General features: G+C 34.9%; 3 protein-coding genes and 1 long non-coding RNA gene across 5 annotated transcripts in view; 2 read left to right on the forward strand and 2 right to left on the reverse strand.

Annotated features, from left to right (window-relative positions):
- The window catches only part of arhgap35a (Rho GTPase activating protein 35a), a 159,013-nt gene extending 139,217 nt beyond the window's left edge, over positions 1-19,796 (reverse strand). Inside the window, exon 1 of the mRNA XM_087283699.1 lies at positions 19,220-19,796. The gene's annotated coding sequence lies outside the window, so the exon portion shown is untranslated. The remainder of the gene's footprint in view (positions 1-19,219) is intronic.
- A 4,602-nt stretch (positions 19,797-24,398) lies between these two features.
- Positions 24,399-56,727, forward strand: ap2s1 (adaptor related protein complex 2 subunit sigma 1). Its single transcript, NM_213155.2, has 5 exons — positions 24,399-24,562; positions 28,511-28,660; positions 35,853-35,966; positions 43,522-43,581; positions 54,407-56,727. The coding sequence occupies exons 1-5, from the start codon at positions 24,560-24,562 to the stop codon at positions 54,506-54,508; spliced, it is 429 nt and encodes a 142-aa protein (NP_998320.1). The 5' UTR covers positions 24,399-24,559; the 3' UTR covers positions 54,509-56,727.
- Positions 56,728-66,162: 9,435 nt separating this feature from the next.
- Positions 66,163-70,065, forward strand: LOC147833589 (uncharacterized). Its single transcript, XR_015509039.1, has 2 exons — positions 66,163-68,832; positions 68,942-70,065. It is a non-coding gene; the product is annotated as an uncharacterized LOC147833589 (long non-coding RNA).
- A 455-nt stretch (positions 70,066-70,520) lies between these two features.
- The window catches only part of rab4b (RAB4B, member RAS oncogene family), a 42,995-nt gene continuing 41,426 nt past the window's right edge, over positions 70,521-72,089 (reverse strand). For both annotated transcript variants that reach the window (XM_087282791.1, NM_001004002.1), the window contains 1 exon segment: positions 70,521-72,089. This exon segment is cut by the window's right edge and continues 523 nt beyond it. The gene's annotated coding sequence lies outside the window, so the exon portion shown is untranslated.

Consider the following 72,089-nt stretch of genomic DNA (forward strand, 5'->3'; position numbering starts at 1 on the left):
CCTAAAAAGTCAGCTTTTCTGTAGTGAACAGAGCGAAATTTCATTAAAAATAAGCGTGTTCTTTGTTATAGTGAATACAGCAACATTTGGTCATTAAATAAGTTATTTTCTATTGTGAACAAATCAGTCGCCTAAATTGTTAAATGTTCTATCGCAAATGGAGCAACACAAAATATATATATTTTTTTATACTTATGGGGTAAAAAGGTAGATTTTGTGACTGCTTTTCTCAAAATGTATGTCATTATTTGCATCAATTGTTGTGTTTTGCTTTGAAAACACAGATATATATTGAAAATGTTTTGTTTTTCTCTGGAATAGTGATTAGACATGGCCTGGTATAAGATTCTGACAATATAATAACATGGATATAAATATGAAAGATTCACAGTATTGTGATTACTGCTCTAAAGTATGTAATTTTTAACATGTCTAGGTTAAAAACTAAACAATATATTTAATTTTAAGAAACTTTTAAATATTTTGGAGCAGTAAACATGTCAGGCTGAATGATTAAAACAAATCATTTACTTCCGCCATCTTCATTAGTTTCAAAAACACTGATTTCTTGAAAAGGCATCTTTGGATATCTTTCTTTCTTTGGATATAAAAAGTAATGCACGCTATAGACCTGAACAGTGCAGTGGTTGTATGTTGGTTTATAAGAAATTAGTTTTTTAGAACTTTTCCTGAATTGAAGGCTGACCAGTAGCTTTTGACGTGGAGATACTGATGTTCTAAACACTAAATAAAATAGTTGATAGTAAAAAAAAATATTTAAAAAAAACATGCCAAAGTAATAATACATATCCGCTTGTTAAGTGTGACGTAGTGCGAAGCAGCTTTCGGGACCAAGCGCTCTATCAAACTGTATGGGGAGGCTCATCTAAGGGTATTTATAAACATTTATTGAAAATCACAATCGCAATTTATATTTATAATATATCTATCCATGCCTAATATCCAATGGCCAGAAAGTGTTGAATTTTTTTTTATAAATTGTTAAAATATTGATGTCTTTAATGCAGCAAGTCCAGAGACTGGTGTGTGTACACCATGATTTTATATAAAATTCACTTTATTGTGTGATATGACTAGCAGGTTGGACCCAGAAAAGTATTACATGCGTCACAACTTAACGAGTGGATACGTTAAGAACGTATTAACAGAATTTTTGCGGTTTTAAAACCTTGCCTTTTCCAAACCGCGGTAAACCTTGAAACCAGTTACCATCCCATGCCTAACGGTGATCTATGGAGTCTCTAAAAAACTTGAACCCAATGCGAAATCTGGGAGCAAAATCTTCATTTCTGAATATACATATCCTGTTGATTTTGACTAAAATATCTAACACAAAATTTACAGATCAATTCCAAGGAAACAGTTTGTCAGTTCACTGGCTAATTCAGCGGCAAATTAGTTTTACGAAAATGTTAAAAAAAATTACGGGAAGCGTGTAACCAAAGCCCAGCCATTGATAAATAAGTCAATCATGCTAAATTGTTCAAATAAGACCATACGAATTGGCCACTAAATTAAAAAAAAAAGTTACGAATTACCATAAGAAAGCATTGGATAAACTATAAATTTGACCACACCTCGAATTGATATGAGCAACAGTTGTGCATATTTTTCAGTCTGCGTTCGCTTTTTCCAGCAATAATCCCATTCAAACACTGTCTGCCTCTGAGGTCATTCTGAGACGGCCGGTTGCTTCTCTCCACCCTTGCGGTGACTGAATTCGCTCAGTAAGCACTGGCCGGTGTTAAAGGCCACCTCAGTGGTAACGAAGTTTCTGAAAGCAGACAGCCTCATCTAACAGCTTCTGACAAGGTGCTGGCCTTCCGGCACCCTGAGCGCCTGCTGGAGTTTAAGCACAGACGTAAAGACACCGGAAGACAGGAGTGAGATTAGAGAGCCAGCACAGGAACTCATGATAGCATCATGCCTTCACTCGTTCGCACATTTGGGCATTTTCAGACCCCCTTCTCTCATGACTGCTCATCTTCCCGTGATTAAACCTGCCATATCTAATTACACGTTACACTGGAACGACTCTCTCCCTCCATTTCTGCCTGGCAGGTGGAAACGCAAGTCAAAACTGAAGCTTTTAAAGTGATTTTAAATGGTAAATGCATTATTATTTATTTTTCGTCTGATGTCAAGCTCGCGCAATTTCATGATGATCAGTACTGTTGACGACAAAGATGAATCACTTCAGTTCAGAAGTATACTTTTTAATTTCGACTTTGAAAAACTTTCGTTTCATTTCCTTAGATCTTAAATAGATCTGTGATCATAATCGTCAGAACCCAAAAAATATGATTTCAAGATAAAAACAGAAGCTTTGGGGTCGGCAAGACTGCTTTTCAAGTCTCTTGTGCTGGCCAAGAGTCTGTAAATTTGTTCAAAAATACAGTAAAACAAAAAAGTTGTATTACGAAATGTTATTACAATTTGCAATAACCAATTTCTGTTTGAATGCATTTTAAAATGTAATCTATTCCTCCGATGTAGGGATGGATGCACGATATATCAGCGGCCATATCGTTATCGGCTGATAAATGCTCTTTTTGATGTTATCATTATTGGTCCGAAATCACAATTACTCACAGGGGATTACCAAACCTTTAATTGATAATTTTTCCTGCAATTGTCAGCAAGAACGAACATGGAAGCGTTGTCTGATTAACAAGCAGCACCTATATATGTTCAAACGAATCTAAATTGCCAAATGGGGTGAATTTATGCTGCATTTTCTAAAGAAATACTATATGTCTATTTGTTTGTTAATTATATTTGTTATTTAACCTATAATTTATGCAACAAGTTAATTTGATAAGGAAAGAAAAAGAAATAATTTATTTTTGGCATGCCATTTATGGGAAATTGTGAATATAGGTCTATATATATTCACCTTGCAATTTTGAAATTATTGATTTTTTAATTTTATTTTGAGTAGGCCATTCCGTTCAGAAAGATCATTCAAACTTTTATGAAGTTTTAAAATAAAATCAGTTATATATACATATACTATCTATCTATCTATCTATCTATCTATCTATCTATCTATCTATCTATCTATCTATCTATCTATCTATCTATCTATCTATCTATCTATATATATATATATATATATATATATATATATATATATATATATATATATATATCATATATATATATATATATCAGTTATCGACCTCCAAATTGTAAGAGTTATTGTTATCGGTACCGGTTAAAATAAATCTACTCTGATGCAAAACTTTCTGCATCATTGTTTCAGCTTCCTGGATTTCTACTCGACGGGTTCGCTTGAGTCCGCTTGAGTGCGCGTGGCGAATGTGACGTCATTGATGTGTTTGCAGATGTTCGCTTCGGTTGGACATGATTTCAGATGGTAGAGCGCGCAAAATTTTAAGACTGCATTTGATTTGAGTTGGACATGATTAACTTTGAATAGATTTAGTCTGAAACAGGTACGCCTGTACGGACATCTTGATCCATCCACGTGTGATTACAGAGCTAACCAGATAGATGATAATTATTGGCTAGAAATTGCAACAATGGGAAAACAGGAAAGTTTTTGTTAAAAAGTTTGGAAAAACCTGAGGGATTAGTTTATTTAAGCCAAAAGAGGCCATGGCAAAAGTGGAGACCCAAGTACACAATCACAGATTATATATATTTTTTTAATGACAAAAAAAAGTTTAATAGTTACAAAACTATAATTAAGGAACAAATTATTTATTTGAAAACTGGAAAAGAATATTTATGCAAATATTTATTGCAATATACTGATGACCTGGTTTTCTAGGTTTTATTGGTGATAATGCTCAGAAATGTTGGACCATTACTGCTTTTTTAGCATAAGTAAAGAGCAGAAACTAGCCAGACAATAATGTGTAAACTGTGATGTGGGCTAAATCTAAAATTCTTTTTTTTTTTTGCTTTTATTCTTGCCATATTAAAAATATATATTTGTAGAGCAACCCATGTTCTGTTGCCTTTAATATTTCAATACATTTTCTAACATAAAACTGTCTGAGATATGAACAAAAGCAAGTTATGCATCAAAGTTTGAATGAACAAAATCTTGAATGGTTATAAAATCTTTATAATCATTTAAATAATTAATAAAAATAAGAAAAATAAATAGTTTAAATCTTGAACAATTTTATGGATATGATGCAGTTCCGGAGACTTCCTACTTCTATGTTTATCCAACTGATTTTATGATCATTTGCTTTAGACCGCCTCCTGTTGTTTTAAAGAATGTCACTATGGCGAACACAACAAGTATAAAAACCTTGCCTGTTTTGTGATGTGCGCACGCAGTCAGCAGAAGTGCGTGATGCAGCGCAAGGCAAAAGTATAAACCAGCCTTAAGAAATGACTGATTTGCTGCTCAAAAAAATACATACATTTTAGAATCCTTAATGTTTTTAATGATTGTTCAAAGAACAGAAAAAATGCATTGGTTTAAAATAGATTTTTGTTAACTAAATAAATGTTTAACATTTCACAATATGACCTAAATTAGTCTTATGAAAGGTCAAATTGTATATTTTAAAAGACATACTGACCTTGATCACCTTGACATTTGTGATTTTATCCTCAACACAGTAGGGGTTTATGTGAGTAATGAATTGAGTTTTCTATATATTTTGAATGAACTGACGAGCATCACATTTCTGACCCATGAAATGGATGCCAAACGAAGCGCGCGTTTTTCATTGTGACGATCTGTTGACCGGTGGCAAATTGAATCCCAAGGAATGGAGGTATGTAATAATGTTGATCCCCCACAGAGAGGCCTGACATCCAGCTAAGCCCTTTCATACGGCCATCTACTAGCCCTTCCCTCCTTGTTTTTTTTTCACTTACCCCCTACCAGGGGCATCTCTGGTGGACATCCTGCAGGAAATGGAGCACCACTGAAGGAAAGAGGGGGAATCCCAACAATCGACAAAAACTGCAAGGGCAACTCCAGAGGAAACTGGCTGAAAAGTGATCAAACAAAAGAGGGAGAGCAAGAAGAGAAAAAAAAAAAAAAAGGTTTTCTGCTGGAAATCACTTTGAGTTGTTTTCTTCCCGATTATACCCACAGCAAACATTGGACAGACCAAAACATATCATAAAGCAAAAACTGAGGCGAGTGGGAGGAGGCCGTGGCGGAGATCCACTCGTATTTCTCCTTCTTGGTGTGAAGAAAAACTACCAAGCACTCAAATACCCAGAGCCCAGAAACACAGACGCAAGGAGAAATAGCTTCAGTTTGGCGGGAGTCAGCCATGTCTGTGGGAGGTGAAATTCCTGAATGTTACAGCAAGTTCTTCCTGTGGGCCATCTTTGCTTTCTTTCGGTCTGTCTCGCTCTGGCTTCCCAGTTGCTCTGATCTCTCTGTAGGTAAAGTGCTGAGTCACCGAGAGCTGCACTCAAGGCCACAGGAGTGGCTGGAGACCACAGAGAGACAGGTTATTGACAGAATGTACATTGACGATCCACATGAGCCAATCCAGATTCTGGGAACAGGCAACAGTGCAAGGGTTGAAAGACTGAACGTATTACACTACCAGAGCAATTCCCGAGAGATTCTGTACGCTTAATCCAAGCTTTTGTTGCCTACGAGAGGAAACTAAGGTCCTGTTTACACTAATGCATTTCAGTTTTAAAACCGTATAACTATTGCTAGAGTTATGCCATCTGTCCACACTACCCCAGAGTTTGACCCCGAAAATGGAAACGACTGAAAATGCTGCTTTCATTTGGAAAGGCTGGTGCTCATGTCAGTGTTGACGAAGCAAAACAGAGGGATCTGAAAACCGAGGCGTAGCTGCTGATATTGGTTCCCTGATTGGTTCTTTTAGGTCATTGCATATTCTTCCCTTAAGGCTGATTTATACATCTCCATCAAGTGCATGCGTAGGGTCCAGCCTTCCATGGCCGCTTACCCCTCACCATGGCTGACACACACGTCTCTGCTGCAGTTTGACTGAAATATGAACACCACAGACTATAAATGAACCACAAATTGGACATGATGTCCCAAGATAAGACCATAACCAGGCCAAAAATGATCATAGCTGCAATATTGCCCAGTTACAGCTGTCGGAAATGTGTCTGATGTCAACATTAATTTGTGTATTACTTTTTGGTCCAGACCAAACGAAGCATAAAGTTTTGCAGTGCCATCTTGTGTACTGGGGATTTTCTGTTTTCCTTTTCACACTTCTACATCTTTTCACTTCTGACATCTAAATGTCAGGGAAAGATTTTGCACATTTCGCCAGTAAAATTTCTTGGACATGACTAACGAAAAAAAAGGAAACTCTGTGTGAAAAAGCCTTAAGATGCCCAGGAGATTTCACAATTAAGCCATCACAGTCTCAACTGAGTCAATGTCACATCACCAAAGTTATTATGCCCATGAGAAATTCAAATGTTGAACACTAAAAAAATCCTTAGTGTTGAGCTCTGCAGAGATCTCACCCAAAGAACTTCAGGAACTTTATCACCATGGACACCATTCTTTAAAACAATGTGACAGGCCATTGTTGCAAAGCGCTATAGCGGGTGATTCAAAACTCTCTGACAATGGATACCCGCCTTTTGTAGAAGCGACAGTCCCCACCCCCTCCAAACACATACAATGATGCATTTATTTCTTATGAATGCAAATTACACTTCCAACTGGATTTATTTTTCTTTTTAACTCCCAAAACTTCTAAACACTACCAAGGATTACTAGGTAATTTCCAAACCAAGTTGTATTTCTTGTCCCCAAAGAGAATTGTTGCCCACAATCTCCTGTCAAGAAAAAAAAAACAAAGGTTGGGGGAGGGCGGGTGGGTGTTAGAAGCAGATTTCCTCATGGAAATTCGGATACTCATTAAAAAAATGCCAGTTTCCTTTCCATGTAATCCAGCCTCAAACAAGGCAGCATTCCGAGCACAAGTGGTGTAATCTAGGGAATGTATGCTAAACCAGCTATTATTAGCTTTTTACTTTATCAAACACAACCCAAGTCTCAATTCATGCACACGTTTTTTTTCCACCCCACATTAAACAAAGGCCAGCTCGAAAGCATTCAAGGTTTCGTTCTTGCAGAGCGCTGCAAACCGCCTAAAAACAATGACTGGTTGCGTTAATATGACTTTTAAGTCACCCCGGGAAACACAACAATTCAGTGGAAACTAAGACCTGTGTCAGGGCTGATGCTAGTGAATGCTTGCAGTGACCACATTTGAGCCATCTGCTTATTTTTCCATGCAAACAAAATGACTCTGCAGCCTAAATAAAGCTCAGACTCCAGTGTTAGAGAGCAGACATCTGAATGAAGTACTGTTTACGATAAACAAGTTAAGAACATAATTAACACAAGAACATTAATGCTATTTTGACTATGTCCTAGCATTGCAAAGCATTTAACGGGTAAAACACACACAATAAAATGAAGTAAATGAAAAAGCTGCCATGCTTGATTGGGCAGTGTGATTGATGTCCATGACAAACTCCAAGCACTTCGGAAACAATAAATAAAATGAACTTTGTTTGTTTTAAAACCATCTTGGATGTCTAAAATCACTGATATGTTGACTGTATCAGTATCTGCACAATACACACACAAAGAAAAACCAATAACCAACTGGGGTCCGTTCTTCGTTCGTGGATTACCCTGTTAGCTGGATTTGGATATTGACGATTTGACACGATCCAGGATCGTTTCGTTCTTCAAAGCTGATCCGAGAGTTGTTGTCATAACAACAGTTCAGGTTCAATTCATATAAACATGATTAGATCGGCTCAGTTTAAGCAAAGATAATATACGGAACATAATAGTATGTTCCGAATTCTGATATTTTCTTACAGTAGTAGTTGTATACACTTGGGAAAATGGTAAATATTTTTAAACTATAAAGTTATAGTTATTAATAAAATAAATAAAGTTATACATATTAACAAAACTTATGCAATCTGCACCCTCGAAATGAAAGTACAAAGACTGCCACCTGGTGGTGCAAAGAGAAAACTTATTGATATGAACTTTTTAAATCGCTTTAGTACAATGGAGTTTAAAAAAAAAAGCAACAATACATTTATGCAGGTTTAAACACGCTTTGACAGTTAATATCCCAGTGATTTGATGGTTTACAAAAGTTGCAGACGCCTTTACCAATATCAAAAGGCTTTTGTAAACATCCAGTTATTCTCTACTAGTGAAGATTTAGAAAAACTTGTTCATGCTTTTATCAGCAGCAGGGTGGATTACTGTAATGGACTCCTCACTGGTCTTCCTAAAAAGACAGTCAGACAGTTGCAGCTCATCCAGAACGCTGCAGCCAGAATTCTAACCAGAACCAGAAAATCAGAGCACATCACACCTGTCCTCAGGTCTTTACACTGGCTGCCAGTTACATTCAGAATAGATTTTAAAGTATTATTACTGGTCTATAAATCACTAAATGGCCTAGGACCTAAATACATCACAGATATGCTCACTGAATACAAACCTAACAGATCACTCAGATCTTTAGGATCATATAAACTAGAAGTTCCAAGAGTTCAGTCAAAGCAGGGTGAATCGGCTTTTAGCCACTATGCCCCTCGCTGCTGGAATCAGCTTCCAGAAATGATCAGATGTGCTCCAACATTAGGCACATTCAAATCAAGACTGAAAACACATCTGTTTAGCTGTGCCTTTACTGAATGAGCACTGTGCTGCGTCCGACAGATTGCACTATCATGTTTTTCTCTTCTTCTTTTATATCACATTTTACCTGTTTCTATGTTTTGTTTTGACACATTTTTATTATTTGTTTTTATTTTTATTTTACTTGTTTCTTTTATTCTTGTTTATGTAAAGCACTTTGAATTGCCATTGTGTATGAAATGGGCTATATAAATAAACTTGCCTTGCCTTGCCTTTACACCGATTAAAAAACGGCTACTATAATAAAGAACATACTGTATTTATAAGATATAATTCACCTAAAAATGTCATTTTTGTCTTAATATAATGATGTTTTCGCGATCGGGAAATCACAAGTGACGTGAGCTGCTATCAAAGAGAGGGCTGGCGCGTGAGCGTCTACTTTAGTGAACAGAACCTGCATATGTTGCGAGTAACAGGTAATACAGTTGCAAATAATATTCTGTTTGTGGCACTGAGTGATCGTTTGAGAGCGTTTGAGAGCTCATTTTAGCCAGAATCGTGCAGCTCTAAAATATATATATATATACTGTATATATATATATATATATATATATATATATATATATATATATATATATATATATATATATATATATATATATATATATATATATATATATATATATATATATATATATATATATATATATATATATATATACCCCCATTGAACATAACATTTCTTATTTTGAGAAACATTTCTAATATTTTGGAACAGTAAACATATCAGGCTAAATAATTATTGACTTCTGCTGTCTTTGTTATAGTTTAAAAAACTTTTTTTTTTACAATTTAAAACCGCATCCTTGGATATCTTTTCCGCTGGAGATACTGTTGTGTTAAAAACAAACAAAAAAGTAATTTAAAAAATCATACATATACCGTAGAAATGATATAGCAAAACATTTTGGTGGTTTTAAAACCTTGACTTTTCAGACACCTTAAAAATGGTTATCCCATGCCTAATTATGTTAACTTAATCGATTTGTGTTGTGACAACATGTGTAGCTCTACATTTTTTACAGTGTACTTCCAAGAAATGTACCTTTGCTGTTCGTGCTTTACATCCAACACTTTTTCAGTGTGGTTGCTAAGGCTTGAAGTTTGTTTAATTCCCAAACCAAAGTATGAGCAATAGTGATAGTGATGCTTGCCTTAGCAAGCACAATTAATTATTCAGTTGTGACAGACTGAATTGAAAAAGAAAATGGAACTGGAAAACAAATGAGAAGGATTAAATGACCAATCACCCTTTCTGCACTGTTTGGCAAGTAGACAGGTCTTCTGGGCCAGACATTTGGCAGATGAACAGTGCCTAACACTGAAAGCACAGCAAAAGGGCTTCGATAGATCACAGACTCTTCCGTTCATGCAAATCACACATATATTAGTTAAGGTGGGAAGCATTTAGAGGTGTGCCTGTCCAGCAAATGTCCCTATTAATATTAATGTCAACTACAAATGACTAAATATCAAGCTCATTACCGCTAAATCCATGACTGCAGCTCCAGAAATAGCAGATATGTTGCCTCTAGCAAGTCGCAGATCTGGACAACATAGATGGCGACTGGATCACGTCAGCTGAAATATATATGCGAGATAACGCGAGCGGGCCTGAGGAATGAGAGATTAAACTCTCATAAGCCCATGACGTTTATCTAGCCTTCCATCGGCTCGGCTCAAAATGTTTGTGAATTTCTGGGAAAGCAAAGCTGCTCCTACAGCAGATTGTGATCACAGCGTCTCTCTGAGTTCCGTCTACCTGTTCAAAGTTACCGAGACAAGACACGTCAACAAATCACTTCGCTTCCCGCACTGAATTCCAAAGCAGCCATGAGGAAATTTTGCCCAAATAAAATGGCATTTTAGTCATCATCCAAACACTGATGTTCAATACATTTTTCTGTGGTGCAATAAAGAATATATTTAGCAGAATGTCCAAGCTGCATTTTTTTCTGTACAATTACAGGTTTAAAACAGCACCAGGGCCAGCAAATAAAAGCAGAATTGAGAATTTAGGAAGATCTATCCTCAATTGTGAAACCACCCACAACCTTAACTATTAACCTTCACTTCAGACAGAAAACCAAAGCAGTTGTGCTCAAAGCTAGAAGAGTTTGATTACGCTGTATCTTCCTGCATTCTTCACATTTCAGCTAAGGGGCTCCAAGGGGTCGTGGAGGTCTGTGTGCAGAAACGAAAGATCATAGGCAGAAATGCATGCTTCACTTGAACAATTTCGAGTCTCTTCAGTTCAGACTACATCAGGAAGGCAGTACAGCAGGTATGACCTTTATTAAGTGTACAGCAGACATCAAGGCCATGCCATCTAGTTACGCTTTGAAAGAATTAGCTTCAGCAAACTACAAAAACAAGACAAATCATAAAATACTATTCTAAAGAATAATAATAAGGCAGAGGGAGATTCTGTGATATTTATTCACAAAAATTCAGTAACTGAATATAAAATCGTTTTCCATAGATGGGTTGCGGCTGGAAGGGCATGAGTTGGATGAGTTGGCGGTTTATTCCACTGTGGTGACCCCAGATTAATAAAGGGACTAAGCTGACAAGAAAATGAATGAATGAATGAATTATTATAAAATCTTGTTTTTTAACTGCTTATGTAAATATTCAGGCATCATGTCAACCCAAACCTGTATGACAGACTTCTACAGAACACAAAAACATGATGATAATATCATAAACAGTTGTTTTAGCTATGTGGAAGATTACATTGAGTGTCACTTGTGCCAAGTTCAGACTGCATGATTTTAGCCCCGATTTTGACTCTGCGACAGGTTTTGAAAAATCCCTGACAAAAGCCTGAAATCACAGGCAAATCTATGCTCGTGCACTTGAGTGAAAAATCACACAGTATGAACTATCAAAGACGCGATCTAAGAGAATCGCAGATGAGTCGCCGATGCCTGTGAAATATTTGCCGTGCTAATTCATCGGCGATTCAAATCATGCTGTGTGAAATGCTTTCTGATTGAAAATAACATCAGCGATCGCCTACAGCCAATGAGAGAGCAGCATTCACTTGTGTGTGTGTACCTGCAGGGCAGCGTGAACTTGAGGCAGAAGTTAAAAGCGCTCATTTTCGGTTTATTTGGACTCAAGAAATGGAGCAAAATTAGTGGAGGTTTGACAGGAGCAACTGTGTCTGTTTGACTTTTTATACAGAAAGTTAAAAAAAAAGTTGAGGAGAAATTGCTAATTTCCTTTAAAAACAGGTGAGCAATTATGTACATTTTCTACCCATTAAAGGATTCTTTCTTGGTATGTAGTCAATAACAAAAGATATCCTATGTGTTTTTGGCTGTGAGACTTAGTTTGGGCGAAGTTGTCGGAGATTCTTTCAATTGTAAAGTCATGTAATGTGAAAGCCCTTGTTATTGATCCATCTTGCAGCGTAAACAAAGCAGCAAAGAAATGCTAGCCCAGATAGTCATGCAGTGTGAAAACATCTGTGACATGAAAACTTTGAAAATCATGCAGTCTGAATTCGGCATTACTTTGCACTGTATGTTATAAAATACACTGTAAAAGACAACAGTCAATTTTATCAAAATGTACTAAAAGGTCATTCTATTTAGAGCTGGGCGATATGGCAAAAAAAATGATCACGATAATTTTCAAATCGATAGATATCAATAATTATTACGTTAAATATAAAATCTTTCCATCTATAAATTTAATACGATTTTTAGCATACCAATCCCTTTGTGCAGCTGATACAACACATTTTGTGAAATATTTTAGCTGTCTGACAATATAAATAATAAAATAATAAGCAAAAGAACAATCTTAATTCAGCATTTACTGTTCAAGTTTTCAACAATTACCTACAAGTTATTGGATATTATTGTTCATCATCAGAAAAAAATAACAATAAAACAAGGGTTGGGCGATGTCGACCAATTTGGCATCGTACGATGTCTAATATGAAACATCGGCATCATGAAATATGGCATCGTCGTCATAGGCGGTGGTGAATTAATTATGAATAATTCATTCATTCATAACGAACTAATTATTTGTAGCCTACCGTTTTAACTACCTGACCTGCATGGTCTTTGTTTAACCCATAACCAAATAAATCAAACAAATCATGAATGAACAAAGATTTGGCTTGGATAGGCTTAAATAGGCAGAGTGATCGATGTTGTTATAATGGCGTCGACAAACTTGGTTGGTAAAAAAGGTGAAAAACCAACAGGAACCAGCCAACAGTATCTGAGGTTTTCTTTTTACTAAAATTTCTGGGAACAAGTGTGAAAGCGAAAGATTGAACCAGTCTACTGACCCGCTAACTGCCCGGAACCATTGTCAAGCGTATGACGCCCCATTCACACAGGGCGTCAGCGTCAACACTTCCTATTCACTTTGAATGGGTGACGTCAGGCGCTGCCGAACTGCATTGTGGATCCGTCGGTGCCATATCAGAGGCGTTGCTCGCTGTATAAGTTGGGTATAGCTCAAATTTTCAAGCGCCGACAGAAGCGTCAGCCAATCAGATCGCTGTATGCAAATACACCAGCTAGACAGTAGCCTATTGCCGACTGAATTTCATTGGCTGACACTGCTATGACGATCGTGTTAGCCCCAACTTCAGACGCCCTCTGTCAAGCGTTGACGCTGAAGCCCCGTGTGAATGGGGCGTGACAGTGTGTGTGTGTGCTAGAAAAAACACCAATGTGGATCATTTTCGTTCTAAAATGCCTTTTAAAAACTAAGACCTATTACTATTAGACGGGGCAAGAGTGTGTATTTTTTGGGAGCGGATTTGCAACGGGGGCGGGGTAGAGGATCACAATGCTGGCTTAGCATCGTGGTGTATGTCAGCCATCGGCGATAGACGATGCCAAACCCTATATAGAATTTAGGCTGAAATATACTTTAATATATTTATCACACGTAAATTCACACAAAAGCCTTATAAAATACACACGTTTTCCCATGTGATCACATGTGCATTTCACATGTGGTTTCTCATGTGAAATTTCTGTAAGGGTCTTTGGGGAATCCAAATAAATAATAATAATAAAAAAAAAGATTTTTCATCGCACCTTTTTAGAACCTCCATTTTTTATCAGTGTAGGGTGAGTTGATATATACTTTTGTATATGACAGAAGAAAGCTAAATTAAGCAGGTTAGGACTGACCTGAGGGACATGAGTAAATGCTGACATAACTTTACTTTAAGGGTGAACCATGCCTTTAAGCACCATGTAAAATAATTAGTGAAATGAGCCTTTCTGCAAACACTCCGAAGGGAGATGACCCTAGAATTTGACTGAACAGACATTCCAAGCCTTATCGTTCATTCCTGATTTGATGAACTTTCATCTGCATGACTTTATCTGAGGAACACTGACTCTGACTTTTTTTCTTACTTAATCAGGCATTGTCAACAAATTCCTCACCGTCTGACTTGCGCATTCGCTGGTGTTTCATTTTCCAAGCTACATCATGTCTTCCCTGAAGAAACAGCAGTCCACATCAATTATTATTACATTGTCAAAGGTGTTTAAAAATGATGCCCCCGAACACAAGGCGGCAACACATCACTAAAAGGTTTCAGCTAAGAGCCACAGTCTAATCCTTTACACAAATGACAGTTGAGCAGTAGAACAAACACACAGCGGTCATCAGGCAGTCTGGAATATTTACAACAACCTGGACTACAGCAGATAAAAATGACAAATTTACTGCAGTTGGATCAAGAGCTATCTTAAAATGATTTAATGGCATTGTTAGCATCATAATTACAGTTCAATGTATCAATTGATGGGCTATTTATTCATTTAATATTTAGGCCCAGTCCAAACTCTATAAAACCAAATTTGTTTAATTTATGCGACAAATTTGCTTCATCTGCGCACCAAATTCTCTTCATCCGTGCACCAAATTCTCTTCATCCACGAGTTGAATTCGCTTCATTCACGCATTGAATTCGCTTCATCCGCGCACCAAATTCCCTTCATTCGCACATTAACTTTGCTAGATTCGCACATTAAATTTGCTTCATCCGTGCGCCAAACTCGCTTCATCCGCACACCAAACTCACTTCATCTGCACGTCAAATTTGCTTCATTCGTGCACCAAATTCTCTTCATCCACGAGTTGAATTCGCTTCATTCATGCATTGAATTCGCTTCATCCGCGCACCAAATTCCCTTCATTCGCACATTAACTTTGCTAGATTTGCGCATTAAATTTGCTTCATCCGCGCGCCAAACTCGCTTCATCCGCGCACCAAACTCGCTTCATCTGCACGTCAAATTCGCTTCATCCACGCATCAAATTCACTTCACGCGTCAAATTCGCTTCATTCGCGTGTCAGATTTGCTTTATTGACGCACTAAATTCGCTTCATTCGCGCGTTAAATTTGCTTCATTCGCGCGTTAAATTTGCTTCATTTGCGCATCAAATTAACTTCATTTGCGCGCCAAATTCACAATCCGTGCACCAAATTCACTTCATTCGCGCACCAAATTAATTTAATTCAGAAACACATCACTAAAAGGTTTCAGCTAAGAGCCACAGTCTAATCCTTTAAACAAATGACAGTTGAGCAGTAGAACAAACACACAGCAGTCATCATCAGGCATTTTGAAATTTTTACAACAACCTTCATTCGCGCGTCAAATTCGCTTCATTTGTGCTAAAATTGATTTGCATGGCAAATTCAATTCATTTGTGCGCCAAATTCACATAATTTGTGCGCCAAATTCACTTCATTCGCACGCCAAACTCACTTTATTCGCGCGCCTAATTCAATTCATTCACGCACCAAATTTGCTTCATTCGCGCATAAAATTCGCTTTATTTGCGCGGCAAACTCACATCATTCTCGCGCCAAATTCACTTCATTCGTGCGCCAAATTCACTTCATTCGTGCTCCAAATTCACTTCATTCATGCACCATATTCACTTCATTCAAGTGCCAAATTCACTTCATTCAAGTGCCAAATTTACTTTATTCGCACAACAAATTCACTTTGCTTCTAACTTTGTGGCTAAATGGCTAACATGAATTTAATTGACAGTAGCTGTGTTTAATTGACTGTGTAAACAACGTATATTCGTTTAGCTCCATGTCTGAGTCCACTAGATCCTTTGAGAGGTGCACCCAGCCCTGTAAGTTCATCAACTCCTCTAGAAACTATACCAGGATTATGGAGGCTTTCAGCAGTGGTTCCAACTAAGCTGAGCCCAGTTTAATGAACTGTTGTCCAGTATCGGCAAAAGGATTTTTCCTCGGGACACCCACAACCGGCACTACTTCATAATCACTCCCCTACAAGAGAAAGCTTCTGATTGGGTAACGCGACATGATCGTTCACTGAAGTTTCGTGTCGAACTTGCAACACTCTCAACTCGCACCTCTTCATCCTGCCGCAGTATGTCTATTCGCGTCATTGCATTGACACATGTAAATCTCGCTCTTGACGTTTCATCAGTGTCTGGTGTGAATGCAGCATTACACACCAGATGCAGAAAGCATTGCACTATGAACGCACTCACTATAATTTTCATTTCACCAAGCCACAAGGACCTCACCTCCAACAAGCTTGTGTGCACTACACTGTAAATGTTCAAAATAGTTAAACTTTTGCCACTATGTCGATTAATATTGAATGTATGTCATTATTATTATTTGGAGTTATGATTAAGAATAGAGCAATATGGTGGTGTAACTGCACCGCTTTATCAATACATTCCTGCATGTTCAACAAGAAACTAGGAGTCAATATAGACAATCTAACACAGTAACTACAGAAATATATTGTGTGGTTAAACCCAGCTAAATGCAAAGCACTATTATTTTAAATTACACTACCTCAAAAATCTAAATATTTAAAAATGAAATGTTTGAAACTAGATTGCTTTAAAAAATCCGTTTCAGCCAATGCACTGAATATAGTTCAATAATAGTCTTAACAAGAAGTAATTTGCTAGTTCCTATGACGAAACCCTAACATCTGGGCTCTGAAAGCCCAAGGGTCTGAGTGGGTTGCATCTCACTTAATTTGCTGTAACTTCAGCCAGTGACGAGACATAGATGAATATAACAGATCCATGCAGTTGTTTTAAGTTCAGCCTGAACTGTATCTAGCCTGGTCATATTGAACTACCATGCAAAAGGTCAGGAATGGACCTCAACCAGTTCCCCAGCCTGTAATGGAGAGGGAGTAGGTCAATACCAGCTGTTTTTGGAACATCACCAACGGGAGGATTATTCAGCCAAACTCAAAGCTTCCTGCACTGTAAAAAGTGAACACTTCAATTACTTCAACTTGTTACACCTAAAATAATTACGTTTTCCTAAATCTAGTTTACTTAAGCTCTTAGTAACAAATTAAATCGAAAAAGTTGACATTTTTTGGGGTGTGACAAGTTGAGTGTACATAGTGCTTAGGTTTTTGTTGCCTTGACGAAATATAAATATCAAACCACAAAGCATTTCCATTGGACAAAATAGTCATGATAAATGAAAAAATATGTTCTTCAGATTATGAAAATGTTTCTCACACAAAGAAAAAAAAAAACAACTAGTAAATAAAAGGTTCTTTTGAGTAATAAAAAATCAGACCCCTTGATTTTTTATTTTTTTTAAGTTGATACATATCAAATAAATATATTATAAATAAAAAAAATAAGTAGTTTTGTCCCCTATAACAATTGGTGCATAGGGACAAGCTCTTGCTAAAAAAAGAAAAAGCAGATTGGAATAAATTTAGATTCGGATTAATGCTGCTTCATATAAAATAAAATTTTGTTTAAAAGTTTTTTTTATAATAATAATAATAATAACCACATTTACATGCAAAATGCTTTACTATTTAAGTCCATAATTTGGTGCAGAGAAAGCCTTTTTCAATATAAGCTGCATAATCTAAATAATATTGTAATATGGTTTGGGTCATTCCATTTACACTGACCAATAACTTCATCTGCTAACTTTATATTTTCATAATCATAAAAAAAAGTGAGATTATTTGGAAAAATGTAAATCTGTTAAAATGTTTTGATTCTCAGAATGTATTTTAAAACTATGTAAGTGTAAACTTCAAATAAGGGAAATTTTAAGCACATGTGCATAATGCTCAAAAACACTCCTATGGTAATTTATGTGCCTTTTAGGTATTTAATCTTGTATTTTATATACTGGTATGTTTATTTTGTTGTATATTTACCATACAGCACTTTGGCTCACTTATGTGTTTGTAAAGTGCTCTATAAATAAATTTTGACTTGACATCAAATAAGGGATATTTAAGCACATGTGCATAATCAAAAACACTCCTATTATATGTTTTTTTATGATCATGTCATACCAAAGATTATATAATTATTCAATATTAATCATTAATCTAAATTATGTTACATTATAGTGTGTTTTATTATATTTAGCTAGGATCCAGTTTGGATACTAAAACAGAGAAACAATTATTAAAATATTACTTTCTTAAAATAAAAATCGGATATATATATATATATATATATATATATATATATATATATATATATATATATATATATATATATATATATATATATATATATAAAATACAGCTTTTTAAAAAATATTTCTAAACAAATAACCGTAAAACAAAAATGTACGTTTTATATAATAATAATTACTCATCAATAATAATAATAATAATAATAATAATAATAAATAAAAACTCTCATCTCGCACTCCCAAAGGCTTGCCGTCTGTAATCAATATAACCCCAAAAAATGTTTTTATGCACAATATTTTTCATTATTTTAATTTTAATAAACTAAAATGCTGGCCTAATCCAGTTATGGCTTCCATGCCAAAGTTTGAGTCTTGCTCAATTTGAATACAAATAAAAAAGTATAAAAATCAAACCCTAAAATAATATGATGTTTAATGACAAGTACCTCTTTGACCACCGGTGGCCAAATCAACCTTCAGAAATCTGCTCTGGAACCTAAAATGTGACATCCACCTCATGCTTCTGTAGCATTTTTATATAAGCTCTCTACCTATATCATAATAATAAAAGTATTATGTAAATATATTTAAGCCATTCTAAATGTCATATAATCCAAAAATATATATCAAATAATCAAAATCCAGGAGTAAAACGTCAGTGCTTTATCAGGGTGATGCCAGACAATCTTTCACCCAGATTTACACAACGATCATGATCTCACTACAAGCTTTGCTTTCTCATGAACCCATAAATATAAATATTTTTCAGACCTAAAACATAAACACTAACATTGTCCACGGCTATCTGACAGCTGTAGGGTTGAACATAAGAACGTTTAAATCCAAATGTACGACAAACTCCTATAATCTATGTGACGAAATAATAAAACAAGACGTCACAGCTTTACTTCAATGAATCCTCAGCAGCACTCTCCCTCTATCTAAAGTAAAATGGAGTTTTTATAAGCAGTTTTCTGATGGAATTATGAAATCTAGATGAAGGGATAAAAAGACTGGTGCATACCACAGCATGCCTCCCTCTCTCTGCTGTTTCACTCCTTTATCTGCAGCGGCGGCGGCTCACAAAATTTATCAAGACGAAGAAGAGGAAGAACAGTGTTAATAGTCCAGGAGTAGTCCCACAAACATCGGCGTTTCCCTTTCTGCAGCTGTCCGAAAGCGACACAATCTCTTCCTCTCAATGACTGGTCGTCTGCTCAAAGTTTTCAACAATCTGATTTGCGATTCTCTCCCAAATATGCGACAAATAGCATCGAGAGAGAGAAAAAATGAATATCAGATCACTGTTTTCTTGTTGGAAAGGAGTGGGCGTTGAAGGAGAAAGATTGGGGGGGAAACGAGCTTTGTATCGCGGTGTCTTTCCCTTGGGTTCACCACGTTGTTTTTGAGCACTTATAATTTCCTTTGTTGTGTCCAAAACATCTCGAGTTGTCCATGTTTTATCACCGGCGTCAGCACGCGGTCCGAGAGTCTCCGGCGGAGGGGGAAAAAGAGGACTTCTTCCAGGATAAAGGCGAAATTTGGTGACGGTGCGTGTGTGAATGTGTGTTAATGTGTGTTTTTTTCAGCTTCCCAATAATGGCGGCCCTTCTCCCGTTCTCGGTCTCTCCTCCCTCCTCTCTCTCTTTCTCTCTCTCCCTCTCTCTGTAGTCTCGCGCATGGACACAATTACCACACACACACACACACACACACAATAATTATTAACGCCAGCGCTCGTATCTGAATTTAACGTACAGTGGATTTAGGTTTTGTGTTTATTATAAAACAAATAATATTATAGCCAGCAATATGTGCTCCCGAGGAAAGTACACAGTGGAGGACTGTGAGGTTTAACAAAGAGCTAAATCTCAGCAACAACAGTAAGGGAGAAGAAAAAAGTCCAGTCAGTCACATAGAAATTGATTGTGCAAATTAACTAAATAAATTCCAATAATATTTTGAAATATATATTGAGTAAATAAGTGAACACACACCTAAGAATGTGCAATGCAGGAATTTTAACTGAAATAGCCCAGATAACTGTTCCCATGTCAGGGGAGATTCATTCATTTATTTACCTTCGGCTTAGTCCCTTTATTCATCAGGGGTCGCCACAGTGGAATGAACCGCCAACTTATCCAGCAACTTATCACGCAGCGGATGCCCTTCCAGCTGCAACCCAGTACTGGGATACACCCAAACACACTCATCCATACACATACACCACAGCCAATTTAGTTTATTCAATTAATATGTTGCATATTTTTGGACCATGCGGAAAACCGGAGCACCCAGAGGAAAACCCACGGAAACATGGGGAGAACATGCAAACTCCACACAGAAATGCCAACTGACCCTGAATGCTAACTACTGAGCCACTGTGCCACTTATTATTCATATTTATTTTTGAAACTTAGTGATACTAAAATGTTTGCAGTCATAATTCGATTGCATGGCAAATTCAATGGTAACTTGTAATTTTTTTGAAAGTTTTGCCTTTTTCCAAATAGTATTTTTAATATTACAGAAGCTTATTTGGAGTAAATTCCGATTATTATCATGAGCGATAAGTTCATTAATATATCAAAGCACATCAGCCTTTCACAACAAACTGTGTTTCAGAGAAGTGAAGAAACTGTGAAAGGTCTCTGCTCCCACCTCTAGACTGCAGCTGAAATATTTGTAAGTCCCAAGGGCCGCCGCATTCTTCGCTCTCACAGTTGTGCAATCTCTGAACAATCAGATTCCCCAACCCCCTTCTGAATATATCTGCTCCAACACAGGCCAAGACTCTGGACAATGTTCTGCAGGAGACAAACTCACGATCCTTCACTGCAGTTGAAGGACAGAACAGATGTGCTGAGGGAAAGCAGATCTGATTCTCCAGCTTTTTAACAAGTATCCTATGAAGTGAGAAATGGTGTTTAGAGACTGAACTGCTGAGATCTTCGTCTAGATGCTGCAGGGTTTTATGACTCTGTTGGAATGAGACTTAAAACTGCATAAGTTAGAATTACTGAAATATTCTATTTACCAGAAGTGGGCCCTGCATGAAATTGGTGTGGGCTAGAGCCGGCATCACTGGCTCATTTGTCTTGGAGCTGCCAAAATTATCATCTTACTGGGAAAACATTTTTCTAACATTCTCAAAAATAGGTGAAAAGCCAGTAGATCCAGATCTCCGTATCGAAGAGATTATAGTGATTTTGAGATAGCTAAAAACAGCACAGAACAAAATATAGTTTCATTTGTCTGTCTACTAGAACAAAGTTTAATATTATTAAACTGGAAACAGAATGAAAACAGTTGAAGTCAGAATTATTAGCCCCCCTTTATTTTTTTTTTATTTTTCAAATATTTCCCAAATGATGTTTAACAGAGCAAGGAAATTTTCACAGTATGTCTGATAATATTTTTTCTTCTGGAGAAAGTCTTATTTGTTTTATTTCGGCTAGAGCAAAAGCAATTTTAATTTTTTTTAAAAAACAATTTAAGGTTAAAATTATAAGCCTCTTTAAGCTATATTTTTCAAACTGTCTACAGAACAAACCATCATTATACAATAACTTGCCTAATTACCCTAACCTGCCTAGTTAACCTAATTAATCTAGTTAAGCCTTTAAATGTCACTTTAAGCTGTATAGACGTGTCTTGAAAAATATTTATTAAAAATATTATTTACTGTCATTGTGGCAAAGATAAAATAAATCAGTCATTGGAAATGAGTTATTAAAACTATTATATTTAGAAATGTGTTGAAAAAAATCTTCTCTCCGTTAAACAGAAATTGGGGGAAAAAATAAACAGGGGGACTTCACATGTATATACAGTTGAAGTCAGAATTATTAGCCCCGTTAAATTATTAGACCGCTTGTTTATTTTTTCCCCAATTTCTGTTTAAGGGAGAGAGGATTTTTTCAACACATTTCTAAACATAATAATTTTAATAACTCATTTCTAACAACTGATTTATTTTATCTTTGCCGTGATGACTGTAAATAATATTTTAAATGATATTTTTAAGACACTTCTATACAGCTTAAAGTGACAATTAAAGGCTTAACTAGGTTAATTAAGTTAACTAGGCAGGTTAGGGGGATTAGGCAAGTTATTGTATAACAGTGGTTTGCTTTGTAGACTATCGAGAAAAAATATAGCTTAAAGAGGCTAATAATTTTGTCCCTAAAATGGTTCATAAAAAATTAAAAACTGCTTTTATCCTAGCTGAAATAAAACAAATCAGACTTTCTCCAGAAGAAAAAATATTATCAGACATACTATAAAAATGTCCTTGCTCTGTTAAACACCATTTGGAAAATATTTAAAAAAGAAGAAAAAAAATCGAAGGGGGCTAATAATTCTGACTTCAACTGTATATCTAATGAGAGATGTAATGAAATAGTTGGAACTGGAGAAAACAGAATCTTCCTAAAATAGAAATAAGACAAATTCTTTAAAATCTGGCAACCTTTCATGGATTAATTTAAAAATATAAATTTTGCTAGATATAGTTAAATTGATGAGGATTAAACTAATTTAGATTAAAACAGAAGGTCAGTATTTTGTTTTGTATTTTTGTTTATTTACTATTTTATTTGAATTTATTTCATTATTATTTGTTTTATTTTTGTAATTTTATTATTTTTTGTAATTAATATTATTGTATTAATCTATCATCACTATACTTATACTGTTTATATATTGCATGTTTTATTGCCAATTGCTGTGTAAATGTTTGTTAGACCAAATTTGTAAGTCGTTGTGTTTGAATGTCTAAAAAGAAACAAAATCCATTTAGTTTTAGTGTCTTAAAAATAGATGTTAAAGGCAAATGTATTTCTGAAAGAGGAATTTATTTTGGTAAAAAAAAAAATCATTCATTGTGTAAAAAAAATCTTTCATTCATTTAACCATTCATATTAATCATTATGAAAAAAATCATATTAGTCTTATTAATCATTCATTCGAATCATTATGTACATTTTACCGTGCTGTAAAATATATGTAATATATGTAATATTATGGATTTTTGGTATTAAGTTTTAAAATATGGACTTATTTGTACAGCAAAATTAGTTGCTTTTTATCACAGATATACTTAAAATTGTCTCTGGGAGTCTTTTCTGCTCACCAAGTCTGTTTGAGAAAAATATAGTAAGAAAATCAGTAATATTATGTGTTTTTATTTTCGAAAGTATTAAAATATAGACAAAATTAAAACATAATTAGGTGCCTTTATACTAAAAATTGTTTCTGAAAGTCTTTTCTGCTCACTGAGTCTGTTTGATAAAAAAGAAAGAAGATTTGTAATATGGGTTGTTTTTCAAGATTTTTTGGTCAGTTCCTTTATCACGTTTCTTTACAGAGAGATGCCAGTCTTTACGTTATGATAATGCACTATTTTTAAACCTTTTAAAAATGTGTTTTGAATATTTATTTGTTTTCGTTGGCCTTTAATTACTTACTTTTTGATTAGATTAGATTAGATTCAACTTTATTTTCATTAAAAATGTGTACATACTAGGCAACCAAATGCAATTTACTGTAGGTCTAGCCAGGAATGCACTTTGGTATAAGGTATGCGTGCACTATGGGTAATATTTACAGATGGATGTACTATGAACATTATATGCAGGTTGTTTTAACCGTATCAGGGATTTACAAATAGATGAGCATACACACACAATTGGAAGATAGAAAAAATCTAAAAAATGAATCAACTTGGTTCAGAATAAGTCGTCTGAAGCACTAAAGCTACTAATTGTAAATGATAACACCCGTTGAAACTGTTGAGCGTTTAATTAATTATATATAATCATATACATACAAGACTTATATAAATGTTTAACTATTTATGTTTATTAAATGTTTTGTAAACCTGATGAAATCTTCAGAAAACACTTTAATGCTCATGTAAAAGCTGTCATTAATATATCAGTTCGACGCTACAAAATACGCTCTCTGTTTTAAAGCCTTTCATTCATTATGAAATGTATTACGATAATTATATGCCTATTCATGAACAAATCCCTTAACCAAAGGTCACATTAACTATTTATAAAAGTCTACATAAAAATATAAAACATTTAAGTCATGTGACAGTTCAACCCCGGTGTAAGCTCGTAATTGTAGTACGTAAAGGCCCTTTCTCTTGATGCTTTTGTATGTGAACTGATGATTCACAGAACTACATTTCCCATCACACCTTGCAGCAACGGCCCTCAGCTCGCATCCTGTCCGGAGAAGATAGCGGGCGGCTACAGATCTTAACCAAGGCAGAGGCGTCTGTATTTCCTAATTAAATCAATTAAACATTCACCAGAATAAGTCCGACAACCGCGAACGACAAAAACTGAGCACAATGGTAAGTGTAAAAGCAATTTTCGTTGCTTTTTTAGATGATATATGTCGGAGTATTTGGAGTGTCTATTCTTATCAGCTAACATGCTAGTGTAAAATATGCCGATTAAAACTGCACCACCAAGGTCATAAATCAAATTATTCTGACTTAATTTATTATCTATATAATCCAGAAAGAAAAACACATAATAGTCAGCCTGTCATCTCTACAATACTTGTCAGAGTAGAATTAACGCTGAAATCAAGAAGCCAAATGTTCATGGCTAATGTTAGTTATTTGATGCTAGCCCTGTATTTTTCGTTTATAGTATAACGTTGTACTAATTTGTGTCTAATTACGTTTCAACACAAATCTTGCTACACACTGGTTTGTCTAAACTAAACTGTATTGTTATAATGCCCACTAACATAACAAGCAAGCACGTGACATGACAGGTTTATGTTGAGGTAACGTTAAAGTCGGTGTTATGTTCGCACCTTTGCTAATTTTTGGACAGTGACAACTTGTGACACGGTCTCTATTGTGTTTACCACAATACTTTGAATATTCGGTCTGAAATCGCATGTAAATATGATTTCAAACCGACATTAGCACTATTTTATTGTTTTCAATATTTTTGTTGCATTTTTTTCAGATAAAATTGTTATAAAAGGTGTTATAAAGGTGTTATAAAATTACTCTTATTGTTATCGTTGATTGTGTTGACCGTGCTGTTGTATAAGTTTTGACTTGTGTGTATATCCATCTGTGTTTCCCCTTTCTATTATTTGGTTTTTGGTTTGTGTGTTTGTTGATTGTTAATATACACACACACACACACACACACACACACTCACACACACTCAGACACAGTAAGAGGCAGTAGGGGTTGGACGCCACACTTTTCTTTTTGTAAATATTTTCACCTGTTTTTGTTCTTAGTCAGGGAGATGGGTGTATATTTTTATTTCTGTTATTTTATTAATTGTAGTAAGTTACATTTGGTTGTTTAGTACTTTTTGTTTGTTATTTTTCTGTGGGTTCACCCCGAGGTAGTTGGCTTCACATTGTTTATTTATTTTTATAAAAGAAAAAGACAACTAAAGAGACCCGACACAAAAGGGTCATTAAAGTGTATTTTATTTGTCGGGTGTTTTTTTATGTTGCGGCCCTGACCCTAGACCAGGGTGGTAACATATTCAAACTTAAATGTATATGAAAAATAGAAGTCCTACCAGCAAAGAGATGACATGAAATATATAGCAACAAAAACAAGAAAACTGTAGAATTCTTAAATCAAACTTACAAACTTTTCTACCCCTTTCATGCACCATTCCTCCCATCTCACACCCATATTTTCTGAGGCCTTTAATAAGTAGATGAATCAAGACAGATACATAAATAATAAACCAATTAAAAAATAATTATAAAAAAAAATATATATATATATATATATATATATATATATATATATATATATATATATATATATATATATATATATATATATATACATGTATATATATTAGGGATGCAACGATTAACCGATTTCACTATTAACCGCGGTTTAATTCATCATGATTAATTAAACGTAAAGGCTTCTCAACACCGCAATTCTGAATAGTACAAAACTTCTGCAAGTAAACAAAGTTACTCCAACTCTGCACAAGTTTGAAGTTTCGAGCTTGTACACTGTGGCTGAGGCTTAGAAAAGGGCCGTTCACATATTGTGTCTTTGCATGCACAAATTCGTTATTACTAGGGATGCTCATTTCTGTTAATTTTGCTAACCGACAACCGCCGCTCATTAATCGGTTATTAACGGTTAACTGGTCAGATACTATTAATTTTATATTAAACAAATTGACGTGTCTATTTTGTGTCTGACACATTAAATATTGCATAAAATACTGATTTATTTTTAAATGCTAGCATATTAATAACAGAACAGAACAACAGAGCATCTTCACACACCTGCAGTGTTTAGCACAGAAGAACAGAATAAACTAAATAAAATGAATGAAATAAATAGGACTGCCCTAAATAATTTTCCACTTAAATAATTAATTTATATTACAAATCGAAAACACTGACTGATTATTTTTAATAACCGGCATATAGGCTGTTTTTTCCAATCATATTTTTGTCTTCCGTCAAATAAAATAGCAGACTTCCTCAAATCACTCGCTCCACGAAAAATATGCATTTATTTAATGCCCCGCTTGTATTATTATAATCACAAAACCTTTTACATTTTTAATACAAATCATTATTTTAAAGATTATGTCTTGCTATGGTTTCCTTTCTCTTCATCGCGGCTCAAGTGCGAGCGCTGCGTGATGAAAAGACAACAACAACGCGCGCAAATGTTGACTTTTTGTAAACAGTTTTGTTGTTTAAATATGATATTGCATTAATGTTCATACATGCTTTATAAGCTTTAAAATAAAAGGTAAAGCCTATTTGTTGCGTTTATGACGCAGATCCAGGTCAACATCAGTGCTTTTTTTGGCATCAACACGTCTGTTTCAAGCAATTTTCTTCTTCCATTTAGCTTCTTTGGCAAATGTGTCTGTAGGCACGGGTTATACGTTGTCGTCCCGCAAGTTAAGTATGTCTTGCAGTTGAACAAGTGGCCGACCACAGCTAACGTGGTTTTTTCATTCCAAAAACGCGAGGTGCACCTCACTGCCCTTATGTTGACAAGGAAAAAAGAAGAGAAGAAGCGCGGTCCTCTTATGAAACGACTGAATCAGCTGGGTATCGATTGTGCAAAAGTGTTGCTGTATATGTTGATAAAATTTTAATATTTAATAATATTATGATATTCAAGATTTGTACATTCATACAGCTCTGGATAACTTAAAACAGTGATTAGACCTTCAGAGCGGCAATAATGTGTCCTGAAGTAAAGCGAAACGGCTATAAACTCCAGCAAGATAGAGTGATTATATACAGAGCCATATACCTTTATCTATAAATAAAGTATAACTATAGAAACTGTGTTCATCTTAACTGAATGCAAAAAATACTTTTTAAACTTCATTTTAAGTCCAAAGAGAAAGGACTATTGTTTGTTTTTATTAATAATTTGCTTATATATTATTATTATTACCAAGCAGAAATAAACAAAACTTTAATATGAGGAGTTTCCAGGTGATTTTTTAAGCTAGTAGTGTTTTAAAATAAATAAATGCATAATATTTTTCAGAGATGGGTTGCGGCTTGAAGGGGATACGCTGTGTAGAGCATATGCTGGATAATTTTGTGGTTCATTCCACTGTGGCGACTTCGGATTAATAAAGGGGCTAAGCCGAAATGAATGAATGAAAAAATGCAAAATAATCGTGATAACCGTGTAACCGAGATTATTTCTCAGAGTAAAGTCGTTCAACCAAAGTCTAAAATCATATATATATAAATGGGTAAATATAGAAGAAGAAAATATGAAGTAAACACTAAAAGTCTCCCTTTTGAAATTCTAGTCAGCAGGTCCTGAAATGTTAAGGTTCTCAATGACAGACAGTATAGGACTTCATGTTTTGTTAAAGTTCAGTGATCCTTTAAAACAATGTCTCAGTTTATCTTCCAACCCCAACTGCACAAACATCAACACGCCATGTCATTGCCTTTACCTCCTTGTTCGCCAGGCACGCAATTCTCCTCAAATGGAAACTTATGTCCCCTCCATCATCAGAACACTGGATTAAAGAGGTTCTACATTGCATCTTTGCTGAGAAACATAAGCCATTATTTAATAGACTGTGAACGATGTTGTACTTTGATAGCCATTGGCTGCTAATATGGTTCGCTTATTTAGAATTTGCAAAGAATACTTTACTGAAATTATATTATCAAGGAAAAACTTTGAATATTTGCCAATATAAAACCAACTTTACCCCAATAAGGTTTATGTTTTATGCTTTACTGACTGATTTACAAAATTTTTATTATTTTACTGTTTATTTCCAGATCCGCTTTATCCTCATCCAGAATCGGGCTGGGAAGACCAGACTGGCCAAGTGGTACATGCAGTTTGATGACGATGAGAAGCAGAAGCTAATTGAAGAGGTGCATGCTGTAGTGACAGTCCGTGATGCCAAACACACCAACTTTGTTGAGGTACAACACTCGCTTTTAACATTTTTCTCAGGTCTTGGGTTAAAGTTAGTTTTATATTCACATAACATTGACAATTTGTGACACCCTTCCCCAAAACCGCTTGCAAAGTATGACTTCAAAGCATCATTATCTCTATTTAATTAACTGTGAACAATAATATACTTTGATCAGGGTTCATACGGTCATGGAAAACCTGGAAAAGTGATGGAATTTTGACATGACATTTTCAAGTCCTGGAAAAGTTTTGAAAAAATGGAAAAACCCACAAGGTTTTGGAAATGTCATGAAAATGTGTTTACCAATTACCTGTATACCTGCACGATATTGGAAAAATCTGACATTACCATATTTTGTATTTCTGTGATGTACATTGCGATGTGAATACAATTTCACTTGATGATTTAACAGGTTTATTTGGATTGATTGGGGGAATTTTGTAGGGGAGTGAATCTCGACTAATAAATAACAAATAAATTACAAGCATAGATAAATAAAATATAGTGAAGATATAGGTGAATTATAGGTTTCAGGTCTTCATTGTATATTATTTAAACTTTATTTACAAAATAGTTACAAAACATTTCAGTCACAGGCCTTAAAGGGATAGTTTACTCAAAGATTAAAATGTACTCACTATTTACTCGCACTTCACTTGTTTCAATACTATAGGAGTTATTAAATTGGATTCTTTTTGTGTTCATAAAAAAAAAAAAGAAAAAAAAGAAAACGCATAAATGTTTGAAACAAGTGATCGGTGTAATATAAATGGGAAGTAATTTTTGGGTGAACCATCTCTTTAAAAATGCATGCTGACGTACTGATGCTGAACTTTTACTCCATTATGTTTAAACTCTATATTAAACTTTAATCATTGCAACATTGCATATCCTGCCATGTGACTATAGTGGATGCACAAATTGCGATATCGATGCTGAATTGATACATTTTGCTGCCGTAACTTGAATTTAGGTTAGTTGTCTTTACTTCTTTACTATCCTTGGCCAAAAACTTGCTCTCACAATCTATCAATATGAAAACAAATGTAAACAAAATAGATGGTTGCGTGTTCTATGATGTGCTTTAATAAATTTTAACATCCTTGTTTTTCTTATTATTTCCCATGTACATGTTGACATTACATGAAACATTACGCCATGAAAATGTACTTGAAAGTACTGGAAAGTCATAGAATCCTGTTTGATGGAGTTTGACTGCTCATATGATTACCTTATTTAGAATTTGCAAAAGATACTTTTCTGAAATTATATTAAGAAGGTGAAAGTCCCGATGTGCGAATATAATACCAACTTTACCTTTATTTCTTAGGTCAGTGTGTGAGTCCATTACAGTTAACTACGTTGGTTGCAATGGTTTATCATGGTTTTTGGTTGACTGTTTCGTTATGGTATGTGCAAAGTTTACAAATGATGGCTGCAGACAAATTCAAAGAACAATAAACCTTTTTAAAATTTAAAATTTTTTACATTTTTGGCTATTTAGGCCATCTAAGTTTTTTGCAAGAAAATTGGCATTTGTTATTTGGGTGACTGTCTGAATTTACATTGAGTGTCTGCTGAAACACTAATGGCTGTCATGTTTTTTTGTCTCACCTGCACTTTTGCCGTTTATCTCCATCACTTGCCATGCTGAATGTTGAGAAACTCTATATTTACTTACTAAGAGGTGATTGGACAGGTCTTCACACATGCATGCAACATATGTGAAGTGTAAAGCTGGTTTTATACTTTTGCCTGGCGCACTTTTGATGACTGTGTGTGCATCTCACAAAATGGATAAGGCTTTTATACTTGCCGTGTTCGCTGTTGTGATACTCTTTAAAACGACAGGGTGGCGCCGAAAAGAAACCCACCAGTAAGACAGATTGATAAACAGAGAAGTGGAAAGTTTCCAGAATGACATCATATCGTTAATATAATACAACTTTTTAAATTATTTTTAGGATTTTTATAAGTTATTTAAATGATTATAAGGATTTTTATAACCATTCAAGATTTTTTTTAATCAAACTTTGATGCATCACTTGCTTTTGTTCATATCTTCGGCAGTTTTACCTATTAAAGTTTATTAAAATATTAATGACAACAGAACATGGGTTGCTATACAAATATATATTTTTATTATGTCAGGATTAAATGAAAAAAAGTACACTTACTAAAAAATACAGATGTTTTTCTTTAGATTTAGCCCACACCACAGTTCACACATTATTGTCTGTCTAGTTTCTGTCCTGTACTTATACTAAACAGGCAACAATGGTCCAACATCCCTGACCATTGTCATCAATAAAGCCTAGAAAAAACAGGCCATCAGTATGCTGTAACCGATAGGTTCAAATATTCCTTCCCAGTTATCAAAGAAATAATTTGTTCCTTAATTATAGTTTTGTAACTATTAAATTGTTTTCAGTTCAAAATTATAATATATACGTCAGTGTAAAACCTATGAATGGTGGAAAAGCATATTCTGCAAACTTGTACCTGGATCTTCACTTTTGCCATGGCCTCTTTTGGCTTTAATAAACTCTTCAGGTTTTTCCAAACTTTTTAACAAAAACTTTCCTCCTTTCACAGGGCTGTTGCAATTTCTAGCCAAGAATTAATTGATCATTAGGTTATTTCAAATTAAAAGCCCATTGTTCCACTATTGTGCTGAATCGTTCTTTATGCAGAACCGTTCCATTCCGTGCCAAACCGGGCCAGACAGCACGGATACGGTTTCATTTTCCACTGTCATGCTGCAACAAAGCTCTTTGAAAAATTACACAAACCTATTAGTAGTTACCTTGGTAATACAATGTAAACGGCTCCTTCGTTGAATTAAATTTAAATAAACTACTTTTTTGATGTTCATAAAATCGAAAGCAACTGGATAACTGAGCACTGTTATGTCGCTTAATCAAATAGGGGTGCTAAATATAGGCACATGTCACAGCACCCTTATTTATTTAGAGGTCATATGTAGGCACACACAGAGTCTGCGTGCGCAGAATTCCTCAGATTTTCCACAGAATTTCGCTGATTTCCGAAGATTTTTAGCCCATCAATAATTCTGTTTATTTACTTGGGTAAATCTAAGTTTATTTAGTTTTTAAATTAATTATAGTAATATTATTGACTAATATGGAAATGTTCATCTGATTTATGTACATATATATAATATACCTTTTAGTAGATATATTACATGAGAGACTTGCTTCGTTTACCAAATAAAGTGGATCTAATTGAATTTGCATTTTAATCATTAAAAGTTTAAAAGATATTATATATTATTTCACATTTTAATGTTTTAGTTGTAATATTCCCAAAATAATTCTGCAGAAATCTGCAGATTTTTACCAAAATTCTCAGCAGAAATATAAAAAAAAGGATTTCGTCTGGCCCTATATGTTGCGCGGCGGCTCTGGTTAAATCTTATTTGGGGGGAAAATGACCAAAATGTAACGTGATGATTGGAGGGGAGATGAATAATATATATCAAATCTCTGAACATAACAGAAAATTAAACAACGATAATGCAACAATAATAGTGCATTTGTATTATAGTGGCAAAGTATATTTTTGGACAGACCTTGTCAAAAGTGAGCGGGCACTTTCACTAATAAAAAATATAGCACTTAAATTATTTCATTTTTAACAATCAATTAAATTACACAGCAGTTTTATATCAAAAGATGATAATGATATAAAATATACTACATTTTGATGGTAAAATGTAAACCTTTAAGCGATGGCTGCTATTTGTTTCAGTATTCAAACATTAAATAACGAATGCAGCAAGTGGAATAAAATACGAATATGAAACAACACAATATATCAGGATATAAAGCATATAAAGGACTATTCTGTTTAGCAAAATGCTGCTCTTTTATCTTTGTATTTTTATCATTTTATTTTTGTTATTTTAATTATTTTTGCCTTCATAATTAACTAACAAGCTGTAGGCAAATTCTTTTTTGGCGTTTTAGAAAATATTTGCGTATAGCTACCTGTAAGATCACCAAGAACAAAAAACAATAACATAGAAACATGTTACATGCCCCCATAAATGTCCAACTTATGTATAACTGAATCATATAATTGCCTAAAGCTAAAATGATGAAAGTTGCTCATTTTATTTTTATAAAACAGTTGTCAAAACCTACTGATATTTTTTGAGTAAAAGCAATACTGACATTTAAGAATCTATATTTATTTAATTGATTGATTCATTTGACTAGTTTGTTCTATCATCCAACAGTACCTTGGACAGCTTCAGAGCCACTTCGTAAAGCTTTCAAGCAAAGTCCAAAAAAAATTTAGAGAAGGAGTTGACTTTCTACCGTGGACTTTTGGACGGCTGACATTACAACACGCTGGTGTTAAATTAACATGATGTTAAGCATGTCTTAATTTACTTTATTCGATATGCAGCAGGAAAAAAAAAGTGTTTTAGTAGCCTAGTGCATGTAGTCGTTGGTAAAGTTCTCTCTGGATCAGAGCGAGTTTTGTGCTACCAAATGCAGCACTGCGTGCAATAAACACACACTCAGTCTGGCGAATTAAAGGTCTTATTGCCTAGGATGTCAATCAAATCAATCAGGCTCTAGCCACGAATAAAACAATAGGCTATTTTATTATTTCTAAGATTTTTAGATGACGGGTTAGTAATTATGTTATACATGGTTAACTGTATTCAAGTCAATAAAATAATAACTTCAATAAATAAAATATCTTCGTAAGAATGTGATGAGTTATTCACTTCTCTGCCAGAGGCTGCTTTATGGTTTTAAAACCCCTTTTTAAACTGTATCGTTTAGACTTTTTTTTGATTTTTTTATATTAAATGTAGTGTACTTTACTTGTGGATGTCTAATGACAAGTGCGCTTCCGCTGAGCCAGCTGTGGTAGCTTGGTAACTAAGCCGCGACATCAACACAGAATCTGTCAGCACAGTTGTCTAACTGTGCCGAGAATTCCAGGCCGAGAACGGTTTGTATTCATGCCGCGCCTTTTCAGGCTCAGTGGAGAAACAGCCGTAACCGTACCAAAGTGTTCTTAGAGAGTTCGGCACGATAGTGGAAAAGCGGCTTATGATCACGGATCATAAAGATGTATGTACAGTCGTACTGTTTCAGACAAAATCTCTTCAAAGTGGTTCATATTCAACTCAAATCAAATCCGGCGCCGCGTGCGCTGTTTACTGGAGTTTCAAAAAAATTATGCGCTCCGCCGGCCGAAATCATACCACGTACCCAAAGCGAATCAAGCTTAATCAGAAGGGTTTCACAAGATCGATTTGTGTTAGGATAACATGAAGCAATTAAGTTAACGTTTTTTTGTTTTTGTTTTTTTTTTACAAATTTAAGAGGATTGAACATAAAACAATTTAGTTGTCCCCCCCAAAAACCCTAAGAACTGTTTTATTTCAGCTCATTGTATGAGCACAATTTTTTTAGTTTTTTTTTTTTTGCTTTGTTGCAGTTGTTTTTTTCTTACCACAATAATGATTATATATAACACAATAACAATTAGATTATTTATTATATATATATATATATATATATATATATATATATATATATATATATATATATATATATATATATATTTTTTTTTTTACAGAGAACTGTTGCACCCCTATTAAATATGAATAAAAAGGTTTATTTAAAATTCAGAATGACTTTGGGGGAATAATAATAAACCACATTCAAACTGAACAATTAGTTGTTAATTGCACATTTAAAGGGGTCAAGAACTTCCTTTTTATTTTACTGTTTTCAGAGGTGCTATCATCTTATTATATCAAAAAGCATTGTTATATAGAAGTATTTTGCTTTAACGTCTTATTAGAACAAACCATTTGATTAGGCATAGTGCATTGTGGACTCTGGCTAAGAATATTTTCAAAGGTTGGAAAGGATGGCGGTGTGCATTAATGACACATTATCAGACAAAGCAATAGTTAACACTTCAAAAGTTTTACTATTTGCTTTTTTTGTGGTGTAATATTACTGTCAGTTTCGATATATTTCTCACATCATCTTGAGAAAAGTCTTCCTGAAATTCCTTCTTCAAATTATGTAATACATTTTAGTTGGTTAATGAATTCTCAGTAAAATGAAACGGAACACCTCAGTTGAGTAAAAAAAGCCTTTACCATAATAATAAAAAAGTCTTTGGTTGCTGTAATGTTACTTGGTCAAATGGGCAGATGTCAAATGGAAAAAATGACATTGTCATTTTCAAGTACCAAGTCAATCATATCGATTTCAGGAATAAGTTTTATAATGTACACAATTCTAAAATAATGTGAATTTACTACCATATTTGAATGCATTTTTACTCTTGAAACTTTACAACATGTAAATGAGCATGAAGTGTAACGATTGGGGTTCTGAAAGTAAAAGATAAAAGGAACATTTTCTCAATGAGCAAATTGTTTTTCATGATAATTTATGTAATCTTAAAGACACACCTCTGAAGAAATATGAGGTTGTTAGTAGAATTTGCTTTTGTTATAAGCACCCATTCATGTTATTTTTAAAACAATCTTGTTTAGCACCTGAATTTATCGTGAAAATCTACAATAGTCTTTAAATGACTTTAAATGAAATAAAAAAATTGTTCTCTCATTAAAGCAATTAGGTGCACAGTCTGCTACCTTTGTCTTATTTTCATGAACTTTTTTGCCTTAAAATTGTGATTGACTACCTCATAGCTGGTTATGATTGACGATGCTTAAAAACAAGCTTTAAAATAAATTGGGGATTTTTTTTAAAGAACCTATATTGTTGATCAATTTGGCTGTGACTAATGTATTTTATTGTTTATTTTAAATATTTTTAAATTTTAAGTAGTGTGTAAAGGCTTCTCTTTAGGTTAAAAAGTTTGTTTCTAAATGGCCATGTTTACCTTATCTTCACTTTCTCCTAAGGGGATCCTCATTTTGGTTATATGGAGAGAAAATATAAAGCGTCCAAAATATTCAAATCATATTATGGCATGCTGAATCGATAGTGTCTGTAGTACCAGCTATTCAATTTCATCATTTATGATTCTAATCCTTATACGATTGTTAAAAACATCACACTTCATATCATTTTAAAGGCCTTAGACAGGATTTGTTTACATTTTGTGGTCAAATAGTGCCTATGTATTGGTCTTAAATATCATGTGCTATTTTTCCTCTGCAGTTCAGAAACTTCAAGATCATTTACAGGCGGTATGCTGGCCTGTACTTCTGCATCTGTGTGGATGTGACGGACAATAACCTGGCATACCTGGAAGCTATTCACAACTTCGTTGAGGTAAATTTGACAAAAGCCAGCTTTAACTCTATTTATACTGTATATCTTTGAGATGCTTGATTCCAATTTTGCTGATAAACACACAGCTTAAGTTCTAGACAGACTTTTGAGCAAAGTTTGATATCACTTTACTGATTTCAGTTTTTTAAAATTTCAAACAGACAAATGTCTTGAAATACAGCATCTAAACCAGTGGTTCTCAAATAGTGGTATGTGTACCACTAGTGCAGTGATAGGCAAACTCGGTCCTGGAGGGCCAGTGTCCTGCATAGTTTAGCTGCAACACTAATCAAACACACCTGAACATGCTAATCAGCGTATGCAAGATCACTAGAAATCTTTAAACAGGTGTGTGTGTGATTAGAGTTGGAGCTAAACTGTGCAGGACACCGGCCCTCCAGGATCGAGTTTGCCCACCCCTGCACTAGTGGTACGCAGGCTTCCTTCTAGTGCAGGGGTGGCCAGCCCTGTTCCTGGAGAGCCACCTTCCTGCAGATTTCAGTTGCTAGCCATATCAAACACACCTGAACCAATTAATTAGGACCTGAACACCACATGATAATTACAGGCAGGTGTGTTTGATATGGGTTGCAACTGAAATCTGCAGGAAGGTGGCTCTCTAGGAACAGGGTAGGCCACCCCTGTTCTAGTGGTACACAGAGGAATCACTGAATAATTAAAGTAAAAAAAATGAACACTCTTTTAACCCTTTGACGCGTACGATAACACCAAAGTGATCAGTAAATTGATTTTAATAGGCTAAACCTTTCATTTTATTTTCAATTTTCTAATGTTTGTATTGTATTCTATCATTTGAAGCTAATTTCCTCCCCACATTTGTAACAGTTGTTGAGGACATATCCCGTATTTTTAAATCCCAATGTTGACATGTGTGGTTTAATGACTTGTTTTTACAAAGCCTAGTCTAACGCGCAGTAAGCAGACCTAATTTCTAATTTAAATATTTGAATCCAAATCATATATTTAAAATGCAAGTTAATGTTTAGATTTCAAAGATATGCAAATAAGTCATACATGCAACATCTATTTCAAAATTTATCAAAAAGAGTTTACATATGAATACGATGACATATAGCCTAAATTTATGAGGTACGGGGAACATTTCCATGTTTTGATTTTTACTTTTTAAGAACAGTGTCTTAAAAAAATAATTTAAAAAATTACACCAACAGAACCAAAACAAAAATCTCTCCTGTAGTCAGTTTAGTCCCTAGAAATGTGAGCACACTTTAGAATGAAAAGCTCACATCAAGGTGAACTACTGTAAACAATGTTTCCTAAATATTTGTGGGATGATGTATACATAAATCAAAGGGAAAATGTGAGAAATAACATTTAAGTGATTTAGCTGCAATATTTTTCTTATTACTTGTGTACTAATGATAAGAGATAATGCATATTTCTTCTTTGTATGTACCGTATAGTTAAAAGTATAGTTGCTTTGTTACATATAGTTAATCACTCTGGCCTCTATTTACTGGAATCTTCTAGAAATACTTTTTTCTTGTTTGTGTTACTGTGCGTTTTGGTTCTGTCGGTGTAATTTGCAGATGATCCCCAACACTGCGTGCATGACTGTGGCGAATATCAAACCTAAAACCAACTTTACCGAGCTGGTTTAGCTGTCTTTCAACGATTTTAGGACTAACAAGTTGTTAACATCACAAGACCTAATACAGTATATACAATACGACTTCATCACAAGGCCTACCGCACTTACGCTGCAGTTTCTCTGCCCACTGAGGAAGTCCGCGACTCCTGCTGCGGGACGGAAGTTTGACGTTTGGTTCTCCTGTGTCCCGTGTTCCTCTTGCTCTACCAATGCAGCAGCTGCTTCACGTAAAAACTGACTAACAGTTTTGCCATTTTACTTCTGTTATACTGTATTTACACTAGTAAACTCACGCTGTCCCATCCATCAAAACCGTGCTTCTGCCCTCGGACTCTGTGTGAAAGCACTCGACGTCACTCGAATACGCCCCTCCCACTGATTAGCATAGGCTTTGCACGCAGCTTGAAGTTGAAAATGAAATCGAAAATGAAAACTGAAATGAAAAAGTGTCAATAAAAGGAAAGCTTAAATTTACATTTTAATTTGAATTGTGTCACTATTATAGCGTGAACATTAATAACACGCTTTGTAAAAATTGTGTTTGCATTTTATTTTTCAGTTTGGCTTTTCATTTTAATATTGGCAGTCTTGATGCGGAAATGCAGTGAAAATGAAATGTTAAATCGGCAACTTCATTTTAATTATCAATTTGACAGGGACGATGTGTTGTCAAAGTGAAAATGAAAATAAAAATGAAATTTAATTTCATTTTCAATTTTGGCAGATATTTTGCGAACAGTGTTTTAAAATGAAATTGTTAATCTGATTTTCATTTTCATTTCCAATGTTTATTTGATTTATTTAAAATTGGCAGGATTTACCTTCCATAATATACGACTGTCAACAGCTCAAAAAATCTGTTTTGGTGTTTCGTGACCCTTTAAAAGATGCAAGATGGGGTTGTAATGGTCAAACACGTCCATTCAGCAAGTGTTTAAATTGAAAAACAAGTAGAGCGTTGGAGATGAAAAGTGTATTTGTGTGAACAGCCCCTTGGGACTACCTTCTTCTAAGCCACTTTTTTGACACTTTCAGTTTTTCCACTCAGATAACATTAGTCCTGTTTAGAATCTGCCACTATGCTGACTTATAGGTGTTTGTAGCTCCGCCCTCTTTTGAAAAGAGGGCTGAGAGCAGAATCTCATTTGAATTTAAAGCAACAGTCAACAAAACGGCACAATGTGCATCAAAGCTGTGGGGTATTTTGAGCTGAGACTTCATATACACACTCTAGTGACATCAGAGACTTATTTTTTATATTTTTAAATTATTTTTTAAGGGTTTTTCACCTTTATTTTTGAAAGGACAGTAGAGAGAATAGATAGGAAAGCATGGGGAGCAGAAAGAAGGGAAGGATCGGCACAGGACCGCGAGGCGGAATCGAACCCGGGTCGCCGCGAGCACCAGAGTGCATGTGTCGACGCACTAACCACTACACCACTGGCGCCGACATCAGAGACTTATTTTATACCTTGTCAAAAAAGTGTGGTAACCAAATGTTTGAATAAATCACATCTCGAGCGTGCATTATATTCTAATATTTCAACAACCCATCTTCACACATTTCTTACTTAAAGTGTAACCTCACTGATTCTACCCTCAACCTACTTTGTGTGTGTTTAGAAAGCATAGATTGAGGCATGGGATTCTGCTGCAGCTCTTAAGATCCTGAGAGTTATGTATATGTATATGGACTTCATTTGGCTCGCATCGAATAAAATCATTACCTAATGTGTTTTGCATTCAATTGAGCAGTTAAATGGTGCAATCAGCACACTTCCTGAGCGCTAAATTGATTTATGCTACACAGAATCTGTAATTAAAAATCGCTCTTATATGGACTTTTATGAAGCCTAAATCAAATGAGATATGCAGACTCTTAAGGGAAGTTTAAGTTGCTAGCTTTAAAACGTCAGGAAATGAACTTTAATAAAGGCCATTAATGCACTGTATGATAAATTAATGTGGTCTGAAAGTGATTGCCTGCTCGCTCTTCTACAAATATTAACATAACCGAGTTCCTGGTCATTAAAAGAAACGTTGCTAATTAGGTCTGGTTGACACGTCTTATAAAACAATCTTGATCTCTGTAATGGCTTTAAATGTCATACACTACCTGACAAAAGTCTTGTCGTTGATCCCAGTTATAAGAGCAACAAATAATAACTTGACTTCTAGTTGACCATTTGGAAAAGTGGCAGAAAGTAGATTTTTCCGATGAATCATCTTATAAACTGCAGAAGACCTTTTACAATCCACGTGCACTCAAGATTCTAATAGAAATCAGTCAAATTTGGTGAAGGAAAAATCATGGTTTGGGGTTGCATTTAGTATTGTGGTGTGCGAGAGAGCTGCAACTTCACAGCCAGAGGCATCAAGACATTTGTGCTGCCTATTACATTACAAACCACAGGAGGGGGTAAATTCTTCAGCAATATAGCCATCCTTCTCAAACTTCAGCCTCCATGTCAAAGCTCCTGAAAGCAAAGAAGGTCAAGGTGCTCCAGGATTGGCCAGCCCAGTCACCAGATATGAACATTATTGAGAATGTCTGGGGTATGATGGCATAGAAGATGAATCCAAACAATCATGACGGAAGTCCTGCAAGAACGCTTTCTTTGCCATTCCAGATGACTTTATTAATAAGTTAATGAGTCATTGCAGAGATGTATGGATGCAGTCGTCCAAACTCTTACGAGTATTAAGTCAGTAATAGTAAGTTGGGAGTTCATTCTTTTTCCACTGCACCATAACTTTATATTTTCTACATTATTTCTGTTAGGTGACAAGACTTTTGGCTTTTTGTCAGGTAGTGTAGTGTATATCACCAAAATTCCAATCAGAAGCTTTGGGCCCAATCCCAATTCTACCCCTAAGCCTTTCCCCTTCCCCTTCCCTCTTGGTGTGCCAATTCTCTTTAGCTTGTAGGGCTAAGGGGAAGGGGTAAATAGCCCTTCGAACGAAGATTTTTCAGGACCACACTTGAAACCAAGGGGTAAAAAAATTTCCCAGAATAAACCTGCCACGACGGCAGTATTGCTGAACCCGGAAGTAAGGAGATCCACAAATTAGTATTTTTTTGTCATTATTATGAATTTTTACCACAAACAAACACGTTTTAATATATTCATAACCGCGTTCGTGTTTTAGGGTGATTTCACACCTTACACTTTTTTTCGGAACGTATCTCGTTTGCCCAGTTAGTGCGGTTCGTTTGGCATATGTGAACAGGGCAATCGCGCTCTGTTCCGTGGCAAAGTAATCGCTCCGAGACCGGCTGAGTGAGGTGGTCTCTGCTCGATTGAAACGAACCCTGGAGCGGTTCGATTGCAGTGAGAAAGCGATCCAATCATGTGCGCGGTTATATCACAGTGTTTTATGGATGTGTAATACGCTTACGGCGTTATGAAGAGAAAATTATGAGTATGGCGGGAAGTTTCGCGAGTCTCCGGATGCCCCCAAACGAGTGATGATCTCCCGGTAATCTCGCGTCTCCCTCCCGGTCCTCAAATAGGCATCGTCGCGCACCCTTCTCACCCCTCCCCACCGCATCTCTCCTTAGACCCCCCCCCCCCCCCCCCCCCCCCCAAAATACCCTAAATTTCGCAATCTATAATCCCTAATAATAACTCCTGTACAGCAGTCCCACAACATTCTGACACTCGAATACCCTGTCAGTAATGTCTTGTGGCTGTCAACGGGCTTTTTACAGTGTCTGCTATAATGTTAATGTTGTTTTTTGGTGTGTTCACATTGATGAATATGGCTCCTATGTAAATAGACAGTACAATTACGATCTTATTATCACATTAGATCGTTATGATAACATGATATATGCCTTCAGTGATTTCCTGAAGATTAATACCAAATAACTACACAACTGGAATAACGACAGCAGTTACAATCGTCTGATCTCACATGAAGCAGGAGATCGCGAGGACATATGATGATGTGTGCAGGTGCTGTAGTGTGTCCCAATTCTTAGGGTTAAATTTTGAAGCCCTTCCCCTTAACCCTCGGTTGTAAGGGCCTAGGGGAGGGAGTAAGGGTACAAAAATAGAATTGGGATTGGGCCTTAGTTGTCATGCAAATTCAGAATGGTTATCAGAAGAATTAAAATGCATTAACATTTTATCTTGTTTTATGTTATATAAATTAGCATTTTGTTTTCTGTAAATTATTTTTTTTCATTTTTTCATTTAGTTCTTTCATTTTTATGGTTTTAAATACATTTTAGCATTAATTAATGATTTAAATGTTTATTAAGAGTTTGACAAAATGCATAAATTTCAATATATATATATTTTTTTTACAAATTTAATTTAGATTAAAATCGAAACAGATTTACACTTTTGTAATTTCTTAAATTATTATTGTTATTATTATTAAACTTATTATAATTTTAAGTTTGTATATTCTATAGTGCAACCATATAATTTCTGTCATAGTCAAGTTAACCCAAACTTCTATTTTGAGGGGTAAAATGCTGTTGAAGTAAATTTCAAAGCATCTTTGGAAATGATGTTCATGTGTTCGGGTTTCATGTAGAGACACAACATATGAAAACACCACCAATTTCAAGCAAACCGGGCCATTCATTCTTATACGGTATTTGATTGGAGTTTAGTTCATTTAATTGTATGTAATAAAAAAAATAACTTTGTGAAACACTTCGGTAAATGATGGCTGTTTTTTTAAATGTGCTTTAAATTAAATTTGTATATAATTAAAAAAGAAAACTAGTCCATATAGTGATTTGTGGAATCTATTTTTAATTTATCCTCCCACAATTTGCAAAGTTCTCTGACCTTTAACATTATATGGCAAATGCAATGTGTAGCTGCACGGCTCAATAAAGGATTGACTTCTCCACCGGTGATTCTCACAATTTATTTTGAGAGAATTTACACAAGAATACACACAAATCTCTGGAAAAGCGACCCGTAAGAGTTTGTATATAAAAACAGAAACAAATAAACATTTAAACCAAATACAAATAAACAAACATCACCTAAATTCATTATACAAAACAAACTCAATACAACAAACACATTGGAATATGAAGTGTCTGTACCTTTTTCTCCAATAAACGCAGGAGCTAAACTTTTAGACCCCTGCAGACCGCATACGCTGTGACCAAGTGCGATCTCTTTCCCTCTATCTGTTTAAATCCGTTATAGTAATCACAATTCAAAATAAAAGACTTCCTTTTCACACTAAACACTTCCGTAACACTAATTAAATTAAATACCATAATTATAAAAATATGCACATTTAACAAAGAAAGTAATAATAATTATAAAATCAATACTAACTTGTATATTGTAGAAAATTGACAAAATAATATTACCAGTTTATTTCTAAGCTCTAGCAGAGAATTAATAGCAACCTTTTTGAGGAACTAAATGTCAGAATAATATTAAAATATATATTATTGAATTATATAATTTTACATTATCTGTATAAAAATATTACATGTATTGTCCAAGTCCATTAGCCTAGCTGCAAATTTTCCAATCTAAAAACAATGCAGTGTAATCCACACATCCTTAGTAAATAAGCATTAGCGAGGGCTTTCTGCAGGTAAATCCATAAGCAGCACTGTGGGACAGTTGTGTTGGTGTAGTTTTTACTGTGGAATGTGGCCGCGAGGGAAAGCAGCGGCCAGGAGTTCAAGAACACTGTGACATGGAATTCTGGGACTTCCTTTGACCCTCACTGTAAACAACTCCCCCAACACTATCACTGGCCCAAACTGGCCCACATACTGAAAACAACTGGTCTGCAAACAAACAGATGCCTGGGTCACAACCCAAAAAAAAAAGAAAGAAAAAAAGAAAAAGAAACAGCCAGCTGATTCTGCTGCTGCTTATTACTACATTGAACGACGCCACTGATGCCCAATTTTCTCTTCCTCCACAGGTTCTCAATGAGTATTTCCACAATGTGTGCGAGTTAGATCTGGTCTTCAATTTCTACAAGGTAAGCAGAGGACTTGTTTTAAATGAAAGCTAAAATATCCCAGTACTGTGTTGATTACGCTGGAAAATACATCGTTTCAGCATCAGTATCTGCTATGTGTATTTGCTATAGTCACATCACAGGATCTGCAGTGTTATGTTTGGGCTTAAACCTTGATCTAATCTAAGAGTACGAAATGCTTTGATTTTAATGCATTTTTAGGCCCTGTGACTGTAAGGTTTTAATAAACAATTTGATAAACAATTGGGCACAAGAAGTTCTAAGTTTCACTGAAAACTATGAAGTCTTGGTTATTTCATTTGAATCTTTGTTCTATTGTGCTTAATTTTTTTTGTTATAGTTTTGTATTATTTTGTATATTTGGTCCCACTTTATATTAAGTGTCCTTAACTACTATGTACTTGCATCAAAAAAATAAATACAATGTACTTACTGTGTTTATGATGTATTTGAGAACACTTGTGGTGCTTTTGAGTTGGGATAGAGGTTGAGTTATGAACAGGTTAGGTGGCATGGGTAGGTTTAAGGGTGGGTTAAGGTGTAAGGGATGGTCAACAGTGTATTTACAAATGTAAATACAAAAGTTAGTTACAGATGTAATTACATACTTGTATTTAATCAAGTATAAGTACACAGTAAATACATGTATTTGCACAATAAGTACATTATAACAAACTATTAATTCCTGTGTAAATACATATTAGTTAAGGCCACTTAATATTAAGTGGGACCGTATATTTTATGCAGATGCACTCCCCTAAAAACATAAATACTTTACAAATAGAGTTACTCAAGTCATCTTGTGAAATTACTGCATACTTGGATAACAGTTTATAGTTTAGATATAACCACTGATGTTTATGGTAAAGATTATAATCACCATCATGAGCATTTGGGCCTACTCGCACTATGCTATCCGAACCGTGCCCAGGCTTGTTTCCTGGATTGTTTGAGTAGTGCGAGTGCTCCGAATCAGGCTCAAACGCGGGTTCACTTGCCTGGCCCTGGCCTGGTTGGCAGAGATGTGCCAGAGCTTGGTTTACTTGGGCTTCTGCGCAGTACACTTATAGTGTGAGTGCAGAGCGTTCCTGAGCCTGAAACTGAAGATAAGACGTGACTTTAACGAGACTGTTCCTTATGGATTTATAATCATTCTTACTGTTCAATGAACACAAACTGTTGTAGTTTATTAAAGATGCAAACCCCTCACTGCATGACAGCTGCACCCTCAGCAAACCTCTTAATACCTGCAGCACGAGGACTTTATGATTGTTTATAAGTGTCAAAAGGGGCTGATCTGTTTGGCGAAATACTTGACTTCGTGTCACTGCATATCAAACAACTAAACGATATAACTAAAGTAATCTTGAAAAGCGCTTGATTGAATGAACAGCGCATCATTGATGATTAAGCGTCCCCAGGCCCGAATGTAGTGTGAGTGAGGGACATAGGGGGAGACGGGGGGACATTTCAGACCCCTCGCACACAATACTAGAGAATTCGCCTGGTCACCACGTCCACGAATTGCTTCCACCCCTCAGTTTTTTCCTCACACAGTCATGGAAACCAACAAGCTCTCCACCTTACACTGTTCTTCTCCTCCTTCTCCAATTCTTACCACCAAATACAAAAACCGACACCAAAACAACAAGAAGCCCCTTCTCTGGCCTTTTCTCCCTCTTTTATAATCTCCGATTGTTTACTTGCCCTTCCGCTTCCTCCCGACCCCCGGAAGTATTGTCTGGAAGCGATAGGAAGGACCGGTCGGAGCAGCGCCCCCTAGTGGCACTTGAGAAAAATAAACATTAAAGAGCATCCATCTCGCCACAAGCGTGTACTCTACGTAGTGTGAGTACGCCCTAACTTGACACTCAAAAATTAAAGTTGTAGGCAGCAATTACATTATTTAACCAATAGTTGGCGACAACCAGCCGTCCAAAATATGCCGCTGAATAATTCTTCAAAAATGACACATCTAGCAGTGAAACATGAAGTTTTGAGTGAATGACTGAATCATTTGTTAAAAATAAGACCAAAAATAAACAGGTTGTACAAATTGTAATGTTAGATGTTTACATTTAGCGTCATCAGCAACAGTAGTAGTTAGTCAATTTTTCACAGTACTGAATATTTACTATTTATTTCTGTTCAGCTGATTATTTCTTTTAAATTTTTATAAAATTTCTAAGTTCTGTTAAAGCCAAAAGTTTCTTGCAGTACTGTTTTTATAATAAATGGAACACAAATTACATTTGTCTCCTCGCCTTTTTGGCTGATCCAAAAAATGGTCTGATCTGTGACAGATAAACATAATGCTATTCAAACTGTGAGATTTGTGATCCGTCACTAATCGCAATAAATATTATACATAGAATAGCAAAATATCGCTATGTCAGTTTTTTTTTCCCCAATACTGTGCAGCCCTAATATTGATATGTATGTGCACGTAAATACATAGTAGGGATGCACAATTCTGGCTTAAATAAGAATCACGTTTTTTTTTTTTTGCTTAAAATTAAGATCACGATTTACTCATTCTTAAGATGTAAAATAAAGGTTAATTATATATATATATATATATATATATATATATATATATATATATATATATATATATATATATATATATATATATATATATATATATATTTATTTTATTTATTTATTTATTTTTTTTCTCTTATAGCTATGGTAAAAAACAATAGTATTAGGCATATGTGTATGTGTACTGAATTTTATTTGTCTATGACTTTGAATGGTGGAGTTGAATAGACTCTAAATTTTTCCTGGTCCTTAATGCACAGTAAAGTGATTAAATAAGAATAAACTATTCATAATTCTGAGGTTGAATCATTATGTTTGAGATATATGCTTGCAATATGTCATTAACAACATTATTAGACTTTTTTTTTCACTGGTAAAATGAGACAATTGTCAATACCAGATTCTCTCTTTCATTATGTTCAATCGAGATCACCATCTTTTTTCGGTTAATCATGCAGCCCTAATACATAGTATGCATGAGTGTAATGTATAGCATGCAGTAACAAAAATTAAGAGATTCTTTTGGAATTCTCAGTTTCTCTGAATTTAAATTTAATACATACATTCTGTTCTATAAAGAACTGATTAATTTTTTTTCTGTTTTAAAAAGTGGCAATTGGCCAAATAACTAAAAGGTGCTTTATAGACAACATAGTACCAATCTACGATGTTTGATAATTGACTTTTGGTTGAATGACCCTGATTTTTCAAATCACAAAAGAAAAAAAAAAGAAAGTTATTTTTAAATCTCATTTTCAAAAAAACAAAAAAACAAACAAACAAAAAAACAAAAAAGCTTTTCAATTACAATTTTATTACAGACCTTTCTAGAATAAATAAATTAAATAAATTAAAATAAATATTAAACCTTTGCATAAATCCAGTCCATCCACAGAAAATGATCTGTTATTTTTTTCCTCCCATCGATATGATGTAATTTATTCCTGTGATTTTTGAAGTGCTTCTTTTATCCTCGCTTGTAAGTCACTTTGGCTGAAAGCATCTGCTAAATGAGTAAATGTAAATGGTATGTTTCACTGAATTTTCAGCATTACTTTTCCAGTCTTTTACTCTTCAGCATCTTTCCGAAATCATTCTAATGGGCTCATTTATTAGTATCAATGTTAAAAGCTGTTACGCTGCTTCTGATTTTGATAAATTGATTTAAAAGTATAATGGTTTTATAATGGCACATAGTTTACCCCTTTTTTATGATTTAATATTAATATTATGGTTGTTCAGTTTAGGTTTAGTTCAACACACAGTTCAGATGATTTTATAATAATGTGCTAAAAAGGGTCATATTGGGGGCGTGTACACAGCTCTCTGTTTTAGGGGCGTGTTGCTTCACATGAAAATTTGTTTCGTCTTCCCGCCCAACGTAACAAGGGGGCGGAGTCAAGAGCTCCCCCGCTCTGTGTTTGGCAAAAGACAGGCAGACAGAGTGAAGCAGCAGCATGAGTGAGATGATCAGTATTCAGCCGTACATATTAGACTGTGACACAAACCAAGCAGAGAGTACAAAATCATTTGTGTCTTTGTATAGTTTTACAGCCAACTGTGCTAGTTTTAAGTGCCAAGCTTGTATACACCGAGACTAATAACCACGCTAGGGCTGGGTATCGAGTTCGATACTTTTTAAGCACCAACCGAATTGTCTCGATACTATCGAGTATCGAAAAAATCATTTTCGTTCGGTACCAAATTTCGATACCCAAGGGTATAATCTTGTCAACGTGCCCGGATCAAATGCTGGTAATTGGCTGCAGCGAGGCTGTCTTGAAAATTAAGTTTACGGCGGCTACGCCAACTTGCTCAGAGCTTGTCAAATGTGAGGCTGTAATGCGTACACTACACTTTAATGCTTTTTTGCATTGTTTGACTGCAAGAAGATCGGCGCAGTCATCATAACAACGTGCCCACCACATGCGTCATCCTCCGTGACTGATGAGGATTAAAGCGCGACGGCTGGGGCTCCGAAAAGTAAACAGAGCAGACATAAGCGCAAGCTGACGGCCCTTTTCCACCTCCTCCGCCTTAAAATCATTTTAAAGTTGGGCGAACTTCGTGTTATAACTTTTGCTTTTTGTCGCTAATAATACACGCACTGCGGGCTACACAGAGCAACTTTATTCTCTCCAACACCAGTGTGCACACACATCAGGATTCAGGGCCATAGCATTACATAAACTGCGTCGGGATAAATCAGGACTTACCAATTTATCGCTTAAACAACATTTAGCATGTTTCGCAGTGGCTAGTGTGGCACAGATAGCAGAACTCGCTAAACAGATCCGCCACTTTTGACGCTAATAAACAGTCATAAAGTCCTCGTGCTGCAGGATTTATGAGGTTGCTGAAGGTGCGCAGCTGTCGTGAAGTGAGAGGTTAGCGTCTTTAATAAACTACGACAGTTTGCGTTCACTGAACAGTTAATAAATCCATATGAAACAGCCCCTTAAAAGTCACGTCTCGCTTTCAGTTTCGGGGTTAGGTGCGTTTTGCACAATTCTGATTTGTTGCCTATATCAGATTTTTTTGCTTGTCTGTTTACACGTTCATTTAAGCCCTGCAAACAAGTGTACCGCACCAAAGCCCAAGTGAACCGCGCTTTGGCACACTGATAGTGTGAGTACAACCTAAATGAACGTGTAAACAGACAAGCAAAAAAATCTGATGTAGGCAACAAATCGGAATTGGGCATCAAGACCTGACAGTGTAAACGGGGTTTGTGCTGGGTAAATTTATTAATACTTCTTTTGGACCTAACGTAGGCTGTGTAACGTTATGTACTGTTTCGATGGCTTTAAATACCTAGCTAAGTTGATACTAAAATGCTTTAAGGTTAACAGTAAATGATGAAGTTTACATAACATTAAACTTATCTTATTTAAATGTCCTTATCCTTGGCTGCATTAACAGTTTAGCTTTCATGATTTCTTCACATTAATGTTATAGTCTCTGCTCCTGCTGAAAGATGAATGCCACAGGATTGTTACAATTTTATTGTTAAAGGTTGGCTGCCTTTTTCTACTGTGAAGAAAGATTAGATTTTCTGGATATGCATTTTTCAATGCCCATTAAAGGAACCAAAAACAGTCAAAATGAGTCCATGTGATATAAGTGGTTCAATCATAATTATATGAAGCTGCGAGAATACTCCTGTGTGCAAAGTAAACAAAAATAACTTTATTCATTGATTTATCTGTGGGAGGATCAGAAAGCTCTTGGATTAAATCCAAAATATATTCATTTAAAGATAATTAATGACAGAATTTAAATTTTTGGGTGAACTAATCCTTCAAGCAGCAGTGAGACTCACAAATACTTAAAATTGATCGACTTAAAACTGTTTAAATTTTATAAAAACTGTTTGCACTAATATATTGTGATAAGTACACTTTGTTCATTTTGTGCTTTTGGTTCTTTTGTTTATTGGTCTTAGTGATAAGCCTGCTGTAAAAAGTGTCCCAAACATCCTGAAAAAATAAAACCAAAGTTTCTCAGAGATTATGAATTAATTAATCTTGTTAAAATATATTTCTTAAAATAAAAGTATCGATAAAAGTATCGTTTGGAACCGGTATCGAATTCAGGGTATCGTATCGAAAATTTTACCCAGCCCTAAATCACGCACACTGAATTAACTTTGACTGAGGCACTTGATGCGCCGCTCAAAGCTGCGACACGGCACACCAGACATTGTCAGTGGAGCGGCAGAAACATGAAGTGTCCTGAGTCGTCGCGCCACGCAGCGCCATGCATTCCGGTACTCCAAATACAGGCCTCCACCAGGCCAACACAACGGCGCCCAGCCGCCGACCCGAAGTTCTGCCGCATGCACCCAGACAGAAACCCACGCCCATAACTCCGAAATGCGCCGCGTCACGCAAAGAGGCGCTTCTGGTGTGCGACCTGCAGGCAAGTTTGTTATTTTATTTCCAATGGAGAGACTCGCACATAAGGCAACGCGCTTGCACTTTTCCAGCTGCACCTAGTTAAGATCACAGGGAGCTTCTGTGATGCGACCAGCTGAAGTTAAAGGTAGACGCAATGAAAAGTACACATTTGCAAATCTACCAAAAGGTACAAACAATAATTCCGATTAAAGCGATAATGTGGAGAAAATTAATCTTGTGTTGAGCCCAATGAGCCTTACATCTAAAAATAGAGCAAGGGTGTTCCTTTGGTGGTATCGCTTTGACTCACACGATGAAAATGGTGGACCCATAACAACAAACTAAAGTAGGTCGCACACCAGAAGCGCCGCAGCGCCACGCAGCGCCATGTATTTTAGAATTCTAATCATAGGTTTCTATCAGGATACACACCGGCGCCGCAAGTCGGCGGCTGTCGGCGGCGCCCGGCGACGGCTCAGGACGCAGTTCATTTTTCAGCCGCGCCACAGAGCGCCATCTGATTAGTTTCATGTTAAAAATCATTCGAATGTGCGCGTCTGGTGTGTGATACTTTAAACTGTCATGTACGCGCCGTGTCGCGACGCCGAGCGGCGCTTCTGGTGTGCGACCTGCTTAAGGATCTGTGTTGACGCGCCTGTCAATCAATATTGGTGGGTGGGGGGATCACACTCCTACGTTGCAGTTGCTCTGAAAACCGCTCCAATTGATCCACTGTTTTTATGTTGTTAAATTGAAAAAAAAAAGAACTGTGTGTGTGTATATCACCCCAATATGACAGTCTATACACTATACCTACACACATGTCTGTCCAAACAGCTTGAAAAGTAGATTTTTCACCATAGGTGCCCTTTAATTGAAAAACCGCGTTATTACATTAGTCTTGTACCAGGGTAACGTATTTATAACATTAGTCTTGTACTAAGGCTGCACTATATTGGACACAGTCTGGCATTGCGATATAAATATAATTTCACAACAAGACTTTTGACTGGGGCCGGACAGAATCTGTGGACAATTTTTGCTATTTCTGCTGAGAATTTAGGAGAATTATTTTGGGAGTATTGTAACAAAAAATTATATATGAAATAAAAAAATAGTACCTTTTTAATTATTATGAATTTTTTATAATGGAAATCCATCTAGATCCACACTTTCATATTAGTCAGTTATATAAATTAAATGTATTTAAAAACTGAATAAATATAAATTTCCACACATTTACACAAGTGAATAAATATCCTCAATGATGGGCTAAAAATCTGGAAATCTGTGGATTTTTGCAGTGCAGATTCTGTGTGGGCCTACTTATAACTCTATTTGGATCGAATATCTTGTTTCACACTGTTTGGGATTATTTTGTAGAGGAGTATCTGCATAAAATACAATATAATTGAACAGATGTAACAGTATTGAGGTACAGAAAAGCAATAATAATATATAAAAGAACATTGTATATTGTAGAGTCTTCATTTAATATATAAAATAGGTCTTGGGTCTTAAAAGCACATTCAAATAAATATCTTTCACTATATCTTATGTTAAACTTTGCAATGACCCCAAAAATCTCCTTCTGAAATTGTGATCTTGATCAACTATAATCCCAACTTGATATTGCTGATCCTGCGATGGGACTATTGCATGTTCACACTTTGCGCTCTTGATGCTGAAACGATATATTGTGCAGTCCTATCTTGTACATGCACGTGTCCTTGTTGAATAAGTGCTCATTTTCCTGAAGTCATGCAGCATGACTTGATTTACCCATTTAGAAGCATTTCGTTAAGATAAATGCTTGGTTATTTCTGTCCATAAAATGTTTCAGTAAAAGGAGAGAAAAGCTTCATTGGCCAAAAACAAACAAAAAACCGCACAAGCAGCAAAAACTAGAAAAAGATGTAATTAGCTCTCCGTTTCAGCAGCAATGCAGCTCCATGGCAACAGGTGTTTTTATGCATAATTACAACAGTCATACAATTAAGAGCATCCAAATCCATTCAGTGCAGGAGAGAGAAAGGCTGAAGGAAAAGCAGAAGTAATTATAGAAAAAAAAAAGGTGACAAAGATAATGGCATTTGATTTCTGCTCTGCTAATTACCTGATGTATTTTTGATGCTGCCTACTGTGTGAACACCGCACAGTGCGGCCCACACCAAACACACACTAATGAGACGTGTATATATTAGCATATAAAGCTTGATATGTCGAATAATAATTGGAAATATTTGATTTTATTGAAATGGAACACTGTTTGTATGTACAAAATACATCTTATTATTTTTTAAAGTAATTTTAATCACCTTTTTCATCATTAAGAAATTAAACGAGTTTTAGTTGGAATGAGATATTATTTGGTAGCATTAGAGATCTTTTATATTATGGTATATTTATGCAACTATGCATTTGTATATGTTTATTTTATTTGATGCATTAAATTATTAGTTATTACTAGGACAAGAAGGGATCTGCGCGGCCAGAAATTTGCAGATTTCCACAGATTTATAGCCCATCAAGTCTATTTATTTACTATTCAGTTTTTTAATCTAATTTCAGTGATATTATTGACCAATATTAAAATGTTCATATGATTTATTTACAGTAGAGTTTGTAAAAATACATTTTCTGTCTTTGAATAGATATATCATGAGAATCTTGCTTTGTTTACCAAATAAGTGGATCAAATTGGATTTGCATTGTAAACATTCAATAAAAGTTAAAAAGTTTTTTTTTATTTCATATATTCAGTTTTTAGTTACTTTACTTACAAATACATTATTATTATTTATTTAATTATAATTTTTTTATTCTGCGGTGAAATAGCAAAAACATTGTCTGCAGATTCTGTGTGGCCCTAAATTGTAAAACCCAAAAAGTTAAGGCAACTCAACCCGTTTGAAAAAAAAAACGGCTTCAACAAATTTAAATTCAAAAACTAATCCTAATGAGTACTGTGAACTTAATTTATTTGAGTAAATGAAGCAATTTGAGAACGGTAAAACCCAACTAATGAAGAGAACTTAAATTAGCTGAGTATTGTAAAACCCAATAAGTTTAGGCAACTCAAACCATTTGAGGAAACCGATTGCAACAAACAATTTGAGTTAAAAACTAATCTATTTGATTACTGTAAGCTTAATCCATTTAAGTTGAAGTAATGAGGTATTTAATTATCTTTATTACCTTCAACACTGAGATCAAAACTTTTTTTCAAATGAGTAGAATTAACTTTCAGTAGATTTTGAGTTACCTACACTCATTTCATTTGCTAAAGTTGACTGTTGAGTTTTACAGTGTAGTTAGTGTTTTACACTATCCCAAAATAAGTCTGATCATTGTTTTACTAAGGCATGTGAAATATTTATTATCGACTAAAATATTGTTATTGTTGTCAATATGTGAGCTCATGTTTAGTATGCCATTCATTTTGTCAAAAATAAATGAATAAAAAAAAACATGTTTAGAGAGTCAGCAAGAATATACTATGAAACTTATTAGAAGGCAGTTAAAAAGATCAATTCAATATATAAAAGCAAAAACATATACGGTTGAAGTCAGAATTATTAGCCCCCTTTGAATTTTTTTTTCTTTTTTTAAATATTTCCCAAATGATGTTTAACAGAGCAAGGAAACTTTCACAATATGTCTGATTATATTTTTTCTTCTGGAAAAGGTCTTTCTTGTTTTATTTCGGCTAGAATAAAAGCCATTTTTAATTTTTAAACACCATTTTAAGGACAAAATTATTAGCCCCTTAAAGGTAATTTTTTTTTTTTTACGATAGTCTACAGAACCATTGTTATACAATAACTTGGCTAATTACCCTAACCTGCCTAGTTAACCTAATTAACATACACGCATACATACCTTTTAACACGCATACAAACACACACAATTTTTATTTTCACAAAATAATGTTTTTGAAATTCCCAGAGATGGGTTGCGGCCGGAAGGGCATCTGGTGTGTAAAAATGTGCTGGATAAGTTGGCGGTTCATTCCGCTGTGGCGACCCCAGATAAATAAAGGGACTAAGCCGACAAGAAAATTAATGAATGAACGAATGAATGTTTTTGAAGTTTAAGTTTGTGTAGAACTGCGTTATAGTCAAGAAATATCCCAAAAATTGAGTCATGTTGACAAACATACATTGATTAAGTTAACTTAATTGTTTTTGCAAATTAAAGTGGATTGGAACTAAAGCAATTAATTTTTCTCTCAAAAAACTTAAGAATTGATTTAGCTCAACTAACAAAAATATTTTTGAGTGCAAACACATGTAAAAAATGCACGAAGCAGCAAGTTTTTAGTTGAAAACAGCGGCCCTATATGTGAACTGCTATTAAGAAGTATTGTGGATGTGTTTCAGGTGTATACGGTGGTGGACGAGATGTTTCTAGCAGGAGAGATCAGAGAAACCAGCCAGACGAAGGTGCTCAAGCAGCTCCTCATGCTGCAGTCCCTGGAGTAAACTGTCAATCAGTCAACCAACCAATCAAACAACCACCATTGTGTCAGGCTCCGCCCACCCCGCTGCAGCCAAGCCATATGATTTGTGTGTATGAGTGTTGTCATGCTGAAAATCATCCTCTAACATTTCACCTTTTTCTTTACACTCGCATCCACCTCACAGGATGTTGCCGTTCTGTCCTGCAACTTCATGAATTTTCGAGGCAGATAAGAATTCGTAAAACTTCCTCGGTTATGTGACCTGATTATATCTTGGCATAGCCAGAATTGAATTCTTCAGCGATTTTATAGCACACTAGACTTCAGTGTTTCCGACTGGAAGCCTCTCCAAGCCTGTTCATTAACACTAACATAGATAATAGCGTCATGTGGGCCAAAAAACTGCCATGGCACGAAAGTGACAGTCATAATTGCAAGATTCCGGGGCTGCACTGCAATATCGCAATGAGAAAAACTTGATTTGATGTCCATTTAAGGAAATTCCCATATATGTACTATTAAAAAAAGAATCAAATGTTTAATATGCTGCACTGCAAATAATAAATTTGTTACTGCTTTGTCTTGTTTTCTGGTACAAGTATCCATATTGTTAAAACTCCAAATACGTAAAGGTGATCTTCCTGTTGGTGACTATATCTTTTTTTATACAATTAAGATGTTCATAATGGTGTCACAAAAAGGGTTTCGCAACAACTGTTGGCACTTTTGAGAGTAAAAAAAAAACATACAGGCAAAACCAAATTAACTGACCGTTTCAGTATGGAGATGTCATTAATCCATGAACAGTTCCTGCTTGTCTTAACTATTTCTGAATTGTAAGAGGCGATTCGGTTGTAACTAATGTTAACATGGCTGCTAAAAAAAGTGTCAATATGGACCTTTCTGGATTCTAATAAGATTTGGAAATGAAGATATAAAACAGCAAATACATAAATACCATTGTTATTATTTACATCCCTCAAAATGGTCTACCCACTACTGATTCGGTGAGGTCCTAAGAAGTGAAATTAAAATTTATGTCAAACAAAATACATTATTTTAGATCCACAGCTTTGGCCAATTGTATTCTTTTTGTTTTGCCTATTATTATTATTTTTTTTTTTTCACTCTAAAAAGTAATAATCGGGTTAATCAGCCTAATGGTGAATTTAAAGAAAAATGAAGGAGAAAACAAAATATTTCCTTGCCATACTCTTACTATGCATCTGTTTCTTCTGTTGAACACAAAGGAAGGTATACTGAAGTATGTTGGGAAAAAACATCCATTGACTTCCATAGTCGAAACTAAAATATGTAAATCAATAGTTGTTTTTCTCCCCCAACATTCTTCAAAATATCATCCTTTGTATTCAACAGTAACTTAAACGGGAACAAGTGGATGGTTAAAAGTGTTGTGAGGGTTAAAATTCCAAAATGTTACAACAAAGTCAAATAAAAATATAAATTTACAGCAAGATTTTACTATAAAATCAAACATATAAATGTTTGTATTTACGACAGACTCCCGTTGCTCGCATCAAAAGGATGGGGCGAATATGATTAATGTATTTTTTTCAACGACGACGTTTATTTTTTTGGTTAACTATTACTTAAAATTTCCTTCTCAATGTATGTTTTGGTGTTAGTATCTGGAAAACAAGACAAAAACACAGCAAGCCTGTTCGCAGTGTTAAGTCAAAGTCTGTGAAGGTTGTTTTGTATTGTGTACATATACATTATATATGCATCTATTTGAAACGTAATTGTATGAACTAACTAGTCATTCCAAGCCTCTAAACCGGGTCAGTTTCTGCTCGTTGTAAGTCTTCTGGCTTTGTGGAGAACTGAAGCCGGCGATTAGCGAGCGCTTTAGAGAACCAGGCTGAGTGGAAGAATGAAGCTCGAGGGAAATGACAAAAGATGGTCTACTTTTAATTTCCCCTTTTGTGGCGCTGCTTCCCTCGCGCCAAAAGGCTCTATGGCAACAGCTCAGCCTTGAAAATTCCATTACACTTCGGGTCATACGTTACGATGAGTTTTTGTCTTTATTTTGTACTTGTATGTTTTATATGGTCTTTCTTTTCGTCCCTTCAGCCTTAGTTTGAAATTTGGTAGGTCTACCTATTTGTCCCTGTGAAATTGCAGATTAAACGCTGATTTAAGTGGTGTTTCTCTTGCGTATGTTTCTGTCAGTGTATATATAACCATGAAGGTGAAATAAAACGTACAACTTCAAATGTGTTTGAGTGTATTGAGTTTTTTTTTTTACATGTAAACACTGCCATCTGTCGGACATTGAGGAATGTGTAAATATTTTGAAGAGGTTATCTGTATAATGGTGTACTTCGACTTAATGAATGAAACTAATGTAAAACTAGATGTAGTTAAAACATCTATTCCCAGACAAAAAACTGTTAAATTTCCTTGACTTTCAGGAACATGCCGCGGTTGTGCTTTACATCATTTTATGATTATTTTAGCTTCAATAAAATTTTCTACGAGTCAGTCACTAAAATGAGTTTGTGATGTGCTCCCTCCCAACTTTGATAGCTCAATATTAGTATTACAATTCAGTTTTTCATTTACATTTCAACACCGCACAGCAAAATTTCCAGTGTTATTAAGGTTTCAAATTTTTTGAGTTAAAAAGTGTTATTGGTGATGTTAATTTAAATGACACAAACACCTTCAGAATTGACATATTTGACACTAGAAAAGACCTAGTTTCATTTCTGGTCACTTCACGTTATTAATCAATGGCGGACGGCACAGGAGTGCAGTTTTCAAACAGGTATAAAATTTATTTAACCACAAATATTCAATACATTCCTACATTAACCAGGTTGAGTTCTTACCACTTATCAATTTAAACACACATCAACTAGAGCCAAGAGTTGGTTAGTGGGAAAATAAATGTAAAGTCAAACCTTTAAAAGAGTTTTTATATTTGATTCAGGTTTTGGTATTTGAGAATATGTTATGAGAAATTTGCGGTAATGATTCATTTAACTGGTTGAATTGTTTCCCGTTTACAGTTTGAACTGTCATTGTGTTTTCTGTTGGAGTGGCTAGCCAACATGTGCTTGAAATTATGACAATAAATGAAACACGTTTTAGTTTAACTTAAGTTTAGCATTCTATTATATATCACAGATATTTTTTTATAGTTGACATGAACAGTACAACGCAGCATGACCGCATTACCATTTAACATTATAGCACAGCTAACGTTACATTCTTCAAACCATTTTTTTAAATGATCAACGCGCACACTCATAATGCAACAAATAATCTTATGGTTAAAATACATTTAAATATAAACCTAGACATGTATGAACACTATAAGTATTAAGGACACTCAGTGTTAAGATATAAACACAAAGTGTAGTTTTAAAGTGTAGTTTTAACATATTTACTCCATGCAAATATGAAAGGGAGTGGAAAACAGCGTTAACACTAATTGTAAAAATATAACTATTTCAGTTATAAATTGAACTATATAAAAACAGAATGAATTCATTTTCACACTTTGAGAATAAAATTAACACTTTCAATTTGGCTGTGTATGAAGTTATTTTAAAGCAGAATATCCTAAAATCTATTATTTACCCTGACGTTAAATTTAATTAACAGGTAGGCTGTGCTATAGGCTTCTGCAGTATAATTTATTTTTTTTTGTTTGTGATGTTATCACGATCTGGTATTAGGATTGGCTACTATGTCAAAAAAAAAAAAAAGAAATACTTTACATTGACTAATAAATAATTTGTGTTTTGCTTTATAAAAGTAAATGAATGTTAAACAGCTTTTGCGCCTGGATCGTCAAAATAGTGCCCTTTAAGAGCATATTTATGTTATTTGCTTTCATTAGATACAGAAAAGCTGGAAAAAAACAAGTATAATAAATGTGTATTGGAAAAAGTAATTAGTTATTTTTTTTTAAGTTAGTACATTTGCATAATTATATAAATTAAGTCAACTTAACAGTTCTTTTTGTGAAGTCAACTTGTCTCTTTTTAGGCAATTGGTTTACTCGCTTTAAGTAACTAATCGCTTTTTACAGTGCAGTATATGGCTGACATTTATTAAAAGGTTCTAGTATTTGATAATGGGGCAAGACCTTATGATTAAAATAAAATAAATAGCTTTGATGAGTATAACTGTCATTTTCTCAGAAAAAAATATGGCTCTTATCAGATTCTGCTGAATGAACAGAAATGCATTATGGAAATGTGTAGTTTGTTTGATGTTTTGGCCAATTGGTGGTTCATTTGTACAATCTTCCTAGTGCCTGGTTAAGTTTAGAGGCACAACAATTGTAAAATCAACAAAAAACAAACAAGTTAAAATTTATCAAATTCTCATAATTTCAGATTTTTTTTTTCACTGAATGTAATAGTTTCATACATTTGCCACTTTAAAATTAGATTTAATTGGGTTTTATTTTGAATAAACAGAACAAAACTTTCACACACTCCCACACAAAACAGAGACAACAACAAATAAGACACTCACAGAACATAAAAAACAAGCAAACTTTAATTATAACCTTAATCTTGAACAAGCACCTTCCCCCCCAAACACTCCGATAGAGAAATTCAATCTTATTTACAGCATACATGATCCAGATATACAGTATTTATGAATAAACAAATCACACCGGTTACTAAGCAACAACTGGTTTATGCCCTTCAAATGCACGCCATATTGATATATGGTTATGACATGACAAAAAAAAAAAAAAAAACATTTTAATGAAATTTAATGATCAAAATAATGGAATAAGTCAGCTCACACAGAATTGCTCTGAAACAGCAACTTTCTATTGGTCAATGCAGTGAATTCACATGATGGACATGGTGCAAATAGAAACCTTTCATCCTAACGTGAAATTCATAATCCTTTTTTAAATGACTGGATTTTGACCCTATACACTTTATTTCATACATTGTAAAAAGTCATTATTACTTTACTTAAAAAAGTGAGTAAACTTGGTGCCTTAAATCAAAAAGTTGACTTTACTTAAGAAAAAAAAAAGATGGAGTAAACCTGGCCTAACTTGAAACTGATAACTGAATTTTGATAATCATGCACATGATTAATTTTAAGCCTACTGTTTTGACTTTACCTAAATTGTGTAAACCTGTTGCCTTCAATTATTAAATCAAAACAGTGGGTTTAGTATATAAAGGGTATATGCCGAGCTAGTGTTGTTTCCGTACTGATTAACTTCCGGTGACTTGTTATTGTTAGCTTTTTCTATTTTATACGATTCCTTATACAGCATCGATGTTGTAATGTCATTAAAATACAATCAGTAAACAGACTTTGGCATTTATTTAGTTGTTCAAGCATAAAACGAGACAAAAAGCGGGGAAAAATATAATTTAATGCAGTGCTGCTTGTACAATCTGAGTCCCACTTTATATCGGATATCACTCAGAGATCGCTGATTTTTAAATAAAACAAGACTTAAACGCGACAATTTTTGCATTGGCACACAGTTCACTGGAAGAGCTTAACCCAGGTTACTGGCAAATTAAAAGTCCTATTAGCATGCTGGTATATTCCCTATAGCCTAGTGGTTAGTGCGCCGACATATGGTGCAATAACATAAGGGCGTCCCGAGGTCGAATCCCGAATCTAGGACATTTCCCTACCCCTCCCCCCCTCTCTCTCTACCTTTACTTCCTGTCTAAATACTGTCCTATCTAATAAAGGAAAAAGTCTACAAATAAATAAAAAAAAAACTGTGGGTTTACTAACTTTAAGTAAATTATGTGCATATTTATCAAAAATAAGTCAACTTATTGAAAGTTACAAGTTTCAACAGTTTTACTCAATTTTTAAGTAAAGTCAATACACTGTAAAAAGCAATTTAGCTGACTTAAAAAGTGAGTAAACCCATTGTTTTTAAATCAATTAGTTGACTTTAATTAAAGTGAGTAAATCAGTTACTTTAAATTATTAAGTCAACTAAGTGATTTAAAAACAATGGGTTTACTCACTTTTTAAGTCAGCTGCATCGGGGTTTTTTTTGGCAGTGAATTGACTACTTAAAGGTGCAGCATGAAAGTTTGACACCCAGTGGTTGAACTAGGTATTGCACTCCTGGATCGAAGCACATTTTCACTCCTTCTCTGATGAATCAAGCGCAGGTTGCCAGATTGACGTGTCGTGAGTGTGCCTGACTATCGAGCCTAAAGGCTAATTTGAACCATTTTCTAACTAAAAGCAACGGCACGCATTAGAAGGAATATATCTGCAATAAAAGGAGTTTTAGTCCTAACCAACACCTAAAATTCCAATTTTAGAAACGGCGTGTATTTCTCACTGGTGAAAATCAGAATGAACAGTGATCACCTCAGGTATACCCCATGTGCTTTATTCAGTGGTAAATGATAATGATGCGAGTTTGAATGCCATTTTACGTGACATTTATTCCCAGCAGCAGATCTTAAAAATAAAATAAACCATTCGGAATTGAACTTCAGAACTGTGACTGAGTGCAAACCAACACAACAGTAATTCAGCATCTACATTTATTAAATGTTAAAGAGGTTTAAAATGTATCAATTAGATTATAAACCTTACCATTTCGCTGAAGTGCAGTGAGTGCATTATTCTGTGCCTCTGAATGGCTGTATTTAAATTTTTTGTCGGGTTTCGTCTGATGCAAACAGCCCAATTGCTTAATTCAAATCTTATGTAGCATGTTGTTAGGACACCGGGTTACAATGTAACCTGCTCACCTAACGTTTACGTTCGTAATATTTATGCGATTTGCTAAAAATAACCTCATGAGGAACTCTGAATCTGTGTCTCATTTCAGAGTCTGCTACTGTCCACCGGAGGTTGCATTTCGATCACGGACGCATGCTCTGAGAGCCTTCATGACTGAAAGGATGAATTACGCCGTTTTTCACAAGGCAACCCAAGTTGCTAAAATCTAATTGGCTAAACTGTCATTGGGCGGGTTAAAGAAACCAAAACAAAGAATGCCCATTTTTAAAGCAGACTTTAGCATTGTTTTTCAGATAAACAAGATTGTTCACTAAGCATGTTTCTTAAATTTCTGCAAAAAAATGCTGGTATTTTTATACTTTACAAGAGTCAAATACTTGCATACAGCACTTACAGTGTATTGACTCTACTTAAAAAGTAAGTAAACCTGTTGTAACTTTGAACTATTAAATTGACTTGTTTTTGAAAAGTACGCACATATTTTATTTACTTTAAAATGTTTAAATGTTTAATGTTAACGGTTTACTCACTTTAAGTAAAGTCAAATAAATTATTCAAAAACAATGCATTTACTCAACTTTTTAAGTCAACTACATCACTTTTTAAAGTGTATCTTGAATTTTATGGTCATATTTACTGTTTTAATTTAAATCAGCACAAGGAGTTATGTTAGGCCAAGTTCCCTAATGAAGAATTCGCTTTTTTTCTCAAGCTGTTTTTTTTCTCAAGCTCAAGATGCAAATTTGTCTCATTGACCGATAGAAAGCTGCCTAGAAGTGCATTATGTCAGCAAAGCATTCCATTGTCTTTCAGCTTACTGTATAGGTCAACGAAGCACATCTGCATGATCAACTTTAAAATATTTCGCATTAAAGCAAAATTCCAATTGAGAGATTCCAATTGAAATGAATGAATTTCAAAGGATGTTGTTGAGCTGCAATATCCAGTCATTTAAAATAAAATGTGAACAAAATCATCCCACAGGTTTTGCTCATTCAAGTTGGTTAACATACATTTGCCATACAAAGTCTGATTAAAATGACTGGAATTCATGTACAAAATTACGACCGCACATTGTGACTGATTGATGCTCTACAAACCTTTTACTGGCAAAATCCAGTATTTTTTATTGTAAGTTGTGGGATTTGAAGTCTCATGTTAAGTCAAAGAATTTCCCAATGCAGATTTTGACTGAATGATGTTGGTGATTGGACTGTGCCCACAAAGAGTATGAGAAATCCACATGCCAAACCTTTACAGAGAAGTCTCACTGAAAAAGATCGCTCATAAAATGTTTGCACATTGCTGGATTTCGAACACTTCTGTTAAAATTTGCATAGCGATTCCTTCATACGAAACCAACACAGGCTCAATAGAAATACACGTTTCAGCCTTCACTTTTGTGAACTGCAAAAAATACTTCACCATACATTTGACTGCAGCTTCTATATAAAATGAACATTACGGAAGAGTTTGACGCCAACAATTTTTGATAGTTTTCACACTAGGGACATTTACAGTGGCACATCATTGACAAATAAATTATTATTTTTGCGCTGTTCTTTGCAATACATCAAACAAATATAACCAAACAACTTGCTCAGTAGCTCACTTGGTACAGTGTTGTACTTTATGATGTAGAGGGCTCAGAATCCTGGGTTATCTCATTTTACACTGCTCAGGCCGACTTTACCTCGAGTGGGTTAGCAAAATAATCCTTAGTATTCTTCAACATACATTTTAAACTGTACATTCCTAAACCCCAGTTTAATGACGCTATTTCCATATTTTCTGTGTCACGCAGTTTTTGCATCTTTTGACATTTCTTAATGGAATGTCAATGTCTTGATGGCTAACACTGCTTCACCCATCACCCAAGCTGAGGTCACTGCGGTAGTTTGCAAGCTCCACAGGGGCAAAGCAGCCGGGGTGGATGAGATTTACCTTGTGTATCTTAGGTCTCTGGATGTTGTGGGGCTGTCTTGACTGACATGTCTCTACAACATCGCAGGGAGGTTGGGGACAGTACCTCTGAACTGGGCAACTGGTGTGGTGGTTCTTATTTTTAAGAAGGGGGACAGGAGGGTGTGCTCTAACTATAGGGGGATCACACTCTTCAGCCTCCCCTGGAAAGCCTATGCTAGGGTACTGGAGAGGAGGATCTGGCTGATTGTTGAACCTAGGATCCAGAGGGAACAACGCTGTTTTCGTCCGGGCCGTGGTACACTGGACCAGCTCTATACCCTCTCCAGGGTGCTCGAAGGTTCATGGGAGTATGCCCAACCAGTCCAGGTGTTTTGTGGACTTGGAGAAGGCGTTCGACTGTGTCCCTTATGGCATTCTGTGGAGGGTGCTCGGGGAGTAAAGGGTAAGAGGCGATCTGTTGAGGGCTGTCTTGTCCCTTTATGAACAGAGTAGGAGTCTGGTTTGCATTGCCGGCAATTAGTCAAAGTTGTTTCCGGTGCATGTTGAACTCCGGCAGGGCAGCCCCTTGTCACCAATTCTGTTTATAATTTTTATGGACAAAATTTCAAAGCGCATCCTTGGGCTGGAGGGGGTCCAGTTCGGGGACCACAGGATTTCATCTCTGTCATTCGCAGACAAGATTGTTTTGTTGGCTTCATTGAACATGGACCTTCAGCATACGCTGGGGTTGTTTGCTGCAGAGTGTTACATGGCTGGGATGAGAATTAGCACCTCCAAGTCCGAGGCCATGGTGCTCCACCGGAAAAAGGTGTTTGCCATCTCTAGGTTGGAGGAAACTCTTTATCACAGGTGAAGGAGTTCAAGTATCTCAGGTCTTGTTCACGAGTGAGGGAAGGATGGAACGTGAGATTGACAGGCGGATTGGTGCAGCAGTAATGCGGTCGATGTACTGGTCTGTTGCTGTAAAAAAGGAGCTGAGCCGAAAGGTTTTGATTTACCGGTCAATCCACTTTCCTACTCTAACCTATGGTCATGAGCTTTGGATCATGACTGAAAGGACAAGATCTCAGATACATGCGGCTGAAATCAGTTTCCTTCGAAGGGTGGCAGGGCCAACACTTATGGATAGGGTGAGAAGCTCTGACACTCGGGAGGAGCTCAAAGCAGAGCTCCTCCACATCAAGAAAAGTCAGCTGAGGCGGCTCTGGCATCTGTTTGAGATGCCTAATGGACGCCTACCTAGGGAGGTGTTCCAGGCATGTCCCACTGTGAGGAGGCCTCGGGGAAGACCCAGGACATGCTGGAAGGACTATGTCTCGTGGTTGGTCTGGGAACGCCTCTGATCCCCTGGAGGAAGTGTTGGGGAGAAGGGAAGTCTGGGGTTCTTTCCTAAGACTGCTGCCCCCGCGACCCGGCCCGGAAAAGCGGCAGAAAATGAAAATGAATGAATGGTCACACCGCACATTTCTCTTATGTTTTGCTTTAAAAAAAATATTGCTTAAGTTTAGGGTACAGATTATGTCAGTTGCTCACTTGCCAGGTGATCTGTATGGACATTCTCGTGGACATGTATAAGAAGGATGTATATCTGAAATGTACCACAAAATGTTCCCTTAAGACCTAGGTAAAATTCAAACAAAGTTTTTATTCGTTCTTCATTCTCAAAAGATTTTTGAAAAAGGCTATCTGAAGATGGTATACGGTTTACACACTAACACTGGGGCACTGCAGTAGATGGGGTTGTAAAAGTGTCACACTGCTTGCATATACCCTTAAACAGAACAATGATGGAGACTGAGAGAGAAAAACGCTTTCATAAACATCCATACACTCTCAGTGTGTGACCCCCTTGGAGTCTTTCAATTCTCTCTGCGAGCGATCGTACAGGTGTGGATGCGTCTGCACAAGCTCTGCTATTTAACCCTCATGTTTATTTATATTGCTAAATGGGTGTCTGGTTGGATGTTATTCTCCTGTCTGACCTGTGTGAATTCCAGGACACACCCACCAACTGCTTAAACGCAAAGGACTAATGGTAGCTCAAAGATGTTTAGGAATCGAAACAACTCCCCAAAAGGTTTGCTTCGAATGAGCTCCTAAAATGAACTTTGTTTTAGATAGAATTAGATAAAAATGCTGACCTTGTCATTTGTTTTAAGTTTTGTTTAAAGTATACTTGGGCCTTAAGTAACGCATTTCACATTAACACAAAATTCAGACATCAGCCTCTAGTGAAATGACTCCTATAATGTGCAACGGAAAGTATCCATATTTTTTATTTTGCAAAAATATAGGCTGAGGCACCTATTTCCAATGAGCCTGGGTTGTACAAAACATCACCATGCAAATTTAAAGAGTTATTGGTAAAACTCATCAATATCAGTGCTATATTCGTGTGTATATACCTGGTTACTATTATTGTTTTTGCTCAATGAACGCAATATGATTTTTCGATTTTTGTAAATTTTAGATTTCACTATTTATTTTTTGAAAACACAACAACATATGCTTAAATCCTAACTACATAAACTTAAAACCCTGTCCACACGAAAATGGGTATTTTCAAAACCACACATTTTTCTTTGCGGTTTTGCTGTTTGTCCACACGGAAAAATGCGTAAAGTATGAGCGAAACCAAAACTTTCTGAAAACTCCAGCTCTGGGTACAGTGTGGTCACGTGGACACTTCAACCGGACAACATTTTCTATTTTCTGATTGGCCAATATGGTTGGGTTCACACTAAACGCGGATGATGCAAATTAGGCAAGTGTCACTGGTTCACATCAAATGCATCGCGGAATCCGCCTCAGTTTCATAGTTTACATGAACTTGTATGCAATTCACTTGTGAAAATTTTTATTTCCTATTTGGGGTGAACCCAGAATAAAAGTCTCACCATCGCCACCTGTTGGTTTGCCGTGTTCTTAGCATGCATCTCAGTGCATTTTGATATTTTCATGTGGACGGAGATTTGTTAAAAAAAAACCCCTGTACGTGTGGACATAGTATAAAACTTATTATTTTATTTAGCAAGTTGCATTCAACCCAGAATATTCAACTGACTCAAATTGTGAAACATTGTGAGCGTAAATAAGTCAAATCTGATCACAGTGACCCAAAGAAACAGACGTAACAGTAAAAGTGCATTTAAAAAACTCTGGACGATTTAGCGAGCATATCCTTGAATCCTGTTGAACAATCATGTGGTTAAGACAGTTAAGGCTGTGCTTGTTATAGAAGAAAAATAACGATTGATCATTTACGACTATCATCATGTACTTGAGTTGAAAATGGTTATAATGGTGTCGGACTAGTCTCAGTTGTCCTTTCAATAAGGAATAATCACTCCCCAAACAATATTCTCTCATTTTAATATCATTAAATTACTATAAATTGTACAATTCTATAGGTACAGTATATAAACAGTCAAAAAAAGTGCACTTGCAGAGGGAAAACAAAAGAAAAACCAACACGTCACGTAAGACAGCATCTAAAACACAGGTCTGTCTGTGGTGCATAATGATGGTGTCACAGGGGAATTGGGTCACCGCACCGGTTTTCACCTCTAGATCTGCCTGTCATGGGTAACCAGAGCTAATAAACCCCCCCCAAAATATGAAGAACTAAACGCCAGTTCATGTGTAAGATGATTCACGTGTGCTGGACAGAGAAAATATACTTTATTCGATCAATATACCTTGTGGCGTCCATTTTTACATGATTAACCCAACAGTAAAATGGTCAAATTGCAGGAGTTGGAAACAAAATCTGAGAGCGGAAATTATATTTTTGCTATTATATGATGAGATTTTTGTTTAAGAATTAAGCATTAAATTTTTTTTGCGCATTACGATTATCTAGAAATAAAACCAGTTTGTGGGGGTTAAAATCAGCTGTATTTATTTTAGAATTAAACTACATTTTTGCACATTATAGTAATGAAAGTGTAAGAGAAAAATGTGCTTAACTGATATACAAACGTCAAAATCTTTAGTAAATATGTTTATTTCTTTAGACTTTAGAATGAAATCTTATTTGAATGCTTGTTTTTTTATGGGATTCACCCATTGAGATATTAAGAGAATTAGGAGACCACTTGAAAAGTCGAAGTTTCTCTGGATTTACTGTATTGATTAGGAATGTTTTGAGTGAAATGCCGTTATTTATTTCATTCATTATTTGTCACTTGGCATATTTTAACTAGTTAAAAATAATCAATGTTTTATTTGTTATTAGGGATGTTCTGATACACTGTTTCCATTCCCGATACCAATTCCGATATCTAAACTCAGGGTATCGGCCGATACAGAGTACTGAACCAATATCAGAGTGTATATCTGTAGAAACAAATGTGTATACTACTAACACTGTATGAATTGACAGAATAAATGTACAGTGTGCTTTAGATTTATACATTCATAAAATATGATTATCATTTAAAAAGATGGTATTGAATCGGTTTATGGTTTTAAATACTCCCAGATATCGATGCCAGAGTTCTTGCAATATCGGCGAGTATTTCCGATACTAGTATCGGAACATCCCTATTTGTTATAAAAATAAATAAATAAAATATAATCGGGTTTATTCCATCAAAAAAAAAAAAAGATTCCTTAACACTCATGAAAGTAAAATGATGTTATAATGTAGTGTAAAATTAAAATACACATACCTGAATTTTTTTTTCTTCTAACCGAATGTAATTTCAGCAAAAGTTCTACAAACGACTATTATTTTTAGAGTTTATTAAAGTGACCACTTGAAAACTCTGAATTCAATTTAGAATTAAATTAAATGAAACTCCTCTGCATTTACTGTATTCATTAGTAATGTGTTTGAGTGAAGTGACAGCAATTGTTTCATTCTATAAAAAAAAAAAACGTTTATTTCAAATTCCGAACAAAATATTGTCACTTGGCATATTTTGACTACTGGTTAAAATAATCAATGTTTTTATTTGTTATTAGGGATGTTCTGATGCACTGTTTCCATTCCCGATACTGATTTCGATATCTGAGCTCAGGGTATCGGCCGATACCAAGTACTGAACCGATATTGGAGTTTATATCTGTAGAAACAGTTGTGTATACTACTAAAACTGTATAAATTGACAGGATAAATTTACTATGTGCTTCAGACTTATCTACTGATGAAATATAAACAAATACATACAGCGAACATTATTATCTGACATTTTTATTATCAGACATTCAATAGTCTGAGCAGCGAAGCGAGTCCGGTTTTGCTGCATTAAGCAAAACTAGTGGTAATTTGTCTCATTTAAAAAGATGGTATCGGGTCGGTTTATGGTTTCAAATACTCCCAGATACAAATGCCAAAATGTTTGCGGTATCGGCGAGCATTTCCAATATCGGAACACCCCTATTTCTTATTTAAGGTAATAATAAAAAACGTGTTTATTCCATTAAAAAAAAGTATTCCTTAACACGCATGAAGATAAAGGCATGCTAAAAACGAATATACACATATCTGATTTTTTTTTTATTCTGAAAATGAAATTTCAGCAAAAATTCTCTAAACGACTATTATTTTTAGTTTTTAATTTGTAAGAAATGTCATCACTAGTCTACAGAATAAAACCAAAAAATATGTTTTACTTAAACACAGAACTAAATTCAGAGTAAAGGAGCATTTTCAAGTGGTCTTCTAAATATGTGCAAAAACGACAATCAGAAACAGAACTTGCAAAGATTTTTAGTCCTACTTTTTTTTTTTTTTTTTTTTAAAGTATGTTGGGGTTAAAATGAGCTGAATTTATTTTAGAATTGAACTATATTTTGAACAATATAGTAATGAAATTATAGGACAAAAATATTCTTAACTGACATACAAATGTCAAAATCTATAGTAGATAGTTATTTTAATTTATTTATTTAGATTTCTAGACTTCTTCAGATATTTGTACACTGCATTTTAGAGAAATTTTTTTGAGGGAAAATAGCTATGAATAAATAACTTTGAGACTACTTGAAAATTCAGAGTTTCTCTGGATTTACTGTATTCGTTAGTAATTTCTTTGAATGAAATGTCATTAAATGTTTCATTCTATAAAAGACATTTCTTTAAAATTTCAAACAGAAATTGCCACTTGCCATACTTTGACTATAGGTTAAAACAATCTGTTTTCATTAGTTATGAAAACAAAAAGTGGGTTTATTCCATCAAAGATTAAATACTTATGTCTAGTGAAGTTAAAGTGATGCTATTATGTAGTCCTAAAATTAATATCTAGATATGTGATAAAAATATTCTGACTTCTCCAAAAAGAAAAAAATTCTCCAAATGACTATTTTTATTTTTTTAATTTGTAAGAAATGTCATCACTAGTCTACAGAATAAAACAAAAATTGTGTTTTACTTAAACACAGAACTAAATCCAGAGTAAATGAGCATGTTCAAGTGGTCTCCTATAAGTTTCAAAAATTGTCAATCAAAAATAGAGCTTGCATTGATTTTTAGCTCTACTTTTTGTTAAGTATGTGGGGGTTGCAATCAGCTGAATTTAGTTTAGAATTGAACTATATTTTCGAACATTAAAACAATGAAATTGTAGGAGGAAAATGTGTTTAATTGGCCTTGTCAAATCTTTAGCAATTATGTTTCTTTCTTTCTTTCTTTCTTTCTTTCTTTCTTTCTTTCTTTCTTTCTTTCTTTCTTTCTTTCTTTCTTTCTTTCTTTCTTTCTTTCTTTCTTTCTTTCTTTCTTTCTTTCTTTCTTTCTTTCTTTCTTTCGACTTCAGGGTAAAACCATACTTGAATACTTGAGTTTTTACGAAATTCACCCATCCAGATATTTGTACACTGCATTTCAGAGAAAATCTTTGGGGGAAAAAATAGCTTTGAAAAAAAAAAAAAAAAAAAAAAGTTTTTTTTTTTTTTTTTTCCAAAGAGACCACTTGAGAATTCAGAGTTCCTCTGGATTAACTGTATTTATTAGGAATATGTTTGAGTGAAATATTGTTATTTGTGTCATTCTATAAATGTCTGATACCATTTATTTATTTTAGAGCTTTGTTTAAAAAAGAAATTGACCACTGTTCAAAAAAATCAATGTTTTAATTTGTTGTAAAAAAAAAAAAAAAAAAAAAAAGAAATAGGTTTATTATTATTATTATTATAACAATGCTGTTAGTTGTTTCATTCACATATTTTGAACACCGGTCAAAATAATCAATGTTTTCATTTGTTATGAAAACAAAAGTCGGGTTTATTCCATCAAATATTGTTACCTTAACACTCATGAAGTCAAAGCGATGCTATTATGTAGTCTAAAAATTAATAAACACATATCTGAAAAATGTTCTTCTGACTGAATGTAATTTCAGCAAAAATTCTCCAAACGATTATTATTTGAATTTTTTAATTTGTAAGAAATGTCACAGAATAAACAAAAATAGGATTTACTTTTCAAGTGGTCTCCTACCAAATAAGTGCAAAAATGTAAATCAAAACCAGAACTTACATTGATTTTTAGTTCTACGTCTCGATAAATTATACAGCAATAGCGCGTGAGGGTTTGTAAAATGAATGCAAGAGGTTAAAAGTTAGCTGATAACCTCGAGATTGGGCTGTGCGCTTAACATCTAATATCATCCAGATAACAGCAACTGACAAGATCTGAACAGATGTTTCTTGCTCCTCTCACCTCCTGTGCTCCTAAAAGCGCTTTTAAATGCATGGCCAATGTAGCATGATAAAAATCTGAACACACAAGGAGTTTAAAGAGCTTCACTTTCCTACTGAAACTGAGTATTTGGCTTGAAATGCTTAAAAAAAGACACAAACTAGCCTGCATGGACCAATCATATCGGCAATTGTCATTTTTAAGGATGTCAAAATGGACATTCAATTTAAAGGGATAATTCATCCAAAAATGAAAATTCTGTCATCATTTATTAATCTTTCACTTGTTTGAAACTTTTGATTAAAAGCAAAAAGAAGATATTTTGAAAAATGTTGTAAACCGGTAACCCCTGACTTCCATATTTTTAAATTTTTCAATAGTATATCAATGAATAAACAGTATCCAAAACTTTTTCAAAAATCTTTGTTTGTGTTTAACAGAAATAAACAAATCACAAAACAACTTTGGAATCATTGGTAAGTGACTAAAAATAAAAATTCCGTCATCATTTATTAACCTTTTGATTGTTTGAAACCCGTTAAAGATTCTTTTTTTGTTTAAACGCAAAAGAAGATGTGATGTAGAAGATGTAGAAATGCTAGAAAGCAATGACTTCCATCATATTTTTTTCAATGCTATATCAATGTTTAAATATAGTTTCCAAAACTCTTTCAAATATCTTTGTTGGCGTTCAACAGAAATAAATTAATCTCATTCAACTTTGGAACCATTTGAGAGTGACTAAATGTGAAAACTCCGCTACAATTTAATAACTTTTCACTTGTTTAAAACTTGTTAGAGATAATTTTGTCGGCTAAACGCAAAAATAAGATATTTTGAAAAATGCTGGAAACAGTTAACCATTGACTTCCATAGTATTTTTCTTTTTTCAATATTAGGTCAATGACTAAACGTAGCTTTTAAAACTCTTTAAAATATCTTTGTTTGTGTTTAACAGAAATAAACAAATCTCATACAGCTCTGGAACTATTTGTGTGTGACTAAAAAAGAAAACTCCGTCATCATTTACAAACCTTTCACTTGTTTGAAACTTGTTACAGATTGATTTTGTGAAACATATTTTCCAAAACTCTGTCAAATATCTTTGTGTTGAACAAAAATAAATGACTGTCATACAACTTTGGAATTATTTGAGGGTGAATAAAAAAAAAAATGAAAAATCAGTCAAAACTTACTACCTTTCACTTTTTTAAAACTGTTAGAGATTTTTTTTTTGTCGATTAAACGCAAAACCGGTAACCATTGACTTCCATAATATGTTTTATCA

The sequence above is a fragment of the Danio rerio genome, chromosome 15, assembly GCF_052040795.2.
Source record: "Danio rerio strain M-AB ecotype USA chromosome 15, GRCz13ab, whole genome shotgun sequence".
Taxonomy (NCBI): Eukaryota; Metazoa; Chordata; class Actinopteri; order Cypriniformes; family Danionidae; genus Danio; species Danio rerio.

Coding starts and splice junctions, on each gene's coding strand:
- ap2s1 (NM_213155.2), top strand. Junction 35,967..43,521: donor CTATTCACAACTTCGTTGAG/GTAAATTTGACA, acceptor CTTCCTCCACAG/GTTCTCAATGAGTATTTCCA. Junction 43,582..54,406: donor TGGTCTTCAATTTCTACAAG/GTAAGCAGAGGA, acceptor GATGTGTTTCAG/GTGTATACGGTGGTGGACGA.